The 72,089-nt window shown below is 37.0% G+C and overlaps 1 long non-coding RNA gene across 1 annotated transcript; it reads left to right on the forward strand.

Moving 5' to 3' along the window:
* Window positions 1-25,291: 25,291 nt before the first annotated feature.
* Window positions 25,292-39,378, forward strand: LOC119692179. The gene is made up of 2 exons (XR_007267832.1): window positions 25,292-25,963; window positions 38,406-39,378. It is a non-coding gene; the product is annotated as an uncharacterized LOC119692179 (long non-coding RNA).
* The last annotated feature ends 32,711 nt before the right edge of the window (window positions 39,379-72,089 follow it).

Below are 72,089 nucleotides of genomic sequence, written 5' to 3' on the forward strand. Positions count from 1 at the left end.
ATTATAGGCATCGAGAAAATGCGTTAATGCCGTTTTGAAATAAGCAACTTAACCCGTAATATTAATGACAAAGATGAATTCGAACTTTGAAATTAAAAAAAAAACTATATAACTTAATTAAATACTCATAACTATATCTACAGATACTATCGCTTCCGCTGTACAACAGGTTTAATCATTTAGTCTAATAAACAATGATAGCATCTGATTAGAATACGCCTCTGTACGGTGAAGACGCGGCCTACCTAACTATGATAGCGGAATAAGTACTGTCTCTCCACTCTTATGGCGGTTCCGGCTTCGATTCCCGGCTACAATGTTGACGTGCTACAGGTTATTGTACCTATCTGTTATTGTTTTTGCTACTGATTGTTGAACAATTAATTGTTTTTTTTTGTTGTTTTAAATAGAGATAAGCCTTCATCAGCTCATCAGATGCAGATGCATTAATGGATTTTATTTATCCTAGTTTTAGGCTTGGCAATTCAACTACTTCATGTTTGGTTGTTGATTGACAGCTGACAAGAAAAGTCACCGTTTTTTTCAATATTTCATTTTAAATTCATTTTTATGTTTACAAACAGAAAATACGTACAACTATATATAAAATAGAAGCCCCAATAATCATAAATTACAGTTATTCAATACTTTGGCCATAATCAGTACCAACACAAAGTCGAGCACTTCTAACACCAACAATGGTCGAGGAGGGAAGGCCTCTGACTTCGAATAAAAGCCCCTGCGCTGCGTGCCACGCCCGGCAGCGCTGCTAGCGACCAGCGGGGAGTTGCCGGCATGAGCCGAGTGCCGGTAACCAAATCAAAGAGGGCCAGGCAAACTACCATATGAACTGCTTGAACAAGTGAGATGATCGGCCTCGCCCAGTGCTCTCCAACAGTGATGAACAATACCCACGAACTCTGTGCCCTGTGTGTGTGGTTTTTTATTTATTTTAGTAGTAGATATACCTAGTTATTTATATTTGTTATTTTATTATTTTTAAGCTGTAGATATATCTAGTTTTTTAAATCTGTTATTTTGGCCTAGTTCACTCGGCAACAAATGCCAACAGATGGCCTATCCAGCAGCCTGCCAGATTCTGGGGCGCCAGCCTCGCAAGGGGGCTCAACCAAGTGCCCTCACTGCTCCCAGCCGCGTTACTTCAGAGGGGAGAGGGGTTTAAAGATCCATATCGGCAGGTGCCATAAACCCGGGAGTCACGCCCCACCCACCACCAACCCAGCGTCATCATCACCTTCGCCAAACTTTTGGGAGGACCTATGCGGGAAAAAAACGTCTGTGCCGGTTGTAAAGAGGATCCCGAGAGGTGCCCGGAACACCGTCGCCAGCGCCCTCTCCTCTCACATACGTGAAGTAGTCAACAAAAATGATAGGAGCAGCTGGGAGCGCCTGCTGACCTTCCCCTACTACGCCCTGCACGTAGAAAGAGGAAAGGAGGTCGGTGGCTCTCTTACGCAAAAAATAAAAAACAACTGTGTCTCTGGCTCATGCTCACTACAAAACTTTAATAATCGTACATTCACAGTCAATAAAAACAAAAAACCCGAGAGCAACACAAAAAAAATTGAATCAAAGCTAAACGATGGCGACACAAAGGGAGCCGCCGACCTCCTATTCTCCAGCGATGCTCTCGCACCAGACACCGAGGATACGTATTCAGCCCTTTTGTCCAAACACCCACCTCCAGCAGCTACTTCACAGCTCCCCAATGCCCCGGATGGCTCCGAGTGCACCCCTGTGGTCACGTCCGACGAGGTCCTTGCCGCAGTATTTTCATTCAAGAACGGATCAGCCGGTGGTTTAGATAGCTTATCACCCCAACACCTGAAGGACCTCCTCTGCGGGTCCACGGGGGCGGCGGGCGAAGCCCTGCTGGCAGACCTGACCAGGCTGATCGGCCTGATGCTGTCCGGCTCAGTCTGCGAGGACATCACTGAAATCCTATACGGTGCCAACCTGGTCGCACTTATTAAGAAAGACGGAGGCATCAGACCGATCGCCGTAGGGAACACCATCCGCCGTACGGCCTCCAAGATCTGCTGCCGTAAAATGCTCCCGGAGCTATCTAAGAAGTTCCAGCCGATTCAGCTCGGCTTCGGGACTAAAGGGGGCTGTGAAGCGGCGGTACACGCTGCCCGAACGTTCATTACCAAGGAAGATTTTCAGGTGCTGCTGAAGGTGGACGTTAAAAATGCCTTCAATTCCATCAATAGAAGCGCTCTGCTGACAGAAATCCGATCTCACGCCAATCCAATTTATAAATATATCTGGCAATGCTATAGCAAACCTTCCAAGCTGTCGTACACTACTTCATTGGTTGTTAATCTGAAATTTTGAAAGGTACAAAAGTGAATAACTGCTACACGTTTATATGACTGGTAGAAAATGCTTTTAGCATTAAGTCCACCCTTTGTACACTTATTTATATATTTGTGCAATAAAGGATTAAATAAAATAAAAATAATAATACACATGACTGTTACCTTCCAACTGGCTAGTTTTCTCATCTGCAAACCAAGCAAAGCGTCGAATGTCAAATGACTCAGTTTCACTGCCATCCGCACACACCGACCAATCGCAGGCTCTTCTCATTCACCAAAACCAAAAACGCCTTTCACCGGCACCAAACACCTTTCTCAACTTATACTCTCCTAGTACTTTTGGTGGCGGTTATTTTTTTTCGCTATCAATTTTCGGCGGTCAATGCCTCAATGTCCCAGTTTTGAGTTCAGTACATTTTGTACCGTTTGTGACCTACCTTCACATTTTGTTGGTATTTCTTTCTACAGTTAATAACGGGTTTGGAATGCGAAATTGGTTTGCTGTTGCTTAGCGGACGTCCTTTCTGTGTCTTTATGACATTAATAGTTTTTTTGTATGTAAAATAATAATATTTTTGCTGTATCTTGGACTTGAGTCTTGGCAGGCCACACCTAAGTTTGTCGCATCGCATAGTACCGGGCCAGAGTTGTCACCAAGTGCCCAGTGGCGGACGTCGGCGCCGAGGAAGACCTAGGCGGAGATGGTGGGACGACTTCGACTAATACACCTGGGTGGTCCAAAGTTGCGGAGGATCGGAATCTTTTTTTTTATGTAGCGATAATTGTATCTCACTGCTGGGTAAAGGTTTTCCCATGCTTTTTCCACACGTCGTTCTGTACCGACTCTGTTATAATTTTTGCACACCGGTCCGGGTCGCGCTGACGTGCCCTGCCCAGATCAACTTCAGCTTAGCTGTCTGTGCCAGACATAGTTTGTGACTGAAATTTATTGTATTTGTACACACAGAGTGGAAAGATTAGTTCGACATGCCACAAACTCCGACTGTATATGCGTCGCATAGTTCTGTGCGTGTGACTTGGACATTGCACATTACGAACGTCATCTAAGCGGACTTGGCCCCCGTTCTTGACCGTATTTTTAAGGTATTGAGAAAGCCTGTGACCTGCTGGCTATTAAGAAAGAAGCTAGTCATAGTAAAGTTTGTGAGTCATCAATGAAACATAGCCATTTCGCAACTTTCTACTTCTGCTTGTAAACAAACATCGTGATAGAGTTTTCGAAATGACAACTCGACGATGACGGGGATAAATCTCTAAGGGGTCGCTATTCTGATTATCTATTTATTCACTAATACACGATTAAACCGCCACTTGTATTTATTATGTATGTAATATGGATATGTACCTATATGTGTTAGATGAAGTTCTGTAACTGTTTACGTTTTTTATGTTAATAACTACAAATAAAAATAAAAAGTTACCTTAATTTTAAAAGCACTAAGCACCTGAAGTTACCTAATTCTTTATTTGACATTCGACGTTATTGATGACCATCTTCATTGAATTAATTATGGTTTTCAGTGGCTTTAGATTCGTTCATGCGAAGCAGGCGGATGTTTTTCAAATTATCAGGCTATTTTGTCGAGCTGTTGTAACAAAATATCAGTATAGAAATAATCGACTGAATTGTCACAAACCAAGACTTAACTTCATGCTCATATTTAATATTTTCTATAAATGTATATGTAATTATAAATGCATTTACTCCAATTAAAATCTGGCCACTGCTTTATATCCCGATATCTCTTAAACCCATAAAAGTTATAAAACATATTTTCCATATGCTCAGAAAATATATTTATTAAATTTTCCTCTAACAGTAAAGGTCTGTATTCACCCGGTTGGAGTGAACGCTCAGCCAATGGGCGCGCGCCACGCGGCCGTCACCTAGAGGAGAAAATTCCTAAGCAGTTTTCGCCATCTGAAGTGTCGCAACCGCGATGCGCAGGAGTGGAAACGCATAAAATTTCGTCGGCATGAGTCTAGCGAGCGTTGACCGGCCTTTCTAGCCGTGCTTAGCTTTCTATCAAGTTCGGAAGAAAGTCTACACATGCGGTGTAGTGCGAACAGTGACAAGTTCAACGACCTCATGAAATGTTGGTGTCGTTCACCTTTCACCCAATTTGCCTAAAGGCTACCCGGCGAATGCGGATGGCACTGATAATGGTGGAGCCAATTAATCGCGAAGGTGTCTTCAATTCGGTCGGGTTGTCGCGTTTTCGGCGCTCTGCATTTGCATGGGAACCGATAAGATACGTGCTGTAGTTTTCTATTTATCTTTTATGCTAAAAGGGAAATCTACGAGCCCTTTGAAAGTTGGTATTTTTATTTTTATTGCTGTTAACCTTCTCCGCTTTCTTTTTAATTAATTTAATTTAGTTATTGCAGTGAAGTAAACGCAGAGTTTAACATAGCAAAGGTTTTTATTCATTATTACTGACTTTCTCGTACATACATACATTGTATATGTGTAGATACCTAGGGAAGCTTTTTGTTATGTATTTACAGTGATACAAGCTTTCATGTTCTGCTATACGTTGTGGTGACTGTTAGGTTTCAACTGAAACGATATACTTAACACAGTAACACGATGCTCGCATGATTTAACCCTGAAGATTACAAAAACAGGTAGCTTATCTACATATCTATTTCTAACTATACAATGACAAAGATATTTAAAATTGAAAGTCGCCAAAAAATTGTTACCTTATTAAAATTTTATACGTAAATACGTACATAATAAAAAAAACGTTACAGAATTAAAAAAAACATCATGAAACGCGTTTAAGGCAATGTTAAGGACCCGGAAAAGCTCGTTTTCAAAAAGGACTTCAAAAAAAAAAAAAAAAAACTTGTCATTAAAATTATCTTCCAGCCAACCGAAGGTGATGGAGCATCGCGTATTATCGATTGTTCGAGACTGGGGGGCTACTCTGGGTAAACGATATACGAAATTTCTTAATTTTAGTGAGAAAACGAGTTTTTTTGTAATTTAGTATTTGTGATCACATTTTATTTTGTACGCTGACTTTTAGTTTCAATTTTTGCGCTAATACCTAAGTAGGTCCTCGAGTAATAAACAAAATCGATGATAATAGTCGATAGTCTTACGGTGCACGAAAGAAGAGAGACGTATCGACTGTACTTTGCATACATCCGGCGCAACCTAGGCAATCAGCGACTGAAGCTATTTTGGCTGGTAAATCCTTTCATCACGGTGAGAAACCCTTAACCAGTTCTAGTGGTTATCAAATACAAATACCATGGGCACATGAGTGACTGAATGAGGAGGTCGTGGCTCCGCAACATAAGAGAACGAACTGCCAGCGTAGAACAGCTGATGCGCTTGGCGAAGAATAGAGAGGAGTATGCAGATCTGACCGCCAACCTCCAGTCTTATCTAGTCTTCAGGCTTACTGGGAGATAAGCAAGAGTAGTCCCCCACGGCAGAGCGAGTTTGCGGGCAAATCACTGCGAGTGGCTTTCACTACCACACCACCGCCGCGGCATTTCGTGGGAAGCCGATTGGAAAGCGCCGTGACCCTCTGCGCCTCTTGGCTGTAATGTGTGCCGAAAATGGTTTATCAGACCTTTCCTTGACACAGGTATTTTGATGATTTTTCCGTCCACGGAGACGTCCCTTATCCGAACGGAGAGTAGTTTATAAAAATGGACGTACATCAGAAAAAATTATATTTATACGAAGAATAAAAACATTTGACTTTGACACGGTTAGGTGCAGTCAGCTGCATAAGTAGCTGTATACTTTTGTACCTTGTCAATCTGAAACCGCCTATCCATTCATTGAAATATAGACGGTTCGTCAGTTTGACAAGGTACAGAAGTGTATAACGACTTATGCAGCTGACCGTACCTACTTTAATTTTATTTAAATAACTCTGGGCTAAGTTCTGAATGAAAAACTTATTTTCAAGGTACGTTAAAACTATTTAGAAAATTGCATATTACCTGTAGGTACAGTCATTTATATCAAAGCAATAAGCACATACAGGCCGATAAAAAAATGCTATACTCAACTTGTACCTTGTCTCCTCGTGAGTTTATCGACCCATTCACCTAGTGAGGCGGGGGCAATGATCGAATGCGAATCTCGATATAATTTTGGCAAAAAGGAAATGATTCCACTATAACGCCGGAGTATTGAACCTTGGTGTTTAGATAGTCAATAAAATATGTCACATGGTACCTAGTCATGACACATCGTCGGCAAAAAAAATACATATATTTTTAGTCCTATTTTATTGATTAACTACAAAGGTCTTACTTACTCTTTAAGAAAATGAGGATTTATGAAATTTTGAGTGAAATCGCCCAGGTAGACTTACAGGTAAGGAAATTTCCTAGAGAGGTCCCTATAGCTACTTAAAACAATTTTCCCATCGGATTAAATTTTATCATTGGAGTGTTTCAGCTAAGTTTGAAGCCTTCTTTGAAACATGGGACATGCGAAAGTAGATCAGCTGTTTCAGGGTCATTGCACTCAAATTTCGAGATAGTATCCTTTGATGTAATTTGTTAAGCCACTTCAGGTCATAAAGCCATGGACATAGTGGCCAAAGTTGTAAATACGTGTTAGTGTGGGGCTTGTAAATTCATAATTGGAATAAATGAATTAATTCTCTGTGAGTTGCTGCATGTTTAATGGGCTTTTAATTTAAATAAAAATCACAATTTGACTTTCAATCAGACAAACTCGGTATCAAGAAAAAAACGCTTCTTAATTCATGGACTTACCAACTCAAATTTCGAATGCAATTCTAAATTCAAAACGCCTATTACTTAAATACTTTTTTAAATTTCACATGCCGCAACTCATCACATCAACCAGTGACTCTTTCGTATCCTCGGAGCTGCCATAGACAAACGACTGTTCAGAATTGACATGAGCGGCAATAAAACGAAATTTGCCAACTGCAGAGTTCATTGGCCCGTCATCGTCATCGTCAGAACGCATCCAGTTTCGGCTAGAACTCGGAACTACGTGATGGAATGTTTTAATTGAGAACCAACTGGGGAGGTCCTTGACTTTTTTGTGAATTTTCGCTTCTTCTTCTTGTCGTGTCGGTGACAAAATATAAGAGGAAGACTAAAGTTTGTCACCATGGTTAAAAGACTGGCCTGCCAAGATTAACCCACGGTGTACCAGGCACAAATAAGGAACAGGTGATGTATGAAGATCCTTTCATATGCATCCCAATTTTCGTTTGTTGCATTAAAACAGGTAAGTATAATTACGTTATTAGAAATTTATTAACAATCATAAGTGTTCTATGTTAAATTATTACTAGCTGTGTTTTAGAACTTCATACGTTATGGCTACTAGCACGGATTGTACTCAAGACATAGTAATATAATATACTTAATTACATTAAATCAACATAATATTTTACATTAAATCTATGGGAGTTTATCGCTCTGGACTTATTTTTTTCTTCATCCAGTCTTCCTTGAATCTTTCACCTTCTTTCGATACATAAAACGAATAAGACATAGGGATGGGACTGCTATGCAAGTATGCATACTTGCATAGCAGTCCCATTTTCTCACACTAAAATTCTTTAGCTACCCAAACCTAAGACCGCAAACAATGCAGTCAATTTTGAACGCACTACCGTTATTTAATGCCCAAATAAAAGAGAACAATTCATAAACAATTTTTAGGCCCATCGCGGTATAACACGTCATAAAAATTAAGGAAAAAACTTAACACAATATATTTATGTGCAGGCCCCCAGCGTATTTGGCCCACTGTTCAGCAGAAATGCGTCGGTGCAGTGTTTGTGCCTTCAGTGGCACAGTGGGACGAGTCCTGTCGTAAATTAGACAAAAACAAAACACTACGGTATCGTTTGTGAAACTGTACTTGGGCGATTTTTTGCCGACGTTTTTGACAGGTCCGTTGTGTGACGTCGCGTCGCACTGTCATTTGTTTCATCGCCTTTGTCAAGAGTTGTGACAATATTTGGCTAGGCCTTAGTCCATTAACATGATGACGCGCAATTTAATTGTCGTTTGTCACTTGTTGAGGTAGTCTTTGTGCTAGTCCTAACATTATATTATTGTGTGAGTAAGATCATCTACTTACAGTATTTTTCTTTAGCAAGTCTCTTTTAGGAATTATGGGATTTGGAGACAAAGATGCGTTTCAGAGTAATATCTGAGAATTCAAATATTTATATTATATCGGTTTTGAAACAAATTATTTAACATTACCTACCACTCTGTCACATTACCGACACCCATAGGAATCCTTGAGCAATAATTTCAATAACAGAAAACTTGCCAAATTGTCACCGTGCGTATCTGTGACATTTAATTATTTTTTATAATATTATGCTACTTTTCTTTTGTTGTTATGTTGTTATTGAAAATTCTTTTTCAAGGCCACGTGTCTAGCTGAGTAGTAAGTATCTATCCTTGTAGATCTGAATAAATTGTGCATTACCTAATACTATTCATAGTTAGTGTACATGATATAAAAAGCTAACTATAAGTCTACTATTTAGAGCTGAAAAGGTAAACGTAGGTAACGTCTATAAAACCTTCAGGCAAGCTTAGTGTGTGAATGCACAGTGGGCTGAAATAGCCCCGGTAGCACATCTTTATCTTCACGAGAGACAAAACCCGCATTATCATTGACAGGTACTACTTAATAAACAAAAGACTGCGACAATATTATTCAAACAGACCCACTAAAGAATACCCCGGTAGCATGACCAATAGAACCTTTGAATAAATTAAAACATAACTACATAGCCCTTTTACAAAAGTAACGGAACTCTGCAATTTGAACGAAACAGTTTTCTTAGAGTAATAAAACGCAGTAAATCAGAGAGAAAGGGTTAGAACGGCACAGTGGCCAAGTTTTATATATGCTAGTGGTATTTTTATATTGTAGCTGTTACAGGGAATAAATTATGCTTTGGTGACGTCACGTGAACGTTAGAGCGTCTTATTATGCGCATTATTGAAAAAAAATTGCAGTGAACTTATTCTTAGCTAAGCTTACAATCTGATAATAAGAATAACAAACGAAATTTTGTTTTTTTACGCTCTGAAAAATTAAAAGATTCCTTTAACTGACATACCTACTATAAATGTGTAAATGTACCTACAGAATTGAAATCTGAATTGAATCGAAGTGTTGAAATACATATCAATAAACAAAATTCACGACTGATACATTTATAACTTCTGTTTCAGTATGGCGCTTCGTGAAAAAAAAATAAAGCGCTGAAAATTATATGTGGTGCCGACTGCAATACTGAGTAACAGTCTCAGTCTTGTATATTATGACTATATGTCTTTTCTTACAGATTAAGATCAAATATTTTTTATACATTTACAAACCTTTTCTAACGCCTTGTTTCGCATGCCAATTCAAATAATTCGTAATATTTATGTGCGTACGTAAAAATGTTATACTTACTAGCTGATCAATTGCCTACCTAGGTAAAGGTTGTTTTTGAGTACGTTTATGGCCCGCGATCCCTAGCAGGGAAAAAACATTTAAAAAAGTTCCGCCAGAGGATTGTCAACCTTCTTTTTGATGTAAAAATTGGTCCGCCGACCCATTAGTGTTGTAAAAATCATATTTTAATTGTATTTTTAAGAAGTTGTGTTTGCATATCATTTAAACTAGGAAACGTTTTCTTACATCTTTTTTATTTGGTTGAGAATTATGGTGTTTAACTAGTGCTAGTATAAACGAACACCGCTAAATCCTTCTGCCTATTGAAATAAATAAACTTTGTAAAAAGAAAACAATGCACCATAATTCCGCGTGAATACTTAGTTTTTTACAGTATTTAGTCGAATCTCAGATTACAAAGCAAACAGTCTCTAAAGCAATTAAAATTGCAAAATAAAATCATTAAGTTCCTACACCGTTTCCCATTGCGTCACTCATAAACAGATTCTAGGAAACACGTTGAAATTAGAAAGCTACACCCATCACTTTCTAACTGTTAAACAACCCTAAAAACTTCGCAATATCCAGACAATGGTAAAAAATTGCAACTATATTAGTTTATTGTCCTTAACAAAGGTAAAAATCAGAAACACAGCGGAATATACGTACACTAAAAAAGTACGTTTCAAAAAAGGCCGACTTTCGCACATTACTTTGTGCCAAACCTGAGTCTGTTGTTAAACCATTAAAAAACAAATACTCATATTGTACATGAATTGTACAATTTAAGGTGCAGCAAAAAGCAAGTTACTAAAACAAAAAGGTTTAAAAATACCCCGTATAAATCTTATATATAAAAATGAATTTCTGTTCGTTAATAAAACAAATGGCCGATAATTGTTGGATAGGGAATTCACGTTCATCCCGTGGAATTTCAGCTTACCTAGGATAACTCCAAACTTGTGGTTATAGTATCAGAATATCTCTTTGTATATTTATAGCTTGTCTGGAAAACGAATGAATGCTATCCTCGGACCTATCCTGATGACTGAATATTCTTATAAATTAACCTATTTCGATAAAATATAGATAAAAAATATCTATCAAACTTATTAATTTCTATGATATGCCTCATAGAAACCGTTTTAAGCGATACGGCCGCCATTTGTACATATGTGTAAGATTATGTTTTTTGTAATTTTGTCCGTTTTGTGTACAAATAAAGAATATCTATGTATCTATCTATCTAATATCAAATTCGTACCTAGTGGCTGTATGATTTGCATGTGTTTTTTCGCGGATGGACTAAGAAAGTTGTTATTTTATTTTTATTTTATTTTGCTATAGCTCAGCAGGTATGATTCCGATCTCTGTAGCAACAAGAGGCAGTGCTTCGGCAGGACCACTGATCCTTATACATTCAACTTTAATTACCACGTGATTACAACGTAATGGTAACGTAAATATACAGTAGATACTTAACTATTATAATAATCGCTTTAAGAGAGCGGCGGTTCTACCTGTGTTAAAATTAATATATTTCTAGATCAAATTGATTCGACTTCTTAGCTTTCATGTATATGACGAGTGATTTTTTAAGTAGGAACTTGATTTTGAAAAAATAAAACTATAAAACTACTAAAAACATTGATGAAATGTATATTGGAAATTGGAATCTATTAAGGATCAATATAATTTAGGGCCACTTGCACAAACATTAAAATGTAGATTTAGTGTCAAATCTCGGTTTAAGAAACATCAATCCATATAAACTTTGACGCTAAAATAGTACCTATAAATATTAAGATATTATAAAACAGTCTAGCATGATTTAAATCAGCCAAATCATGATTTAAAATGGCTTGGGTGATGCCATTATAAAACTAGTATTTTGTTATCGTGTTATTAATTAAATTAAATTGTTTGATTAAAGATAAACAATAAAAACAATAGTGCACCAAAGGGAAGGAAGAAAAGCACCATACAGTGCCACAAACTTATCTGTTCCGGTGATAGCTCACGTAAATGTATTTCTCCATTCTATAAGATTTTAAGTTTGGTAGTAGTGGTAATTCGCCTTTGCGGTTTTAATAAGCCCACCTAGTCTAGTAATCAATACATAATTCTTTAGTAAGTAATGAGATATGGATCAATTTCATTCGCTCTCACCGGAACAGATAAGTTTGTGGCACTGTATGGTGCTTTTCTTCCTTCCCTTTGGTGTACTATTGTTTTTATTGTTTATCTTTAATCATACAATTTAATTTAATTAATAACACGATAACAAAGTACTAGTTTTATAATGGCATCACCCAAGCCATGTAAACCCGCCTTAGAATTTCCTCTCTCTGTGACCAGTCCTATCCTGTTTTACCAAAAACAAAAGACTATCAGGGAAAAAAATGTAAACCACATTTTAGTGACGACCGATATAACAATATTTCACCAGTCGCCTTTGTTTCAGAACAGAAGCTCATTTTCCTATCTTAATCCCGTCATTAAAGTCACCCGCGGGTAATCCGCTTAGGATGCGTTCACAAATTTCCGAAACACCGTCGTAAATAATCAAACTGCTTGGCTCTGAAACTCTTTGTTTACACTTCGGTGTCTTTGCTGGATTAAAAATTAGGCCTTTCTTTTTCTTTTTTCGCGGAAAGAAAGGAGTATCGATATGCTGGTACATTGTTCTGGCGGTGATGTTTGATAGGCTTAGGGTGGTCTATTTTATTTGGCGACTGGTAAATAAATGCAATAAAAGTCTGCCTATTGTTGTTCGAGGTTAAACTTTCGATGGATGCGGTGGCCGGGGATTAAGGCGGTTAAATATCCTTATTTTTGTTCCCTCTCAGATTTAATTTTATGACGTCTTGTCTAATGATATTAGTTAGTGTTGCAGGTAGGATTCCGACGATGGGAAACACAGCTGTTAAGGAATCGATTCGTTTATTAACACGATACAATTTTGTAAACACACACAAACACGCACTCACGCCTTGTACTAATGTACTCCCTTGCGGGGTAGGCAGAGGTGCATTGCTGCACCCACTTTTCGCCAGAGTGTTATGTTAGTCCCAATGTAATAGGGGGCGGGCCTATTGCCATTTTTCGGGCACATCCAAGACCCGAGAACAAATATCTGTGTTTAAACAAATATCTGCCCCAGCCGGGAATCGAACCCGGGACCATCGGCTCAGTAGTCAGGTCACTAACCACTACGCCATTCGGTCGTCCAATTTTGTATCGTACTCATATTCAACTAAAATACATAATTATTGGCATTGAAACTTTTATCAAACATAAAATGCTTTTAGCATTAAGTCCACCTTTTGTACACTTATATCTCATATTTGTGCAATAAAGTATTAAATAAATAAATAAATAAATAAATAAATTATAAAATACATTCTTAAAAATAAATTAATCATATTCTTAATAAAAAAATATATATTTATATGGAATTCCCTAAAGGTCATATTTATTCACAAAAATAGCCAAAATAGTTAATAAAAAATCTTAAATAGGGCTTCACATGCTATTATCTTGCAAAACTGGCAGGTGATAAAAATTACAAAACATAGACAACATTATCTGCCCGTGAGGAGGCACACGCACGCACCCAACGTGTTAAAAGAAGAAAAAACATTTTGTCTATGTTGCGAATTTGTGAAACATGACTTTTTTTAATACGTGATTTTTTAATGTATGTGACTGATGTGACTAAATTGAATTTCATAATTTTAATTGTTACTTAATAATTGTTTGATAAAAGTTTCAATGCCAATAATTATTTAAATGAGTCATCTAAACAATTTTATAATTGAATATAAATTTTAGTGTCTTATATTCGAAATATGGGTTACCAATCCCCAATTTTCAATTTATTACATACCTACATCTATGTAGGTATGTAATAAAATGAGGTATGTAGGTATGGTGGTATATCTATAGATACCACCAGTTATCAGAGTTATATGAAATTATGAATATGAGGTATGTAGGTATGGTGGTATATTTATAGATACCACCAGATATCAGAGTTATATGAAATTATGAATATATTACCTTCGTTGTTCGTTCACAGAACATAAAAAACCTCAGGCCATTATATTATGTATTAACACTACCAATGATATATCCCGTAAAAATAAATGCTTGCTTAAGACTGTGTGAACAAATATTATGTTACCCTCCGACAATATTAGCATTCGCAATATTTTATCCATGAATTCTGGAATACTTACCAGTCGCACATAATTTATTATTTACAAAAATAGTCAATTTATCCAACTTTTTCTATTGTAACCTTTTATTATTTACATATAAAGCAGGTTTAAGGTAATGATAACGTGAATTAAATCTAGAAATACACATAAAGTAACTGGGTCAAACGTATTAATATAACCAAATTAAAATTGGCTGATGCTTTTTTGTTTTCGCAAAAAATAAGGGCAGACGCCCACCCAACTGAAAGCTTCCAAATTCGAATCGCGAAAAAAAACACGGCTGCGCCGGTATAAAAGGCGGGCACGTGGTCGCGCTGACATCAGTCTTGAGACTACCTCCAGAGCGCCCGCACGCTTCTTGCTCTCGCACGCGAACGCATATCGTAAATAAGATCGATCGTGTTTCGGCTATCATCTCAACCACCAAAATGGAGATCAAAGTTTTGGACCCCACCGGCATCTACTGAGCAGCATCGCATCAATCTGAGACATTCCAGATACAGTAGTATCTTCCAGAATTTTCAACGTTTGCTGAACAGACAAGATAAGAAAAATGTTTGTGCTGGACCCCACTGGTGTTTACTGAAATCCGAAATTTTCAAGCCAATTGAAGAAAATTCCATCAAGATGTTCGTGCTTGACCCGACTGGTGTTTATTGATTCGAGTTTCAATCGTAGTTCCTGTTCACCGCAAAAATGTTCGTGCTAGACCCCACGGGAGTGTACTGACGGCGAAGTGCGCGTGAACATTACAAGTGCAACCAAAATATCAAAATGCTTGTGCTAGACCCCACGGGAGTTTACTAACACTATTTTAGTGTTAAGTTTAGTGTCCTAAATCCACCAGGATGGCACTCGACCCCACTAACGTGTACTAGGCTAAGTTCTACCTAAGATAAGTATAACTAAAATCAAAATGGGTACAATCTTGGACCCTACGGGTGTCTACTAGGCCCCGTAAAATTAAATTGTAAGTTTACCTTTAACTTGCACTATGTCCCTTGAAAAGCCTTCAGAGATTAGCTAATTTTAATGCATTTATTTCTGTGTTAATTTTGTTTTCCATTGCGACAGCCATGACTGTGTGTTGTAATTGTTTTCGTCACAAAATTATATCATTTAGTAGAAACGAGATTTCCGCCAATAGGAAGCGAAGGAAAGCAGCCGCTTGAAAACAACCAGATAAAATGTAAATTTATTGTATATAGTGAACCAAAGACTGCTATTGCCTGCCCCATATTGAATATAATTGAAGTCTGAAGTGACAAGACTTGGAATTATGAAGGTTAATTTTTAATTTATTGTGAAGTTACCTTAGATTAAGTGATTATTTATTTTGACTAATTTCGTTGCGGTAAATTGTCTTACTAACAATTTGACATGGGTTAGGACTGTAAGCAGTTATGTTGTTGGCTATACATGTTAAACTTCTATAACTATTTGTTTGTTTCCACCTGTTTACCCGACTGTACCCGATATTGCATTTCTGTAAGTTTGTCAGCGATGTTATACTCTTGTAATATAATAATAAGACTGTTAGTTAAATACTCTAGTGAATTGTTGCTGCAAAAGCGTAATTTGTTAAATACATTTTTTTATAAAACTTAAGATGAAATCTTTTATTCCCAACCTTTCCTTTTAAACTTCTAGGCATAGGATAAATTGATGAAAAGACGTAAATATTGAGTATCATAAGATTTAATGTTATAATTTTAATATTATTAAAAGTCCCATACAAAAGAATTCAACGCAAAGTCCAAATAAGTTCTGAATTCTGAATTTTGAAAGTTGAATTTATTTTATTTCGGCTTAGGAAAATATATTATTTCTATAAAATTTACTCAAAGTTACATCAAACATGACTATCTGTAGTTATATTTAGTATAACTTAGAACTAAAGAACGTCATAAATAAATCAAAATGTTTTATCTTATAACATGGAATTATTTATGAAAAATACATGAATTTCTTTAAGTGAAAAATGACTATCATTAATTTTGTTTGCAATATACTTACCTATCAAAGACAAAGACAAAGACATTTATTTGCGTCAAATGTGGTTCATACATATGATGTTACATTTTATAATCAGTTCAGCACATTTCACCTTACAGGCATGCAAATATTTAGGCCAATAAAAATATATTAATGAAATTTAGCAAAATACAATAAATTGAAACTAATAAAATTCTAGACCCAATAAAATTACAATAAATTAAATTATCTGTATTAAATTATTGATTTGTTCTTGGTTATTAAAAAATCTTAAGTTGAAATGTTATTATTTCCTAAATGATTTGAATTAGTCATAATTTTTTACATCATCAGTCATTCTTCAGTTAATCCAGAAAGATGTGAGATGGAAAAATCATAAAATATAGAACAACTTTATACTGTAAAGCATCTTCATAAACCTAGCACGAGACACCGAGGTCTAAACCAGGTAAATTAAGTAGGTACGCTGAATCAAGAACCACTAGACAAGTAGCTGACTGTGCTGTTTGAAGAAGACCGAGTACATCATTTGTGGCATCTTATCTACAGTTGGCTGATGATCGAATCTAAATCATTGGTAAATAAAATATAAGTACATCATCTTCTTAGCGTGTTGGTAAGAATTACTAAAACTGTACTAGGGTTAAGTCACCGTGTGGTTAAGTAACTCACGGTGACTTAGGGGTAAGTCACCGTGGTGAAAGAAAAAGCCAGTCAGAATAGCGTCAGTCACTGACTGTTCAAAGTGCGCCGGACGTGTATGAAGTACAGTTTATTCGTCCCTCGAGACGCTTCTTTCTGCACCCCAACTCTTATTATGTATAATACTAGATGAAAATATTCATACCTTATTAAATTGTTGAAATAACACATACATTATATTAACTTTACACAGTTGAGACAATACAATAGGCATGTAAATTCTTCATCTCAACCTACCTCAATTCATCTTAAAATCATTGAAACTGATTTTACGCTAATTACGTGTCTTAATTGTAACTGACAAATGAACTAAAAATAGTAATGTACTTAATGTGTACTTACTGGAATTTTCCCAAAGTGCGTGCGTACTGAATTATAGTATTAAGGGACATAATATAATACGTAAGTAAATGGACATACCATAATGTGCCGTGTCCGTCACTAAAGATTAGTAAATAAGATTTGCGCTGAAGTTGTGCGTATGGTATATATCATCAATCCTGAAAAATAGTTCGGTATAGGAAATTTATTTTCAGAGACTACAAAATAAATACATCGTCATACATACGTCATTGTAATTTAATCAGTTTATATTTAGAGTTTAGATAAACAGCTTTGAAACAGATAAGTAGATGACAAAGGTTTTAGTGAAAAGTGATTTTTATGTTAGCGAAGATCTGAAGCGATTTATGTTCCTGTAATTTTTAACAGTCTAAGTGCCAATTTCTCCATTCTCGGTTAGAGCATAACCAGGGAGTAGTAGTTAACTTTTGATACATCTGTCATGAATTTTATATGGAGATGACGTTTAATTTATAAATTAATCTCTGTCGGTTAGATAACCGACGATGGAGAAATTGTCACTAAACTTTAAAAAGTAAATTGTTAGTTTTTTATTATTACAAGCGTTAAAAAATTAATGTCCAATTAGAATCGAATTATAATGTCATCGAGTTTAAAAAGTATCAAACTATTAAATATGAACATTTCTGTGAAAACTCATTGGACGTTGCGGAAAACTTATACATAAGTACCTTTTTAGGTATATGTCCTCGCTATCATGGGTCAATGACTTTTACATTTCTAATTCAGGCTGAAGGCAACAAACCGAGTTTAATAAACCGCTTATTAGTTAAGAGTTGCTGTGAACCAATCCATGTCCACTTCTAAATTCACATGGGTTATCCACTAAAGATCGGCAGTGGGCCTGGCCATTTGTAGTAATTAAATGTGAAAAGTATGGGTTCACCGTATGTAACGAAATGCTTCATAATGAATATTTCAAGAAGGATGTGAGCTATCAAAATCTGTGAATGTTCTATCTAGATATATATTGTTGTTATTTCTTGCGATTTATACCTAAAAGCATCTAATATCTTATATTTTCGTCTGAAGTACCTACACACATTGTTGCATCGGCTCACTTATCAGAAAACTGTGATAAACAGTTTTGTCACTGTAACACGTGTTATACCAGCGAAATTATATCACTAAAGTACACGGATATCATAAACTAAAAGAGCATTAGCTTTTAAAGTATGCTTATATTTTTATATAAACTGTTCATCCCACGGTCATTGCTAAACACTTTCAAGTCTGGCATACTTATTGCTAATAGAATTTGAATATGTGGAGTCGCCATTTCCAATAAACACACGAATATTCAGTGAATATTTACTAAATCGTAAATGCTAAAGTTATGTGGGTGTGTGTATACGTATGGCTGCGTTTCCTCTTTGTATCGCCCGGGATAACCTTTGGGTGAGGTACGCCAGGCAGCATTATGGGTACCTTTGGGTGGGGTGCAACAGAAGAGCGCCACCAACATTTGTAAATATAGTATACAGTATCTAGTCAAATATAAGTTTTCTATTATTAGTTTATTTAATATTATTATAAAACAGTGAAAATAAACTATTAACTTTTTTATTACGGGCATTCCGGGATTAAGGTCACTGTTTTTGAATTTATTATAACTCTGCCTGATACCAGTAAACTTGAATAAAACGAATACTTACCTAGTACCTTCAAACTTTTTATTGCTGGCTAAAGTATGTAACAAGAGTGATATCATTGATTGAATAGAGTGTTATTTACTAGCCAAAGAATAATAGGATTCCTGTGCTATAATGTTAATACACTACATACTTCAATACTTAGATACACAAACGCTGATTCTTTTTATATTAAGTATAATACATTCATAAAACCGATAAGTTTACATATTTTGTATAATGGCACGCAAAGGCACTCCACGGCTCCTCTATTCCGAACTAAAATGCATCATAGACAAAGTGCTAGTCGATGTCGTGAACGATAAGTACTCTATCTCACTTCCACAGAAGTGTGCTCCCCTGGTAGATGTCACCAAACGGCGAAACAGAAGATTCTTCCGCTCTCTTTCTGTCTGGGGCAAAGATGATTATTTTATTTATTGGTTCTACCTTTTTTGGCCTAAGATTTATTTGCCTAATCTCGTATTGCATAGTAACGTTTGGTCAAAATCTCGTTTCGCCGAAAATCGTATGGCATAAATCTCTTTTATTAAAAAGTTATTTCGCATAATCTTGTTTAGCCTAATAATGGTATAGCCAAATCTTGAATAGCCTAATAATGCTATGGCATAGGTTATATAAAGTTATCATATTCGTTTGGCTTTAACTTTGATGAAGCGTCTCCCTACATAGCGCAAACTGGTGCCTTGTATTTGTGGCCGCTATGTGGGAAACGCTCCGCTCCGCTTCGCTGCGCTCCGCTTTGCTTTTGACGATAATGTGCACCTAACACGCTCCTCCTCGCTTTGCTCGTCGTCGCACCTATCTTTAGGTTTCGATCCCATGGGGTTTAATGGCGTTTGTAATAATTATAATGGTCATTCACTTTCGATATTTTGATCATTTAATATCGTGATTTTCGGGATGTAGGAGAAAAATACCACAATTTCTACATTTAAAACATACTTAATATAGTATTTGTAAAGATAATATTAGGAGAAACAAGATTATACCAATACGAACAATTAGAGCAAACGAGACTTAGGTGTTTCAAGTTTGTGCCAAAAGAGTTTTAGACGAAACGAGTCTTATGCCACATAAGTCTTGACGAAGTGATGATTCTACCAAAAAAGTTTAGACCTTACGAGGTATGCGAAACGAGTTTAGGGCAATAAAGATTAGGCCAGATGAGGGGAACCGTATTTATTACTTAGATTTGTCTCTTACTGCAGTTTCTATTAAGTTTTTATTTAACTATGACTAGTTGTTACACCGAATGGCGTAGTGGTTAGTGACCCTGACTACTGAGCCGATGGTCCCGGGTTCGATTCCCGGCTGGGACAGATATTTGTTTAAACACAGATATTTGTTCTCGGGTCTTGGATGTGCCCGTAAAATGGCAATAGGCCCGCCCCCTATTACATTGGGACTAACATAACACTCTGGCGAAAAGTGGGTGCAGCAATGCACCTCTGCCTACCCCGCAAGGGAGTACATTAGTACAAGGCGTGAGTGCGTGTTTTTGCAAAATTTCTCCTCAACTATACTCGAAGAAAATGTTGTCATATCCCATAGTGAAAAAGATTAATCATTTATTTATATTTATTCTTGCACGTAGGTGTGATTATTTTAAATAAAGTGAAAAACAACATGAGTGACTTAGAAAATAAAAAAGGCTCAAGAAAACTGTACTTACTGAAATGTGTGGAATACGGCAGTTATAGACTCTCAAAAGCAATTCAAAAACAAAAGAAGCCTCGAGAAAAGTTATTTTAGTTCATTTCATTCATAATCTTACTTACGTCTTAAGTTTTCTAATGAGTAAACACCAAATTGTGACAATAACAACAGGTGTGCGTGACACAAATATTATTTCAAAAAGTCGGTAGGTAGTTAATTAAGTAAATTTCATGGGCTGACAATATTAACATATTTTCAAAGTTAACCAAACTAACATTGAAAAATTCTGATAAACAGTACAGATTCTAGAATAGTGTAGAGAAATAGCAATTGCTTGCGATCACATCATAGGGAATGACATCAAACAAAACAATCTGACTTTCACCCGTTTACTACAAACGTGTATATGTTATCGATGTTGAATATTCGACCGTATACACCTACATTTACGGTATGTCCGAAATGCACAAGTCACAATGGTAGTTGTATGCATTCGTGCAGTTTTGCTACCAGGCACCGATACATGCATTTCCTCTAAGCAGTGTTCATTGTAAACAGTAGTATGATAATAAGAATCAAAAGTTTTATGACTTAATTTATTATACATAAAACATGCTGTTTTCCGTTTGTTAAGTTGTTTCATCATAACCTAAATAAGGTTATATTTAAGATACAGATATATTTTTCATTGGTACCGACCTATATTGTGTTAATTTTTTTAATGAAATGTTTATAAATTAGGGCCTTTTGGTATCGGCATTTTGTGCGTGGAACTTTTACATTGCTCGCGATTTTAGTTCAGTAAAGCAACATTAACTACAGTTATGGGAACCTACCTATGTATGACATAGGTTAATCGGGCTTAGTTTATGTATTTAATAGTTTATGTATATAACAGATCAAATTCATCATGACAATACATGCAACTATTTCTAATATTAAAGTTAATTTAAAGTTGAACAAAATATTTAAGTACGTTTTTAGTTGGTAGTATTCTAATGTACTTACCTTCTATTAAAATGTGCTACAATATTGTAAACGGCGGCGTCATGGAGCTTAGTTTTTTTTTCCGTTTAGGAGTATTTTTGTGCTACGTCACTGCAACTTTTTCATTGCTAGCGACTGTATAAATATACGAAAGTAAGTGAATATGATACCCCTCCACCCTATCGGTACGAAGGCAGAAATACGTGCAGATAGCAATTGCGTACAGTGGCAAGCCAGCTCTGACTAACACTTTGTACTTCCTTACGTTCTTATTGCTAAGACAATAACAGTTAGATCCGAACGACAAATATTGCTTTTTTGGTTTCATGAGCGTTTGAAATTGGTTAGGCGACGCACGTAGCGACACTTACGTAAAGTCTCTGCACTCCTAGTACTTTTGCCGGCTGTTCGATTTCGCCTTTGGATGGAAGACTGGTTTTGCTTTGAAACTTTGTTTTTTAAGAATGCCTTTTACCTTAGAAGTATATATTTTTTGTCTTTGGGGCTTGCCTTTACCTTAAAAATATAGGACGTTTAAATAAAATAAGTGATAATTTTGACCCGGGATGACTCAGCTATTTCCTAGGAGAAGAATATCATAAATTGTACTGAAATCTGCACGTTGACTTACTATTTCAGAGTCCTCAATTACTCACAGGTTTTCTACCATTTTCTTAATTAAAAACAAAGTATTTCGGGCTCACAGAGATCAGGAGATCAGAGCAGTTCTCATTAGAAACCCGCCTCCCGGAACTATAGAAACCTGGCTATTACCAAGACGTGTTTTCCATACCCGTATCAGATGATATCGACCACCGCAGCCCTATTCACTACTGCAGTTGACAACTACGATAGGTACAGGTACATAGCTTTTAGTGATAAAAGAATAATCTTGAATACTGTTTTTTTATACTTACCTAAAATAATAAGGGGTCTAAGGGTCTTTTGGGAATAAGTCAAGAATTCAGACCATTTTATAATACATATAGTACTCGTAATTATAGTAGGTACTTAGCTACTTTATACATATAAAACTACAGACATGGGTTAAGCATAGCTTCATACATAGCATCTAGGTATATATATTGTGCTCGTGCGTCAACTCTACTAAAATTTTCTAAAAACCAAACCACAAAAGAAATCGTTTTCAGATGAGTTAGGAAATAACCATATCTAACACATACTGGTTTAGACTACATACAAGATTGCTATGATTGGTCGGTGCACAGTAGCTATGTTACTATACTATAATTTTAAACATACTAAATAAATAGATTAATTATTATTTACTTAACCGTATTTTTCGCTGCGTAGTCGTTTTTGTGTAACTTTGTGTGTGTGAGTTTTTTTTTTAATTTTATTTATGAACCTAGCGTATTGTCTAGCTTAGGGACTTAAGAAATTAAATCTGAATTGAATGTTACATTGAACCTACATTGTAATGAAGATTTTAATGTAACCTTTGACTTCTAGGAGATAAGTGGGACAGGAAAGAGGATACGCCTTTCAATTGATCGGTTTCTAAGAATTCTGGGCGCTGATTATGAATGCCAATAGATTGCCAATGCCATTTATATATAACAATACTTAGAAGCATCTTAATTTTTCTTTTGTTAGGATAATCACTTACACGTGAAGTAAGGGTGTCAATCATAATTTAATATAAAGATTGTGGATTTCATCTGTGAGCCACTGTTTGGGATGCGTTCTCTTATTCACATTTGATATTATTATTTTAATAAAACCAAACTATAAATAAGTATATCTATCTACCTATTATTTGAAAAAACATATTCAAATTCAAATGATTTATTGCATACTAAGTGTGTACATGGTGTTATATTCTCAATACTATTATTTTATATTATTTTACTTACTTATTTCTTAGTTCTGCGGCTAGTTGCTAACCAATCATGCAATAGGCCCTTTGGTTGTTATGCGAGAAAAGCCGTTTTCACCGCGACTAGGAAAAGGAAATTGTCTAGTACTAGTGGCTGCCGGCTCGCCCAGCCACCACCTCCTACACTTCATTACACCTTGGTAGAATTACTGAGAAACTCTTAGTTAATATACATTTTTAGGGTTCCGTAGCCAAAATGGCAAAAACGGAACCCTTATAGTTTCGTCATGTCCGTCTGTCCGTCTGTCCGTCTGTCACAGCCGATTTACTCGGAAACTATAAGTACTACAGTGATGAAATTTGATGGGAATATGTGTTGTATGAACCGCTACAAAAATATGACACTAAATAGTAAAAAAAAGAATTGGGGGTGGGGCCCCCCATACATGTAACTGAGGGATGAATTTTTTTTTTTCGATGTACATACCCGTGTGGGGTATCAATGGAAAGGTCTTTTAAAATGATATAAAGTTTTCTAAAAAACATTTTTCTTAAAGTGAACGGTTTTTGAGATATCAGCTCTCAAAGTCGTAAAAAGTATGTCCCCCCCCCTCTATTTTTATAACTACGGGGTATAAAATTCTAAAAAAAATAGAGGTGATGCATGCTAATTAACTCTTTCAACGATTTTTGGTTTGATCAAAGTATCTCTTATAGTTTTTGAGATAGGTTGATTTAACTGTAATATTATATTTGCTGCTACGGAACCCTTTGTGCGCGAGCCCGACTCGCACTTGGCCGGTTTTTTAGATTTCTTTCGTGACTGCTTCGGTCCTTTTTAATTTTCATTCTTGAAGTAACCTGTCTAGATACTACTTATTTCTTAAAAATCTGCCTTATGTCCACTGTTTAATTAATTAATTTACTAATAATACTCTTTTATACATAACATAGGTATAGGTAGTACTCTGTTATGGTATGCTACCGTATAGTATTTCTAATGTTTAGTATCGCTAAAACAGGGAAATGGTTGTAAATACACATAAAATATAGTTTTAAGTTCCGTCTTTGGCTACCAGACAGACACCTAAAGGTATTACGGGTGGAAAAGCTAGTAATTCATAGGATAGACTTCTAGACGCACAAAGGCCATATTACACTAACTTAACATAAGTACCTAATATTATAATCATGATAAAAATATTTTTGATGAATTTAAGAAATTACTTATACTTTCTCTACTAACACATGTCCAGATAAATTTAATTATAATATTAGGTATAATAGTTATAATTTAGTTTTTTTTCACGATTGGCATAGAAGATATGTATATCATATCTTATTGTGTCTGTTTATTTAAATACCTACTAGGTTTTAAAATAAAATGTAAGGAAATATTATGAGTAAGTATATAGTGTGTACAGGCCCTTAGCAAAACTACTTAACTGCGATGAAACGAGTCGCAAATAACAGATCTATCTAGGTGGGTCTCTTATGTAAGTCCCTAGGTATGTACTTATGTAGTATTTACTTACTTCAGCTACTAATTGGCCCGGGACTTAATAAACATATTGGCATTTCAATTGATACATAGCTGAGTGAAACTCGACAAGTTATTTTAGAATTTATTCATAGTAAATTATGGATGTATCTAAGTATATAAAATATCACATACCAACTAGGGTTTTAGGACTATAATTTGGACCATAATGTACATATTGTAGCATTTGCTACGAAATCTCGTAGCACTTTAAGGATCGACTACGAAGTTATTACACATGATCGTAAATATTGCAATAACATTGCGTGGTGTTCGCACTGCGATAAGCGACTACTAAGCGAGCATAAAACTACAGACTCAGAAGATACAGAAAACAATTGACTACCGAGTGGAGCGCATTATCTCGAGCCCCCGACCGGCGCTCCCATCGTATTTTACCGCAATCATAATCTCGGGATGATCCTCGGAAAACTCAATCGCGAGTCGCCGCCACTCGCCGCCAGGCGGCGCTGGGTAACCGCATTTCTAACTTATAAACCTGCGCCGGCGCAGCGCGCGCCATTGGCCGACCTGACTCCCGCGCGGACGCACCGTTGTGTATTAAAAAAAAAAACATCGCGACCTCCGCGTGCCCCCTCAGTGATCAGTGACATGGATATTCTCTCCCTGGACCCCACTGGACTCTACTAAACAAAATGGCGATCCTTGACCCGACCGGACAGTACTAGCTCGAAAAAACATGGCAACCAAGAGCTTGGACCCCACTGGTCTGTATTGATTGAATTTTATTAAGAAAATGGAAGTCAAAGTTCTCGATCCCACCGGCCAGTACTAAACGTCGAAGATGCTCGGCCTAGATCCCACTGAAGTTTACTAACCCTCTCTTTCCTGTCTGTCGAAAATGTGTTGCGGACGAAGACTGGTCGGTCTGACAGGCACGCGCCCCGAGGAGACCTCCTCGTGCACAAAAAGAAGATTCGAACTTAGAACGCTGGTGTGACAGCTCAACACTTACGATGCATTTGTAAATATTCGAATAAGGATCCATTCTTGCATAATACTGGCCGAAAATATGCAGAAAAAAACAGTCGAAGACCAAGGAGGCGACAGTTGCGAGGTGGATGGAGATCAGCTGACGCGCGGCGACCCGGAAGCGAGCTGCCTCGAGACTTGCACAATGCTGGATCCATCGGGAAACGGATAGCAACTCGGCCGCGTCACAGAACATTCAAATTTGGATTTCACTGTGAGTATAGCCTTTTTTTTTCATTTCCTTTATAAGTATACATACTGTTTGAAACGCATATTTCTGTCACTATTTAGGTGTTTTCATCTCCATTCTTGTTGGATCCTCAAGCTTCTCTTTTCATTTCTACCCGCCTGTTTGTGTCATTTTTTATCCAAATAGTTCTAGCCAAAATTAGTGATTCGAAACAAAGAGGCCGGCAGCTGGCCGGCGGACGCGCGAGCCGCCCGCTGCATATTAAAGTTCATTGCACAGTAATCCCACCTATTCCTGGTCACCATATTCGGATGCCGAAAAAAGGACCAAATTAATTTAGATTTCAGATCACGCGGCGGGGTCAATCAACGCGGCGAGACGAGCACATTTTTTTAATTGTAGACGAATTCGCCAAAGATTTTCAGCTTTCTGCCAGATTTTCGGCCAGTATCGCGGATTTTTATGGAGCGCGAGTTCGTTGACCGGACATATTTATTTCATCGCGCGCTTCCACGTACACACACAGGCGCGCGGCACACAGACGCGGCACGCACACTAGCGCCGCTATCACTCTGTAGCGCTGTCTCACGCTCGCATACACACACACACACAAACACTCACACGCACACACACGCAATCGCCCCCGTATCGCCGCCGCCGTCGTCAGTCTAATTAATTGCTTAACGATTCTATAATTAACCACCTAAACAAAATAAACAACATTATTAAAACACAAATACGTATACGTTCGGTGTCACTTACAAATTAATTCGTTGCGTCCGAAATTAATTGTAAGTTTTGTAACAAAGTCCTAATGGCGGTTCATTGAGTAGGCAGTAAGGTGGGCACCTATATGGCTATAATCGGCCCACGAGCCACGCGCGGGAGTGTGGGGCAGATTAACAAGCGTGTTGTGGTAATATGGCTGTGTTTGCCGAATTATTCCAGTTCAACAACCGGCCGCATGCCCGCCCGAGTTCAAAATAGATGCGAACGCGATACCACGAGACACGCGCCCGCGACATCAAACAAAACCATTTTATTTAACCACGGTTTAAAAGAATATAAACTGCTGCTTATGAATGCATTATACCTACTCATCTCTTAAAGTGAACTTCATGTAATTTTGAAATGCATGGGCCATGAAAATTATGACGCCGATCGGACCATTTTGAATTTAGAACCCAACCATACGATTAAAAGTCGACAGTCTAAATTGGGAACGCATCGTTCCTGTTTTATTTTTAATTTCACTTGGCTGCTTATGTTTCGTGGTAATCATCCAGTGACTTGTCATGAAATAGGGAATAAAATAAATTTTCCCAGGAAAACCTGGATTTGACAGATGTCAAAGTGTTCATGCTATACTTACCTTACAAAGTATAATCACAGGAACTCAATAAGAATTAGGTATAATAATGACGTGTTTTACGTCAATCAATAACGTTGATTTTATCAAGACAGTGCTCTATGCTAATAAACCTTTTAAACATGAATTACCTAAACGTTATTTCAAAATTTTCAAATAACAATCTACCTACTTAGGTACTTATTAAATATTGAAAAAACTTTATTTCAGTACCAACTTCAGAGATTTTTGGAAAATCGCGCAAAGTCCAAAAAAAGTTCCAAACATTTTTTATTTTTAATATTTCCCGAATGAACCTCCTTGACCTCGCGAGTCGCGAAGCTCAGAACACTGACGGCTGCAGTGCGGCCTGATGTTTTTGGCATTGCGTCATCATAGGTCACTATCCCTAGCTTGGCCATAACTTTTTGCTCATACGCTTCTGCCTCGCATGTTGATTTCTACATTTGTCGGTTCTCATCAAATAAAAACGTACCTTGTGCCTTCTGGCTGTATTATGATATGTCTTAGATCTCATTACTAATGTAATGACCCCTAATTTGACCACAAAATTTATTCTCTCGTAAACCAGAATGTATTTGACTTCAAAATAAAATGTCAATCGGATCTATATTTGACGGCGTAATAATATAACAATTGTCAGAGTGCGCGGTACACATTACTTATTACTTGGCAGTAACTGGCATGTAGCGAGCACGAATTGAAGTTTAAAATGTGCATTTTTTGCGATGCAAAATACTTGATGTCGCATTACAAAGGTGCAATACAAGGTCGGACGACAGCTGGTACCTCTAATTAAAGGTTTTATGCTTAAATAATTAAATGGGCATACTAGCAGGTGCCATTTTATTTATGCAAAGAACAAAATCATTATTTACCGACGTGCCAAATTGCGTACATTAATAATTTGCCAGACATTGTATTATTGCTCCCGCGCACGCCAGATATATAACTTATTTGTCGATCGCTAATTTGAATATCGAACCATTCTGCTCTGTGTCTGTGCCTTGTATTGAATATTTTATACGAGAGCAGGATGTAATCATGAATTATTTTGAATGCTAATAGCATTTGCTCAATGAAACTTATCGCAGTAGGTAATCAGTCCAATTGTCCCATGTGGTGGAAGGAAGTATCATCTCATATCTTTTTGCTTGTAGAAGTATATAAAAACATCCCAAAGAAGTAAATAAAATTAACTCGCCCAAGTTACAACCAAAACAAATAAGTAATTAAATCTATAAATATCTCAGTATAGAAAATTCCAATACCATACGAATACCATGAAGGAAAAAGTCGAAGGAGTCAATAAACTTAAGGAACTGGTTTCATTTTATTTGGACACAAATATTTATCCTAGTGAACACTAGAACCGATCCAACCTGGTGCCTATTTTATTGTTCCTATCGGTTTGATTTTGGAAATCAGCCGTGTAAGTAAAAATAGAGTTACAATTATTTGGATCTAACTCGATCAGAGGGTGAACTAACTTTTTGGATGAAAATGATGAATGATAATTCCCCATAAATGAATGGGTTAACGTTTTTCTGATTCGGCTACATAATGTTGCCATATTTTTAAATATCAAACGCTTTATAAAAAGGTTAATCGCATATGAAACCATATTCTATTCTCGCCGACTGACGTCGACAGCACATTATACAACCAAAAATTTCATCTGAATTCACCAGACCCCAACTTAACTTCGATACCATACGCATAAAATACTGAACATGATATAGGTAATATAAAATGGTTTTACCGCATAAAATTCCGATATATCAAAGGTTTACACATTAATTTCTAGTTTAAAAATAAAATGTTTAAAATTTTATACACAGAGTCTTTGTTAGTGAGGCAATTATGCACAGGTGGTGTGCCGGTCCTATCTGCCAGCATGTACGAATAAAATTCTTAACACTTATTTTAGAGCCTGTCTAAATATTCATAGGTTTTTATTTCTTATCTTTGAACATCAATAATGAATGTTTCCACCAAATCTAATAAGTGTGTAAATCAAATACATGAAGATCAAGTCCCTATTCTAAATCGTCAACACTTATAAAGTAACCTTCACGACTACAAAACAAGCGAATGTATGTCAAACTACGCCTAGTGGACATATTACACGGATATTTTCTAATGGCAAGGCTTCTGCGCCAATATCTCGAGTGGTTGCATCAGGTGACAGGCGCTTACATAACCACACTCCCACTTTGCGCATTGTACTTGCGCTAGTACAAGGCAGAAAACCGTGTGATTGGACTGGCATATTTTCTACTGGCTACTAATTATACTAGGCGTTTCTTTGAGACTTATGAAAATTCGCGAAACAAAATAACGTTCATAGTTATTTGTCATTTTCATCGTGGCATAATGTTAATGTGACTAATGAGTTAATGACGAGTGATCGAGATTTCGAATTTCGATTGAGGAGTTTAGTTTTTGAACTGAATATGAGCGTTTTTTTTAATTTTAATTCCAAAAGAATGAATTACGAACGCAACGCTAACTGGAACGTCCCTCGAGCTATAATCCTCCAAAATTGAAACTCAATAGAAACTATTTTTGATGATGCCAAAAAATAGTCGTGAAATAGTCATAAATAGTCGTGCTTTCCAAAAAAATAGTCGTATCATACTTTCGGAGTTAGAGCTATACTTTATGGAGGATTATAGCTGGAGGTCTCCAGCTATAATCCTCCAGCCTCTGCAGAACAAACGGTAAGGCCTATCGACTTGGTTAAGGTCTCAAAAAATAGTCGTGAAATAGTCGTAATGACATGCCAAATTTCAGAAATAGTCGTCAAAAGATAGCAAAGATATAAAGGTACTTTGCTGCAGCCCTGGTGGAGGATTATAGCTGGAGGTTTTGAAAATATCGAATATCTTTGGAACTACTATGACTATCGGTTTGAATTATGTCTCAAAAAATAGTCGTGAAATAGTCGCTTCTATTTATTATAATTTTAAGCTTGATAAAAGCTGTTAAATAATTATATCAAATTCTTCATACAAATCAAAGTGGACGAGAATGCCAAAGCAAGCCAGTACACAAAAATAATGGCACCGTAGCATTGAAGTACTCATGTCGAATTTATCTATAAATCATTTATTTCGTCATACTTTGCATCAATAGTATCTAAACTAATCTTGGGTATGACATTTTATTGCTTTTGCTCTTAGCCTTTACCTTACTGTGTACAGAGAAAACGTATGCCTATACACGCACACATTTATCTCTGTTATCTTGACAAACGATAGCGATGACGACTACGGCGATGTAGTACCTAGGTCAGTTATTGTCATCCCTTACTATCCCGTGATCAGACAAATATTGCTATCCTTGTCTCCTTTCTAACCGGCATGCATCGCACGCATAGAACGCGTGAGCGACCGCATAACATCTTGACAAGCTATAGCAAACCGGTATTTATTACGTCCCTTATGTGACCGCCGCCGCGCGCCGCCACCGGTGAAGTTGGGGTTAGTATTTTGCATGTTTTGTTTGATAATTTGTTTACAGTTTAGTGCAAACTATGGTCACGATCGGTGTTATTTTTGGTTGTTAAAATATTGTGAGTGCTCTATACGCAAATGAATATTCAAGATGTTATATTCTAAAAGATATTAGTGGATGCAGATAAGAGTGTTTAGTGAGTGCTATGTTTGAATATTGCAAGTAAGTATCCTTTTTAAAACTCAATATCAAAGCAAGCCATCCCATTTTGTTATGCTCAGCTTATTTATTAACATGATTTTTTATTGAAGTAACGTAGCCAAATTATTTTTTTAATATCTATGCTTAATATGTATGGGGATTGTTAATAAATTAGCAATTTTACACTATGAGCGAGTAAATTGTGCATACATGCAATCAAGGCATTCATGTACATATCTTAGTAGATACGAAAATATGTGGGTATCATCGATTACCTACATATGGTAGTCCTGGTTAAATGTGGATATTTACCCCTCAATAGCAAAAAAAGGCGTTATTGTTTGTATTTCTGAATGAAACTAGGCAAATAAATATATGTATTAAAAAAATATATGTGTAACCTACCTATAAGCCTACCCATTATTATTTCAGGTGAAAACACAGCCTATCGATGTAATGCGCCGATAAATTATCATGACTCCATTGATGTAATGCGCTTAAAAACTGCAATGGCTCCGAATACATGATTACCAGATACCAAATCCTGGGTAAGAATTTATCACTATTTTCATATGGTATTGTGCTTATGCTAGGCCTATACAGTGTTGTGGTGCTGAAGTTGATAAAGTTATAACAGCCAATTTACTTGTCAAAACTCATTTGTACCTATCAGCTACAAGAGACAAAAACGTGTTTCTGAACTAAATACCTATGTAAGTAATTCACACCCTGTGAAATTTCATACAAGTTTCAAACGCACCGTCCGACCAAACCGGTTTTGGACAAAAGCCAAATTGTTTTCTCAGCTATCTCTTTCGCTCAAAAACAATAGAGGTCGGTTATGGGACATATATATTGAAAAAGGTGAATACACTAATGAACAGTATTTCTACTCTACCCTTTTCGCACAAAAGTTCGCAGTTTCAAGTAATTGTTGCAATAAGTTACTGATAAGAAATTTTACTCCACTGTTTGCTGTGGTCTCCAAATGACAATAAATTACCAAACAAATAGTCTAGGTGAAATAACGTTATTACTACTCGTATCTACCTACTCGTATATCATATATATATGTATATAATATTAAAAAAAAAACAAATATTTTTATTAATAAGACGTTAATTTGCCTTATTTTTTTTTCAGCGCAGCTTACGTGTGTTCTTCAATAACGTCGCAAGCTACAGTGGCTGTTGATAATTTTTGCAAGTTCTACACCTACAGGATTCAGTTATCTGGGCATTATAGATACCCTATAATCACCTACGAAGTTATTTAGGTATATTTATTAAAACCATTATACAAGGTGTGGCAAAAAGGGTATACTAAGCTGAAAGCTACATATGCAGCATGGTATATCTAAGCCCGAAACTGAAAACAGAATTTAAATATTCGCGAAAAAAATATATCATTTTTCATAGAAACTTAGTTGGTCACGTGACTAAAGATTGTTTAATGAATAACTTAAGAATAAATAAAAGTACTTTCGGCCTGTGATTGTAATTAAATGAGTTATATTTCATTATGACAATAACCGTGATTATACTTACCTAAACCTACTAATGAACAATCTGTGATTACTTCAACTTAAGCTTATTATGATATAGGGCTAGAAAATAATTATTTTTTAATAGTGAAATAATTACATATTTAAGTTCATACCATGTTTTTTTTATTGAACTACGTCAATATTATATTATTACTTAGCAATAAAATAACTGTGATTATTTTAAATTAAACTAAATATGTTTATAGGTAATAGTCAAATAATACTGAGATCATTGTATGAAACCTAATCTACCTAAAGATTGTTTAATGAATAACTTAAGTATAAATAAAAGAACATTCGGCCGGTGATTGTAATTAAATGAGTTATATTTCAAACACCGTATTTTATTCTTATCGCTTGAGTGCTACCCTGTACTGCGTCTTCAATAAAACTAATCCCAATTTCACCGGCGGAGGTGACGGCCACATCAACGCTAATAAAAAAAACAAGACAGCACTATTTGTGTGATCCCGGGATAGTAAGGGACGTAATAAATACCGCTTTGCTATCGCTTGTCAAGATGCAACCGATGACACGTTCGTTCACGCGTTCTATGCGTGCGATGCATGCCGGTTAGAAAGGAGACAAGGATAGCAATATTTGTCTGATCACGGAATAGTAAGGGATGACAATAACTGACCTAGGTACTACTTCGCCGTAGTCGTCATCGCTATCGTTTGTCAAGATAACAGAGATAAATGTGTGCGTGTATAGGCATACGTTTTCTCTGTACACAGTAAGGTAAAGGCTAAGAGCAAAAGCAATAAAATGTCATACCCAAGATTAGTTTAGATACTATTGATGCAAAGTATGACGAAATAAATGATTTATAGATAAATTCGACATGAGTACTTCAATGCTACGGTGCCATTATTTTTGTGTACTGGCTTGCTTTGGCATTCTCGTCCACTTTGATTTGTATGAAGAATTTGATATAATTATTTAACAGCTTTTATCAAGCTTAAAATTATAATAAATAGAAGCGACTATTTCACGACTATTTTTTGAGACATAATTCAAACCGATAGTCATAGTAGTTCCAAAGATATTCGATATTTTCAAAACCTCCAGCTATAATCCTCCACCAGGGCTGCAGCAAAGTACCTTTATATCTTTGCTATCTTTTGACGACTATTTCTGAAATTTGGCATGTCATTACGACTATTTCACGACTATTTTTTGAGACCTTAACCAAGTCGATAGGCCTTACCGTTTGTTCTGCAGAGGCTGGAGGATTATAGCTGGAGACCTCCAGCTATAATCCTCCATAAAGTATAGCTCTAACTCCGAAAGTAGGATACGACTATTTTTTTGGAAAGCACGACTATTTATGACTATTTCACGACTATTTTTTGGCATCATCAGAATTAGTTTCTATTGAGTTTAAATTTTGGAGGATTATAGCTGGAGGCACGTTAACTGGAGGCCAATAACTGATCCAAACTATATGAAACTATACCAAGGCAACATGAAGTTCAGGAGTGAATGAAACTCTTTTCTGCATTGTTAAGAATAACTCGATTCCACCATTTTGAAATATATTAGGAGCACATGAGGCAAAGGAAGCACTACTGTCGCGGTTTGCCGAGTGGCCAATAACTGGCGTAGGGGGTGCCAATAACTGATCGAAACTCTAAGAATTTATACTAGGACTGCATGAAATGAAAGAGTGCTTATTTCAATAGGGCAATCACGTTCACAATAAAATTCATAATAACATTGCCAATATGACACAAGGGGTCTGCATTGAAATTTTAAATAATTAGTTTTAGTAGGTAGGTATAATTCAAATAAAAACTAGTTTTTCTTAAACATGGGCAAGACATTTTGGTTTAGTTATTGTGTATATGCGTGTTAACACTCATTTAACTTAATCATGATTATAGAACGATACATACAGCATTCAGTGAATCAGTTTCACAAATGACCTCTGAGTTAGCCACTGAGAGCGACAAGAATTTAGATGCACCTCTTCCATCGTTTTGCTCCCCTAGTTCATAAAGCGCAGACTAGGGCATGCAATACCGTAATACCGGTATCCGTAATACCGGGATCCCGGACAAAATTCCCGCTTTTTTCAATACCGGTATTGAAAGTTAATACCGGTATTGAAGTAATACCGGAATCGGACTTTTTTAGGCTATAAATAAAGCGATTAAGATTTAGTTAGCCTTGTTTTCCTATATACTGTGAAAGCGCAATTGTTCCCAATCGTTTAATGCAGTTTTCGGCTGATAGAAATCTACTGTTGACCATACGTAAACCGACACCGGATGTAAAAAAATGTTTTATTCCAAAATTTAAACTCTAAAACTTAATTCTCGTAAAAATTACAACAAAATACAGAATATGATTGCATTTTCTTGTTTTATTTTGACCTATACAACCTTTAAACACAGTATATGCCATTTATTACAAGGAAGTCTAATACCGGTATTAATACCGGGATCCCGGTATTGAGTTGTAATACCGGAACTCAATACCGGTATTGAAAATTGTTCCGGTATTGCATGCCCTAGCGCAGACACTGCTCACGAACAAAACCGAAAAACACACTCGCATCTCCATTCGCGCGTGTGGAATGTACACACGCGACAATATACCCCAAAATAATCATCTGTATTCAAGTAATCTATGCACACAACAAGGTGAAATGCCTCGGTGTACACTACACACGCATAGATACGCAGTGCTGTATGTGTTAAGTGCTACGTAAGTGGCACTATCTCATACTCGTGTTAATAGCAAACCTGTGTTCTGTTTCCGCATAGTGCTTACAAGCCCGGCCGGGACCGTGTGAGGCGCATGATGTGAACACACTCGGGAGCGTCAACCTTACAAATTAGAAAAAGTCGTTTCCGACCCGCGCGCGTGTGCGACAATATTTCGATAAGAAATGTATCCCAAAAAATTAAATGACTAAAATTTTTTAATCTCTATAGGTACCTTAACGATAAAAGAAAATTTAACAAAATCACATTTTCTACAATAATCTGCTGTGGAAATTATATGAGTAACATGTGAACTCGTGCAAACATTACAAATGTTACGACTGATTTGAGGAAAAGCTTCAACACAACGTCAAAATATCGTAAGCTATTTCATGACGCGCCTACACGCCTTCACACACATAGACACCCTGCACACAGCCGGCGCGGCGTGCCACACTATACACTACACTCCGGCTGACGTCACGAACAAACCTCTGAGTCTCGCTTCGCGCCTGGTAGTTCGTCTCCCCGTAATAAGCTGAAGATACTTTGCTTTTCTTATTACCAACGAAGGAAGGAATAATTTACTACTTCCGTGTATCCTCTCTCCTCACTGCTTGTAAAGCTCTCAACAGACTTTGAACAAGGAACTTGATTTATTGACAATGGTTATTAGTTGTCATTTGAGTCAGCAGAATTTTAGATTTTCTAACGCGAAATTAAAATAACAACACCAGTAACACTTGCAAACTAAGCAGCAAGAGAAGGCAAGCCAGTGCGTTTGCGTTGCTAAACTCAGCATCCGTGACGTGACTAACACAACAAGATATTTCAGTCAAGCTCCATAGCACTTCTGCGCTCCTAGTACAAAGTGTTCTAGTTGACGCTCCATGCGATTCCGAGATGCCGATGACGTCCACGCGATATAAGTCCGGACGGCATCCATTAACCACGTTTCAGCCTATTTCTGAATAATTAATAAAATAATTGTGTCCAAGAATTTAGTAATTAAAGAAAAAAATCGTAATGAACCAGCCAACGTGAAGCAGGTAGCGACATCTATCATTGACTAGGATACACTAAAGTTACTCAAAGCTGAATTTATTTGAGCTGAAGTGGTTAAGGCAATGCGTGACGCCAGGTTTATTGAAGACTGACAGGTGCAAGGTGCATGGTCTATCCAAGGATGACCAGTGTGCGGCTGGCACAGAACAAACACCGGGTAGTATTGCCAAGTTTTTTGCCCGGGGACATCCGTAGACGCAGCCCACTTCTCTATTATAATTAGTATCTTTATCGGAAGATTGTAATTGGACGCCTTATGTTCAAACCAGATCCTTTGTGTCTCATTGTGTCATGGAAATCCATTTAGCGGCCACCATTGATACTTGTAACTAGTTCGAATGTATGGCTCAGATAAAACCTGGCGTTATGCGATCGGCAGCCTGTTTCAGCGAGGTCGATAATAGTTTTCTATTTAACATCAGTTACTAGATTCAATTTATGTTAATTGAAAGGTAATAAAAACTTAAAGGTTCGCTGAATGGTTAATTGAAAAATAGTAGACCAAAGGAGATTGCACTTTCATTGTAATTGCAAGTTACGTGTTTCCGTTTCCCACAAATAAAAATCACCAAGTGCATGCACAGGATGTAAAATTAACGCGTGTATAATAAATAATGAAAAAAAGTTACTTTTAAGTGACCACAGGACTCATAGCTTAACCATTCCATTCAAAATTGGTCATGAAATGTGTAAGAATATTAGAAACAGCTATCCAACCATTATTACCTATATAGTTTTTTTTCAAAACTTAAAGTAATTGTTGTTGTATCCCAAAACAATAATAATTTATTTGTGCAAACACAAAAATGTTTCTTGAATACAAATGGGTAACTTTTTTGCAAAACGTTCATCACAATGCCTCGTTGTTAAAAAGCATCTTCGCAAAAAACTAAATTTGGAAATGTCCTTGAAATAAGACAATAATATAACGCAATGGGTGTTTTAGACGTTTGTGGTGGTCGCTCGCTTTTATGATTACACTTTTTTATAGATTCCTACGGTTTGTCTGTTTCTCCAAAGCATGCCGACATCTTAGACATTCCCTACGCTACATTTATTACGACAATAACACTAATATCAATATTGAATACAAAGAAGGAGTAGTAAACGACCAATAATTTACAAAAAATATATTTGCAAAACGCCTTATATATATAATATAATAATAGTGAGCGTCATTTCGTTCGCGTTGTCGCGTTTAATCGTAATTTAATCTTTAGATCTACGTTTAACCTTAGACTAATAATTTAACTATCGGCAGCAAATTTATGCTCGATATAAAATTTTCGCGCATTTGAGTGGTTCTTAACTAGAGCACCGACATGTCGGGGGTAGAATAAGTCGTAAAAAAACACATGCATACCGACCTGACTAGCACCTGACGACATCTGCAACAAAAACCAGATATTGAAAACGTCTACTTTAGACTACGTATTATCTCACACATGATATACAGGGTGTTGCAAAATTGGTATACTAAGCCGAAAACTACATGTGCAGCATGGTATATCTAAGCCCGAAACTCAAATCAGAATTTGGAAATTCGCGAAAAAAAAAAATTATTTTCCATAGTAAAAAGTCACGTGACCAACAAAGTTTCTATGGAAAATGATATTTTTTTTTCGCGAATTTTAAAATTCTGATTTCAGTTTCGGGCTTAGATATACCATGCTGCACATGTAGGTTTCGGCTTAGTATACCCTTTTTGCAACACCCTGTATTCATATTTTTTACTAGGTATGCATATTACCTACCTATCTGCGATGGCAATTGATAAAGGAAATATTATTTTATTCATTAATTATATTATGTGGGGACAGGGCCATCCAATCCCAAGTTTAAGTCTATATTACAATACTCGGACAGCTGATATATCTACACAGATACATACTTGTACCTACATATTTTATTTAGTTTTTTTTTTTTAAATCTTGCTATACCTATGTAGGTACGTTTATACATGAGCTTCCTAATAATTCATCTTTAGCGGAAAATAAACACCGACAACTTAATTGTTTGCCTACCGATACTGTATCTACAATATACATAATATTATTATCTATGATATTAATATACTTAACACTTTAATTAAATCTGATTTTCATTTGTCCACAGGTAATTCCAGCTGTCAATAGAACGAGCATCATGGACTCCGCATCTCTGAATACTAAACTGAGCAAAATGTTATACTTCAATGACTTATCCCAATACTCAAAGATTAAGCTCTTACGCTGTAATATGACAGATTATTTTCTTGTAAAAATAATATTTTTAATTTCTGCTATTTCATGCATTTCCTTTATATTATTTTATGTCTAAAACAATATCTTATATTATTCTTGTATATTTGTAATCATTTTGTACTTAAAAGTTAAATAAAATATTTAGGTACCTACGAACTGAAAAACTAACGAAAACATAGTCGGTTTTGCATTTTAGTGTTTAAGTTAAAATTACAAAATTATGTAGATTTAAGTGAATTAAAGACAAGCTACAAAGAGGCAAAAAGATAGTTAATGGTACCCTTCTCTCCCTTTGTATATTCATAAGTGGCCATTGACTACTCTTCACATGTATAGAGACTTTTAGTTATAAGTATTTTAATGTTTATCACAATTATCTACTCAAAAGTGTCAAAAAATATATTGATTTGAGTTACCATTTTGATTTCTGCTTCTGTAAATAAGGCTCTGTAACGACTTCATAACATTTTCCTGAAGAAAAACTTTGTCCCAATAACATCCTAACCAGCAAATGAAGATTTGCATTTACAATGAAAATTTTTAATTTAATCAAAAATATTTTGACTAATAATTATTGTACCTACAATCTTTAAAATATAATAAAGTATGGATAATTTTAAATTAATTAAGACTGCGTTAAAATATTAAATCCGTAACATTTATTCAGTGTATAGTTAAGACTGAATTTATTATTTGTTTGTAATTAGGTCATATTAAATTATTTAAAATTTTCATTAGTCCTTTAAGGATCCCTTCTAGTTTTTTAATCATTGGTAGCATATATATTGTTATTATAAGCTAATTAGGTACCTATATTTAAAGGGAAATAAAGAGGTTTTATTACATCTTTTTTGTTTTATCTTACTACTCCTAGGGTTTCTAAATATAATTATTTGTACATACACACAATACCCGAGTATATCGTACTTTGTCCAAATCAAGCTTCACTTATACAAATGAAATAACTGAATGAATAAGTACTTTGACAAGGTACAGTGATATTTAAATAGTAATAATATGCTACGACGACCGAATGGCGTAGTGGTTATAGTGACAATAGTGACCCTGACTACTGAGCCGATGGTCCCGGGTTCGATTCCCGGCTGAGGCAGATATTTGTTTAAACACAGATATTTGTTCTCGGGTCTTGGATGTGCCCGTAAAATGGCAATAGGCCCACCCCCTATTACATTGGGACTAACATAACACTCTGGCGAAAAGTGGGTGCAGCAATGCACCTCTGCCTACCCCGCAAGGGAGTACATTAAGTACAAGGCGTGAGTGCGTGTTTTTTTTTTTTTTTTTCAATGAAAAAGCTCCAGTGGCATATGGAACGGAAATGACAGGTGGAACTTTTTCATTGCTCGTGAGTGGTGTATGTAAGGACAAGGACATCTCACGATGTTCATAGCGTACCTACTTACATAATTGGTGCCGGGAAAACCAGAATTAATATTTTATAGGCAATATTGAAAATACACTCACGGGCAAAGAAAAAGTTCCATTCAGAAAATCATCAAATTACTCCTAAACGGAAAAAACTAACTTAATGACGCTTTCTGAAATATAAAACTACAGTTAACGGCGCATCAGAATATTACCAACTAAAAACGTAAATATTTTGTTAAAGTTTCCTTTTAAATGTTTTAAAAAGATTAACGCCGTATGGTGTCTACATTTTGTAAGTGGAATTGTGTCTTTGCCCGTGAGTGTAGGTATTATCGTAAACAAACAAAATTAAATATATGTCACAAGTAAAAAGTCTTCCTACGCAACATATTTTTATGACTCCCAAGAATGCAATTTTACCTTTAATGTTCGCCGACCTTTTTGCAAAACACTCTTTTGTTAAACAACAACCTGCGAATAGGAAACAATACTGGCCATCAATAAAAAAGTTTGCGAATATGTTTTGTTTCCGTAATGGCCTAGTTTGTTTTTTTATTTACGCTTTCATCCCACACACATAGCATGAACCTTTGCCTCGTGCCAACCAAATGTTTTTAGAATACCTAGGTTTGTTTTTAAAAAACACGTTTCTTTGTCTTCTTAGTAGGTACCTGTAACAGATAACATAATATTGTTTATGAATACAACTTATTAGGTCAATAGCAATTTCTTCTGATGTTATGAAAGACGTATGCATTCATAATGTAAGTATTCACATTTTTTATATGTAGGTAGGTAGGAAGATAGGTACCTAAGTGTCATTAGCAGCTGACACTTAGGTTGCCCGCACCCTGTCAGTATACTTTCAGCATAACTTTCAGGGTGCTATATATAGCCACTAACTTACGGCTATGTATCAATATCAATACAAGGTGTGTTGTATACAGCTGATATAATTCGGTATAAGTCTTTATCAAAAGTCACATCGCTCTAGCAAGAGGGATGAATGGTTGCAAAGAAGAAGACTCCTTGAGTGACGTATCAACCTGTTTTTTGTGTACTTACATACATCCTGTGGGGTTACCGCCACCTAACATTAACAATTAACAATTCTTACTCTCTTGTCAAATCAGACATAACTTGTATGGATCTGACAGATGTTTGATAGGCGAGCGTCGCTGCTTATGGATTGTTAAGGCCCGGGTCTCCTATTTACGCCGCAGGTCGCGTCCAGCGTCACGCCGTAGGCCGCGTCACGATGCTCACTATAGAAATGTACTGATGCGGTCTCCCTCACACGCCGACGTTTGCTAATGTAGTAGTAACCGTTTCACTACGGTCTAGTCTAGCTCTAGTGTTTGTCACCGATGCAATAAGAAGAAGATATAATATAAGTACCCATATTAAAGGATCTGCCTAGTTTCTTTGTTTCGATCGGATGGCCGTATTATAATTATAACAACGCTAGGCTACGGGTCAAGTAGGTCGACAGTTCAGTTATACGTACAGTGCGACAAACTTATCTGTTCCGGTGAGAGCGAACTAAATTGATCCATATATCATTACTTACTAATGAATTGTATATTGTAAAATATTAGATGGGTTTATTAACACCGCAAGAGCGAATTAACAATACGAGCAAACTTAAAATATTATAGAACTAAGAAATATTAGACATTTATGTGAGCTGTCACCGGAACAGATAAGTTTGTGGCACAGTAGGTGTATGTACATTCTTGGCCACAGCAATGATCTTGGCCACTTACACGGATAATATACAATGATTTAATACTCTATTACCAAAGATGCACTTACGGTAACCATTTACCCGACAAAAACATCACACTCTGAGCCTACGGAACGAAAAATAGCCGATGGATTCTAAAACTTATATTCTTGATTAGAAGGCTTATTATTCTAAGGCTTGTTAAAATTGTGGCAGCTATGGTAAAATAGACCGTGTGTGGCCTAGATAGGGTGCAAAATAGGAAGGTATAAAAGCATAAGACGCCACTGATTGTGGAAACAGTGTTATGTAGGGCTGGGACCCGTTAAATGACGCCGTAGTGATGGGATCTATGTGATTGATTTATCGATAAATAATGATAGTGGCTCGATGATTTATCTCTTTAGCATCGTGGGATGATCATTGTTGTATTGTATTTTAGTTTTCTGTTTCGATCAAAACGGTAATTGTTAATGAAATGATATATGCTTAATTAATTATAATAAAAACCTACGAACTACGTACATATGTAAAGGTATTAGGACCCATCCTTAGTGAAAAAATGAAAATGCCGATGATTCTCCTGTTACCATGTTATGATGAACATAACAATGTAGCTACTATTGCGAACAATTTCGAAATAATGCCTTCGGGTGCCCAAAAAATATATTAACAGTATCATATGCAAGTTAAATGTCCATTTGTGAGTCCTCACTGCACTTTGAAGACTCTCGGAATCACTGCAATATGCTCAAAATGGTTCGATCCTTACGCCACACTATTCATCTTCCTTGAACTTACCTATCGATATCGATAGCCGTTGTCCCATCTCTCGCCAGGATCAGGGCATCAGGGCTGGCGGGCAGTGGCGCAGTGGGTCGGCAACCGACAGGAATGCGGAACACCAGGGACCCACTGCAGCCACACATGGTCCCACGGTCTAAGGATTACAGGCGGGATTAGATTTTATGGGTGTAAGTTTTTTCAGAAGGTTTCTGTCAATGTTTATGCAAATTTTTGTTTTACCGGCACAAATAAGGCGACTGGTAAGTATTTATATTTAGTAAATAAATTAATGAGAAAATTTACGCTATGTAATAAATTTAATAACAAATAGATAGGCAAAAACTTGTTGTTATGGAATTTGAAAAAAATACTTAATTAACTTTTCAACACAATAACGACTTCCTTCGTGTTTTATAAACATCAAGCATTTAGTTATGATGACTTGATGATCGTGGTCTTAAGATGTATCCTCCAATCCGTCATCATGTGCATCAGGAAAATAACGGTACAAAAATAATTCAAATTGAGTTCTAGGATGCCCGATGAAAAATGGAACCCTTTCGACCATCATCGAAAAAAACCTACAGTCCTGTTAAAGTTCAGTGACCGAGGTGCGGGGTAAAATGACCCATTTACTAGTGAATGGGGTCATTATAGGATAGGCCGAGTTCAAAGCCCGGTTTCAAGTTTGTTTTTTTAGGGAGCAAAGAGGTTGATAAACTTTGCGGTCAGTATTTTTTTCTTACCGGCCAGTGATGAATTAGGATGTCAAATAGATTGAAAAAAGGTCGGTGTTACATTTGAAAATAAGTTAAAAAGGGTGACGAGGATTTAAAGTTTAAGCACCGTTATGTTACAACTCTCACCTGTTTGATAAGGACAGGGGTGAGAACTGGACGTGTTTAGGTAGTTAACCTATGATTACATAACTTCTCCACTGCTGGACATATGGACCATCGTGGATTCGGGATCAATTTCATATTCCATGACTGGATGTAAGCCTCTCCAAAGAACTGCAAAAGTATTTTACATAAGATAAGGGATAATTATACAATATACATTTATATAATCGCAATATATTTTTTTGGCTTGGGCTTTGGCTTTTATGGCTTTTGGCCCTTTAAGCAAGAGCATTGTGACAACAATATTATATGATATGTAATGTATAGCAATAATTAAATGAAATTAAATAAATGAAACTATAATTTATAAGTTACTAGCTGTGCCCGCGAGCTTTGCTTCGCCTTAAAAAAGTTTTCCCGTATATAAATGGATAAAAAGTAGCCTATGTTCTTTCTCAGGGTCTAGACCATATGTATACCAAATTTCATTCAAATCGGTTCAGTAGTTTTGGCGTGAAAGAGTAACAGACAGACAGACAGACAGACAGACAGACACAGTTACTTTCGCATTTATAATATTAGTTAGGATGATGTAATCCCAAATGGTGGTTCCACCCGGGAACTGAACGCGGGACCTTAGGGACTTAAAGTGCACCATTATGTTTTTGCGTAACGGGCCTTACCGTAGTTAAAATAATAGCTAATAGGTGTATAGGTAAATTTTATTACACTTATTTACTTACAGATTATTTTTTGAAAATAGTAAAAATCACTGATTTTTAAATCCTAATACCGGTGATATATGTATAGGGATTAGGGCATGCAATACCGGAACAATTTTCAATACCGGTATTGAGTTCCGGTATTACAACTCAATACCGGGATCCCGGTATTAATACCGGTATTAGACTTCCTTGTAATAAATGGCATATACTGTGTTTAAAGGTCGTATACATCAAAATAAAACAAGAAAATGCAATCATATTCTGTATTTTGTTGTAGATTTTTACGAGAAATCAGTTTTAGAGTTTAAATTTTAGAATAAACTATTTTTTTACATCCGGTGCCGGTTTACGCATGGTCAACAGTAGATTTCTAGCAGCCGAAAACTGCATTAAACGGTTGGGAACAAGTGCGCTTTCACAGTATATACACACACAAGGCTAACTAAATCTAAATCGCTTTATTTATAGCCTAAAAAAGTCCGATTCCGGTATTACTTCAATACCGGTATTAACTTTCAATACCGGTATTGAAAAAAGCGGGAATTTTGTACGGGATCCCGGTATTACGAATACCGGTATTGCGGTATTGCATGCCCTAATAGGGATCCTCAGAAAGACTTTATAAGTTTAATTTAATTAAAAGGACAGCTGCTCTGAACAAATCAACCACACATATCAATGAAGTCATGAAAAGAAGCCTTGAACAAATAAAAGCATTTTGTCATTTACATTATCTCCCATCTTCGGACTTTATACTAAAGGCCGATAAAATATGTATTTTTTACGTCCTTTGAACATTTTTATGTAGCAATGTGTTTCTGAGACCAACATTCCAAAAATATTACTGTCCAGCACGGAGCGTGGTACAATCAACCGCCCTCGTCCTTTACCGGTCCAATAAAAACATCTATTAATTGCGTAAGAGCAAGTAATAAACTTTTGGATTAGTTAAAAATATCCTGGTCCTCGCACTACAAGCAGCACCAAGTATAAATTCTCAAAAAGCATAAACTCCGAACGTATCTCCAAAAGAAATTATTTGAACGCGCCCGGACATTTGAAAATCGAACCCATTCGAATCTAATAGGAATCAAAATGGTGGACGCGCCAAAATTTTATTATGACGTTTTCGTTCAGAAATTGTGGCTGAAATCTATGTTTGGAAGTGAATTCTAGTTCACAAAAAATAGAGTTTATTATGCTGAATAAAGCTGGGTGCGGTTGGATCGTTTCGTTGCCTGTGGGTCCAGCTAGGATATAGGTCAATGCTCCCCTAAACCTGAGGAGTAGTCAGGGCAGTTTAAGTACTCAGGTGTTTAAATTGCCCAACTTGTGTGTATGTACCGTCGTTACAGGATACTTGTCCGCATGTACCGGCCGGACTCCGGACGAATGACCCTCCTGCGAGACGCCACGACGAGCGGAGGTTATTATTTTTAAACTGGTGCGTTTAGAAACATAATATCGAATAAATCTGTGCTCACGAAAATAGTTTTAGACAAATGAGGTGTCGGCCAGGATCAGCTTGTTCCAATTTTGAACACACGTTAATTCTGAAATAAGCATACTTAAAATATTTCACATTTGCTTATGATGTTGTGTAGTACATAACAGGACTGAAAAATACACACCCTTCTCTAAATTCATAATTATATAAGTACTTAGTAGAAGGACTTTTGATTGTAAAGATTCACAAGGCCATTCATACTCAATGCACGAGGCCTATAAGTATACGATAACTGCCAAAATTATGAAACATTTATTAATTAGTGAAGTAACTAAGTCATTCCATTTCAAATTAGCATTCATCAAATTTTGAATAAGAACATTTAAAATAAGGTCGCTAGTTTTTTTTAACCTGAGATGTTAAAAATTCACACGGCCAAAGTATTCCCACGGGAGCTATAAAACTTTTGGCATTTGGCAGCAAATTTCCTTTGCATCAATCTTGTTTTAAATCGACATCGTCAGTCCATGTTGTAAACACCTGTAATCGGCTGAAAGGATTCACTGAAAACAGTATGAGTTCTAAGTTGATTCATTTTCCTGTGTCATTTTTTTCAATTTTATTAGGTATTAGAGTAATTATTTTATACATTTTATATAGTAAATAGTTATTAGCTTGCCTGAAACAGAAAAGCGGGCAGAAAAAACAAATTTATAGTTAAGTACATTACATGTTATAATCACAAAGTGTAAATTTTGTGCCGCGCCTTTAAAAAATATTATGCTTAATTAGTAGTTAATAATACCACATTTCCTATTTCTTATTTAGGGCGGATTCGGCCAACGTCGAGTAAATTTTACTCTCGAGTAAAGTACCAGTTACTCGCGAGTAAGCAGGATTTTGCATTCTACCAAACCTGAAACCAAGATAACTAGCTTATCCCAAGAATAAAATGTTATACCGCCAAAATTGACCGTGTAACGAGCTTATCCGAGAGTAATTTTGTAATGGCGGCAGCACATCAGCTGATTAGAAAACCGTCATAATGACATATAAACACATCTGTCAAAACATAAACAAAAGTACGTTAAAAGGCAAAGTCTCAGAATAACAACAGCGAATAAAATATTAAAACATAAACAATTTCATACTTTTATAATCCATTCAAACTAAGTTGGCATGTCATTTCTATTGCATGCTTTGAAACGCAGCTATTTTTATTTTAGTTGCATTACAGTTTCGTTCCTCGTTCATTCAATTTAATCATGGTATAACTTGGTAGAATGCAAATGTACTTATCCTAGATATTTACTCGCGTATAATTTTAATTCCGGTATAGTTATTCTCGTGTAACGTGATGTTTGGACGAATCCACCCTTAGTTAGGTAAGTACCTACTGTGCTTTGGGCAAAACATTCCAGAGTCAGCAAACTTCATTGGTATGCACATACAAGCTCCTATGGATAATCCAATATAAGCAAAACCTTTGCTAACATTTCCGGCTACTTTATCGACCACCAATCAAACGAGCCTAATTTAGTATTTCACTCGCATCCCTGCTTCTTAGTTCTGTGAAGTTTCATAAAAGATTGACAAGATGGTATCCGCAATGTTTCGTTGATAAAAAAAGTTTATATATTTTTTTAACAACGTTTAAAAAATCGGATTCACGCCGATTAACTTGTATTATGGAATCTAGTAGTTGCAGTTTCAATAATAAGTTTAATTTTAAAAGTTTTTTTTATTTCATTTAGAATCCGCTACATTTTCTAACCTGATATTTTAAACAATAAACAAAACATAGAAACAAATTCTCACTTTTCACATACATAATAAATATTATAAAGGCAGAAGCAACTAAAAAGGCCCTTACAAACTAAAGACTCGTAAGTCGAAAACTGCCAAAAAAACCTTAGATACCGCTAGTCTGTGGTACCGAAAGGTTTTTTTTTTCATCATAAGAACACGTTCAGAAACCAAATGGGCTGGCGGCGTTACCACATTTCACACCCGGAAATGCATCTAAAGTTTTTGCCGCGAGACGTAATGTGTCGCAACAACGGTGTTGAGTGGGGCACATGCTAAACGTACCTAGGTTTTTCTATTATTAAAAAAAAATCTGACTTATTTCGTAGACATTCGTAGATGACACCAAGTTTAGTTTTTTTTTAATCTCAAAATAGTGTTCAAATTTAATTTAATTAGTAATGTTAAAATAATATCTCGATGGATAAACTTTATTCAATATGGACTAAAATAATTATGACTGGCCGTTTCCGTTTCCAGAATTTTTATGTCGGGCTGTAGTACCTACTTAATCTTTTCTCATTTTAAATAGGGTTTATATACCACCCTATTTTAAATCCATAACCACTAACTAACTACACCACACAAGCTTTCGCCTTTAAAATATTATAGTGTATTTTTTTTCTTCTATCGCATAATTAATTCCTATCAATATCACCATCTGCTTCAGTCCAATCGTTTATCATCGAGCTACGAAATCCTGCCACCTTTTTGTTAGATAAACATCGTTGTCTATGTTTCACGCGAAAAATTAAAAAAGTGCATCTAGGCCCGTTACAAATGATTAATAGAATCGGATCCTTTTGTAGCATCTGTTTTGTTGGCACAACACGTTTCATCAAACTTCGCTGATAAGGTAAAGCTGCTTTTATAGTATTTTTATTGATAAGGATGTTTTTATCAACTTTTCATATCATTTAAATTACACAGGCGAGCAATGAAAAGTTAGTGTTAGTGACACAGTGCACAACAGCACCAATTAAATTACTTCCAAACGGAAATCTCTAGGTAAAATGACACCGTCTGCAATTTAGAACTACATTTAACAGCGCATTAGGATATTAATCTAAAAATATGTTTTAAACGAAAATAGTTTAAATTATTAATCCATGTAGATGGTGCCTATACTAACATAATAAGTTTTAAAAATATCTTATCCTAGCTTTGATATTGGTTTCCTTTTAATTTCAAAAAAATCTACGATATAATAATCTACGTAGGTAAGTATACTGTATTTATAAGTATTCGAATAAAATTATCTACTAGCTGTGGAGGTGTACAATAAATCGTCGCAGTCGTAGAACAGTGACGGATCTGATTTTTTTCGATTTTCGGATTATTGCAGATTCGTCTTTAAAATTTCATTATTTACCGATACAAAAAAATATTTTTTTTATACTTCTCACATAGAACATAGACAGTCTCTTAAATCCGTCGTTATTCTTGGGACTTAATTTTAATAAAATAAAAACTCTAGTTTTCGGTAAAATCATTGAGATGTTAGTTATAATTAGGTACGGTGTTTTAAAAAAGCAATATTGTTTGTTTGTTAAATTTAGTGACGGTATTTCAAATGCGATTATGTTCTTTGACCTAACTATTGGTGTTTTGTATAAACCGTCATTGTTCTATGGATAAGTGGTAGACGTGTGTAGATAACCGTCGTTATTCTTTGGGATTATTTTAGGATACGTCGTTGTTCTTTCATAATATTACGTATTTTCGATGGAAAATAAATAAATTTATTATTTTTCAGCATATTTTTGCTAATTTATTATGTTTTTAAAACTATGTGCTAAAAAACAATGTAAAATTATGTAAGTACTTTTTTTTTTCATCACCTCTACCGCCAGAGGTAGGTGACGATGGGAGCACGGAACAATGCGGGTAGGTTTGGAATTATGGTTTTCCAGCCATCATGGGTTACCAATACAAACCAAGTCAGTCGCAGAATCCACATTAAACATAAAATTTCTGTATTAACAGCTACCGTTACATCAACTGCAAAGGGAAAGTCCTAGCATCAACCAAATGCTGGTGTTTGTCAAACAGCTGAGGATAATGCCCATAGCGCAGCAGTTTGAGAGGATCCTTACTTGGCTACGGATAAGATGACAGCAATTTTTTTCATTGACTGCCCACAATCAGTAAATTCTCTGTTTCTAGGGGTGAATGGCATCGCCGGGGAGTCAACATGATCGGACAGCAGTGAATTTACTGTTTGGGGGCTGTAAATAATTAAGGAAATTGGTATCATCTTATCCGTAGCTATGTAAGGATCATCTCGAACTGCTTGGTGATGATCATTTTCCTCAGTTGTTTCACAATCACCAGCATTCGATTGATACTGGAGCTTTCCCTCTTAAAAATAGGTGAGCCCACTTTATTCATGTATTAATTTCAGGAAAAAATCCACGTAAATTCTGTAATTCTCACATTATATTTACTTCTCCATAAAAAGGGTGAGAAATCCTTCCTCGGAAACTATAGACCCGTTAGCTTGACATCACACATGTATAAATAATTCACAATCACATCCTTTCTCTGCTGAACTAACATCAACCACCAGAACAAGCCAGTTTCCGACCTAGTTATTCTACCGCGAACCATATATACATGCTCAATCAGATTATTGAAAAGTTCATTGAGCTTAACACACCACTTTACCTTACATTTATTGACTATACCAAAGGTTTTGACAGTATCTACCACCAAGCAATACTTTCCGCTCTTAACACCACAAAATTCATCCAACCTACATCGTCGAACTCGTTGGTACTATCTACATAAACAGCTCAGCCAACGTGAAATTGGAAAAACCTGGTACTGGTCCAACGTTGGGTGTCATGCAAGGCGACCCACGAGTGAACACGCTTTAAAAAATCCTCAAAGAGGTCTTCAAGAAGTTGACACAGTTCTGGGAGGACAAGGACATCAATATCGGAAGTAAAAAATAGTCAAACCTCGGTTTTGCGGACGATATTGCCCTATTCTCCCACTCAATGCCCGAGCTCCAATAAATGTTGCGAGAGCTATCCACGGCAAGCCTTGAAGTTGGACTAAAGATGAACCGTTCAAAGACAACAGACATGACCAACAGCATGAAACGTAGGGTTGAGGTAGATAGGCAGGATGAGACGGGATGGTCCCGACCTTTCGGATAGTCAGTACGGCTTCCGGATTGCGCGATCGACAGTGGATGCGATACTTCGCGTCCGCTCACTGTCGGAGCAGGCTGTGAACCAAGGGGGAGTTGCGCTGGCTATTAGCCTAGACATAGTTAATGCGTTCAACTCCATCCCTTGGGGAACCATTAGGGAGGCTCTTGTGTACCACCAATTGCCTTCCTACCTGCAGCGAATAGTCGGGTCATACCTGTCGAACAGGTATATCAAGTACCCGGGCAGAGAGGGTATGTTTTCGCGGAGGGACGTCAGTTGCGGAGTTCCACAGGGGTCGGTGTTGGGCCCTCTTCTGTGGAACTTGGCATACGATGCGGTCCTGCGAGTTGAGCTCCCAGATGGTGTTAGCACAGTGTGTTACGCCGACGACACACTGGTAGTTGCTAACGGGGCCTCCTTCGAGGAGGCTATACCAAGGGCGGAAGATGCTGTGGCCAGAGTGATTGGCAAGATCCACCAGCTGGGTCTCAAAACAGCGCCCCACAAGACCGAGGCGTTGTGGTTCCACAAACTGCCTAGGAGCAGGGAACCACCTGACCTAGCGGTGCAAGTTGGTGATGCTCGTATCGCCATAGGACGGCATATGCGCTACCTCGGCCTAGTCCTGGATAGTCGCTGGTCATTCGAGGAACACTTCAAAAGGTTAGCCCCCCGGATACAAAAAGTAGCTGGTGCTTTGCACGGGCTGCTTCCGAATCTGGGGGGTCCTCGCGAAGGAGTCCGCCGCCTCTATACGGGAGTCGTGCGATCCATGGCCCTCTACGGAGCACCTGTCTGGTCGAAGAGACTGACGGGTGTCCGACGCAACCGAGCACTGCTCAACAGCGTCCAACGTAAGATGGCCATCCGCGTTGTTCGCGGATATCGCACGATATCGTACGATGCGGCGACTTTGTTGGGTCGCTTTCCGCCACTCGACATCTTGGCGGAAATGGACGCTCGAGTGTACCAGCGACTACACAATGTGGAAGTTGCCGATGCGGAGCCGGCATCAGCCGTCCGGCGATACGAGCACCAGGTCGCTCTGGAGCACTGGCGGGAGCGGTTGGAGGAGCCGAGAAGTTGTCGGCAGCGAGCTGTCGCAGCCGTACTTCCGTGCTTCGACGCATGGATGCAACGACCGGGCAACCTCACGTATCGTCTGACGCAGGTGCTGACCGGGCACGGTTGCTTCGGTGAGTACCTGCACCGGATAGGGCGTGAGGTTGCACCGTCGTGTCACCACTGTGAAGGCAGCCTGGACTCCGCGCAGCACACACTTGCAGTGTGCCCAGCATGGGAGTCCGGAAGGCAGATCCTGTCTAACAGGATCGGGCCGGATCTGTCACTGCCCTCAGTGGTGGCAGCCATGACTCGAGGCAAGGAGTGTTGGAAGGCCGTGGTCTCGTTCTGTGAGACCGTCATGGTCCAGAAAGAGGCCGCAGAGCGAGATCGGGAGAGGGCCGATCCAGCTCGGAGGCGACGGCGAAGGGCTCAGGCCAGGTGAGCCCGTCGCGTCCCTGTAGCCCGGGAGTAAGAATAAGGCTACGGTATCTCCTGCCCGTCGTAGAAGGCGACCAAAAGGAGGTTAGGGGCTGTGGGCGGTGAGGACGGGGGTCCGAGCCGCCGCATAATAGCGGCCCCGGGAAGAGCGGCTGTGCATGTGGCCATGTACAGCCGCGCAGGCTGCGAAGGAGTTGGGAGACCTTGAGTCTCCCGGAGAAGAGCTGCGGCACAGTGCGAGGTGACTCCGGTGCGTTCCCCTGGAGATCCCGGAGCACCTACCTGCACTGATGGTGGCCACCGAGGGGGTTTTAGTGGGTAAAAATCCCACATATCCCTGTAGCCCGGGAGTAAGAATAAGGCTACGGTATCTCCTGCCCGTCGTAGAAGGCGACCAAAAGGAGGTTAGGGGCTGTGGGCGGTGAGGACGGGGGTCCGAGCCGCCGCATAATAGCGGCCCCGGGAAGAGCGGCTGTGCATGTGGCCATGTACAGCCGCGCAGGCTGCGAAGGAGTTGGGAGACCTTGAGTCTCCCGGAGAAGAGCTGCGGCACAGTGCGAGGTGACTCCGGTGCGTTCCCCTGGAGATCCCGGAGCACCTACCTGCACTGATGGTGGCCACCGAGGGGGTTTTAGTGGGTAAAAATCCCACATATCCCGCCTTCCTCCCCCGAGGTCGGTGGGAATCTTTCTGAAGATTTCCCCCTCGTAAAAAAAAAAAAAAAAAAAAAAGATAGGCAGGAAATACAATTTGTCAATCAGTAATTTATTTGGGCGAGATAGCATCCTTCGTCGTGGGTGCTAAGACCCAGAAGAAGATGACGGGATGACCTAGACCTTTTTAGTAGGAACTGAAATGAGGAGGCCATGGACAGGGATAGCTGGAAGACCCAGGAAGAGACCTTTGCCCAGCAGTGGGTCACAATAATTGGGAAACTCCGGCACATATTCTCCTCGGCCATCCCTGATCAGAGAAGAAGACTTTTATCATCAGAGCCTGAAGACAAAAGACTTCTTCAACCAGTGCATCTTGCTAGTGATGACTTATGGGGCAGATAGGTGGGCACTGACGGTAGTACTCTTTCACCGATTTAAAGTCGCTCAGCGTGCTATGCTTGGGGTTTCTCTGATGGATCGTAACAGAAATGAGGGTATCCGTCAGAGGACTAAGGTTACCGACATAGCTGTCAAAATGTGAAAGCAGAAGTTGCAGTGGGCTGGCTATATCTGCCGAACCGATAACCGTTGGGTTCGACGAATTCTCGAGTCACAAACAAGGACAACCGTAGGCTGGTAGCCAGTAGTGGCTGGATGAGGAAGGCCGAGGACCGAGTGTTGAGGCGCTTCTTGGGAGAGGCCTATGTTTAGCATTGGATGATTATTGACTGATGCTGGGACACAATGGGGTCTTCAAAAACCTTTTATAAAATAATTCTATTTTGTAAAAAACAATTAAGACCTAATCAAAAAATAATATAGCGCAATCAGCACCCTCCTAAATAGGTTCTTTAAAGATCCGTCATTGAATTTTTCCATATATTCCCTAAAACAACGACGAAAAGTATAATACGCCATTAGATACGCAATAAAAGTCCGTAAAAAAACGACGTATCATATAATGCGACATAGTAAGATACATAGAACAATGACCTATCTGATTTTTCAGGAAACCTAGACTTATTACAGACTAATTATACAGGCTATATTGCAAAAGTCCATTCGTATAATAATGTGACCAAATTTCAAATGAATTGCTTCAGCCGTTTTCATTTTATCGAACAAAACGTAGTTTAAAAACTTTAACTGGCTCTCCTGTAAAGTTGCTGTTTTGCAGATCCGTCGTTGTTCTACGACTGCGACGAAATAGTACTCAGATCTCTATCAGATCTTTAAACTTTGACGTCACCTCAACAGCTGCAAAGTGCATATTATTCACTATTTTATTTTAATTTAAGTTCGTAAGTGTACGGGAAGGTACTTAATTGTATGGTAAAAATACTTAAATAAAGTAAAAATCTTATTTTTACATAGTTATGTACGATTAGATATAGATATTATGTGGGTACGTACTCGTAGGATTGTTTCATTTTTAAATACTCATACAGGTATATTATTATTCCACCTTTTGTACACTTATATTTCATATTTGTGCAATAAAGTATCAAATAAATAAACAAATTATTGATTCCACACAGAAACTCACCTCTTAATCAAAATTCATGTACATATTAAACTACTTTTCAACACAATTTACTTCTCCTTTAGAACGCAGCATTTAAATAAAACATGAGGTATATCTATAAAGCATAATAAATCTAAACAGCACCTAAAAATAATAAAGACTCGAGTGCGGAACAATCGTCATATCAGTTTATCACTACCGCGCCGCGGCATGGTGCGGCAAAAAGTGGAACTAACACAGTCACGAACGTCATGCCATATGAAATACTTCCTGCGAACTCGTGGCGCCCTGGTAACGGCCAGTTAACTTAGCCTGGCCTTAATCCATTGCACCAACAAAATTTAAACATCGGATTGGTTTCCACTGGAAATGCACCTCTAATTGGAAGGAATTAATGTCAAAATTCTCTGCACAAGACTTAAGGGATACTTAAACTACACTCAGAAAAATGCCAAATAAAAATCACTCTTATGACAATGTGTTAAGGATTACTTTTCAAATATAAAAAAATGGAAAGAGTGTGTTGGGTCTATAGCTCCCTGGTACTTAGGAGTTACTTTGTTTCAGTTGCTTAAGTTCGATTTAACGCAGGGTTAGTTTGTTAACCTTTTCTTATCTCGACGCGTTTTACGTTTTATTTCTTTTGATAAGTATTCATTATATTTCCCGATATTTTATGATTAAAGACGACCGAATGGCGTAGTGGTTAGTGACGACTACTGAGCCGATGGTCCCGGGTTCGATTCCCGGCTGGGGCAGATATTTGTTTAAACACAGATATTTGTTCTCGGGTCTTGGATGTGCCCGTAAAATGGCAATAGGCCCGCCCCCTATTACATTGGGACTAACATAACACTCTGGCGAAAATTGGGTGCAGCAATGCACCTCTGCCTACCCCGCAAGGGAGTACTGTAGTACAAGGCGTGAGTGCGTGTTTTTTTTTAATGATGAATGGACAGTTTGGCTATATTTTGGTAAAATTTTACTTGGCGAATATTATGTATTTTGCCCATAGGTATAATAATATATTATAGAAATATATTTTATTTATTATAGGTACTAATATATGTATCAGACAGAAACGAATGAAGTGATTGCTCTGAAATTTTACTACCTTCAGACGGCTGCAGTGGATTAATACGGGCTGGATTTTACGTTTCTTTTTACCTAATAAGGGGTGACCGAGGAAAGAGCTACGCTGCTACCCTAATACAATTGTTGGCTGAGGATGAGAAAGACCAAGGAGCCAATTCACAATCACACGTATGTAAACGAACGACGTTTCGGAGTCTCAGATGAACCATTATTGGTTTTAATTAACCCTCGAGCTGTGAAAATCGACCCAAATTTGTATGGCTCGGAGTTAGTACAGTGAGTATACCACCGGGTGGCGACTCTCCCGCACCATATGAATTCGCGTTCACTCATTATTACTCGTACGGAGTAAAAACTCGCCCTCCCCATGATGATTGCATGATAGCTCTCATTCGTTTCTTTTTTTGTCAAGAGAATAACCCTCCAGTGAAGTGGTAAGTCACCACCACATTAGTCACCACCAGATAATTAGTCACCATTTCGCAATGTATTTATAGATTCACGGCTAGACTTTGAAAACGCTAAAGTAAGTAACGGGCAACGAGTAAAAAATTGGAGTTTTTTTTAACTGGTAGCCTGTTTCAGACGTTACCACGGCAGTGTCAGAAATTACAAAGAATATTTGTAAACCTAATGTGGTTGGCACTCCTTCCTATTGCAAAGTTAGCTTAGCTTAGCATAGAAAGGCTCCGGATCCGTTTGGGATTTGTTTAATTTCAATTCACCTGCCATCTTCTATAGTTTTGAGGCGCGTGCACACTCTGGCACGTTCCAAGCAGTAAGTACGTACCTGCGTATGTGCGAGCATATTGCCGGCACCTGCGCACTACAGGTGTAGCAGACTGATTTTGACAAGCCTAGTCAAGTGGTCTGTGATGTGCGGACAGAGAATACCAGGAGACGACAGTTTTTAAGTAATTTTAAAGTTGAAGTAGTGTTTGCCAAAGTTGCATTTAAATTGCTCCTTTATTAACTGGATTATAATGTAACCCGGTTATAACAATAAATTGCAAGTCTTCTTCCACCACCACGGTTTATACAGGCTAAGGCCATAGTGAGACCTCCTACTGCCAGATATATTATTTATATTTATATCCCTAAACAATTATTTTTCATCAGGTACTATATCCCTTGAGTTTCAATGTGGACTCAAGTTATACTCTACCTTACTTTTAGGTAGACTTAACCTCTACTTTTGTTTTTAAAGACAAGTCGTGGCGACATACTGTGTTTGTGTTACTATCCATTTGCGTACAATCCAAATATTTTTAATATAACTACTTACACTGCACACACATATATTTCACTGTTCGATTGATAAAAACCTTGTGACATGTGCTAAACTGCCCGCTCTAATTGCAACTTGGTCTGTGCTACAGTTTGCCACTTCTTGCCACGTGCCTAACTCTTCACCGAGACCTTAAGCCCTAGGCAGCAGTGGCTATAATTGTCTGTTTAAAACGCATTGTTAATGTAGGCAAGGTACAGATGGCAAACTAGATAGCACCTGGTAAGTAAAACTACTGAACTTAATTGTATCCAAATGAGTGATAAGTTTTTTGTTACTGTTTTTTGTTTTGAACATTTTGTCGGTGGTAAGCAGAAAACTATAAAGTGTTCGTGTTTATACATAAGTACATAAACTTATTACCTACTTATACCTATATACAAATGTTTTAATAATACATAAAGTATTACACATACGAATATGTATAAGGGTCACCAAGTTAATCCGTTCTGTATCATAGATTTTGAAATTGAAAACTTGTATGTTGTAAGGCATACTTAATACTTAGTAGTAACTTAAAGAGTGTTTCATTTTAAAGTTCACTTAGGTACTTAATTGATATTAAATAGATAGAACATTCAAAACGTAAAAAAACTTCGTCGCCATACATTTTTTATCTTTATGCCGGCTAAACTCTTGAGCTAAGTTTAGAATGTGGTTCAGTCTATTTCTATTTAAATAAGAGCACTAAGTATGGAGGTATGCAGACGAATGACCTATTTTCTAGCATGCGGCATGCGGGCTAGTCCTGGTTAGCCTAGATTCTAGTTTCTAGACGGGGATCAGACATTTTTCTATGGCATAGGTAATAATAATAAGTTGAAACTCTGTAAGTAACGGGGAACCTAACAGTTTCAAAAAGTTATTTTTACAACCTATCCCCCTTATTCATAGAGAAGTTACAGAACGTTTTAACTAATAAACTGTTTTGTCCCTCTCCGACAACGAACAATTTGTTCTATGACAGAGAGGGACAAAACAGTTTATTAGTTAAAACGTATTGTAACTTTTCTATGAATAAGGGGGTATGTTTTTACGGAATATTTTAAGTTTTAAGTGCCCCGAGAGACCTGGCCAACACAGAAGTTTGTAGTAAAATGTGTGATATAATTATGATAACTCTGTTAATGAAAACGATACGTATATGCCCGTACTTTGATTTGAGTAAGTATACCATCTTAGAATTCCATGTCCAACTGTGGATACAAAACATCAATATCAGGACGTTTCCATTAAATGTTCTCAAAAGTAACATTACTGTTTCAAGGACGCCTGAATAATTTAGCATACAGCACTTATATACCTTGACCTAAACTGACCCTTAATACTAAATACGACCATATCACAAGGCCTGCAATAATAATGTACTTAATAAAGTCTCCTCATTACAATTAATTTCAATAAATCTGATTGTTAATGGTAATATTAAATAATGTAAGTTAAGTTAAAGCGAAACGTCTCTTTGCGACCTCAAAAAACAATAAGTTACTGATCGAATTATCGATAACATATGGATAGTTATGAGTAAGAAACTACATCGTTTTTAAGTTTTGCAAAACTTAACTTAAAAATGTCATGGACGACGTTATTAAATATAGTGTATGATTTAATAGTACTTTAAACTGTTTAATGTATTCCGACCATTTGTACAATTAAATAAATACCTAGATATATTTATGAAATGAGGAGATAAATTCATGAAGTATAAACACATAGACGCTAAGTTCAATAAAAAAAATCTAACAAATTGACGATGACATCTATAACATGTTCACCACGGTTACAATATATTTGTACAAAATCACCTAAAGCTAACCCAAAAATGCATCAGCGAAACCGAGAGGATTGGAATTTTCGACATACCCTTATATAGAGCGGCTTAGGCCCCGCCAGACTGGATGTAAGGGTTATCACCTTAAATATATTCGAAACCGACTCACTTGTCAATCTTGGAACAATTCCACTTCTCCTGGTTACGAAAAAAATTAACAAACTTTGTCACTGCGACAAAAAATAGGAGCTAAATACCAAGAAAGTACCATTTGTATTTTTTCTGTGTTATTTATATATAAGAGCTTATTATAAATAAATTTAATGGTTGTAAAGAATGCGTAACTTACTTACCATCACAAAAGTAAACAAATTTTTGTACAAACCTTTAAAATAAGGTGGAAGAGTTATAGGTACTCTCGCGAGAGTCGCGAGCAATAAAAATGTTTCAGTGACATAGTATGAAATTACTCCTAAACGGAAAAGGCTAGCCTAAGGACGCCATACTTTTCCGTTTAATTTCCGTTCCGTCCGTAATATTGAAGTACATTTACAAAAAATCAAGCCTCGTCCCATTACAAAAGCCTTCAAACGAGACCGAATATTTAATCGATTTATCGATTCCCGAATCGCGTAGGGCTTTCCCTTTCAAGTCCGTGTAAGGAGGTCCGATGAAGAAGTATTTACGTTGCATGCCATAGTACCGAGACATTGGAACTGCTCGGTTTTTGTGTCTCTCTCCGAGTATGAAGGACGAATGTTTGAGCGCACAAACAATGATGGCTTTTACCGCAGGTTTAACTTTGGATAAACGTTTTACCAGTAAATAGTAGTTTTGAGTATCTTGAAATGAGAGGTGAGATTTAAAATTAACACTTAAATTATGATACGGAGCTTCAAAAAACTTATTATGTTACTTTGTATATTTTAGATAAAACAAATTGATTCCGGGCTGCAAGGAAAGTAATCCATTTTTATTTGTACCTACATAATGCCCCAAATTTATTGTGCTTATTGACACTTTACAATAGGCTTGAAATTGACATTGTGATATACGAAAGTCAACTTTTTGACTGACGTAAAGAGTCGAAACTCCTGTGTTTCGAAGTCAATTTTAAGCTTGTTGTAGATTTACAATAATATGGTCTATGAATTTGAGGGTTTATCTTTAAAGGTACTCACATGAGAGGGTTAAATAAAACTCAAGTTAACAGTGTGGTGCAACTGACCGAAGAGTCCTAATCGATTAGTGATCGGCGGTTGACCATTTTAGGATTACCATACTTTGTCGTGCTAATGTTTTGTGTCATCGAGCCGAGGCATGGATCCGTCTTTAAAAAAAACTTTTAATTAAGTACCTCGGTACTAACGTCAAGATATTCGAAGCTTCATATTAATTTGAAAGGATATTCTAAACGCTTGAATATAAATCAAAATAAGATCGTAATAATCGCATTTTTCTGCATAGTTCATACTTCTTTTTAGGTACATAATTATAAAAAATAATGGAAAAGACGATGAAGAAAAATCCACCTGGACATGCCTGCGCCATGTTGTTAATTTCTAACATCCGCCTCCGTTTTGCTACGACTATCATCAAGCCCTTTTAGCGCTTGAAATTACGAAAACAATACCGACCTCTTTAACTTCGAAAAGCAAATTTTGTCAGTCAATCCATAACGGTTTAAAAAACAAAAATCTATTGTCTACCGCCAAAGCATCCGCTATTTTTTAGCGGAAAAAAATGGCTATCAAACCCTTTCTATTTGTGGACATCTGCCGAAATCGATTTCGCATTTTTTGTCAAAAAACCCGAGAGGGTTAAAAGGTGCAAAAAGGTACCGAAAGAGTTTTTGCCGGTAGTTCTGCAATGTTTGTTGAACGGTAACCCTTTCAACGTGGCGCGTGTAATCAGATTTCGGCATGTGTTGAGTGTTGCCATTTTTTCCCGGTTTTTTTTTAAGAAACTTGATAGTTCTTCAGATCAAAGTGCGCTGGTCTTTTGTGCCAGTATTTGCTTTCCCCGTGTCTTCCTGGTGAAAAAAACGGCACGAGCCCCTTCTAAGGTACACACTGTGTGTTCTCTATCGGAACATCTGATGTTGAAGGATTGTATTCAGACAGACGGATATACACTTTAATAAAGGGTTCGCTTTTATAACTCATTCAAGATTTTGTTTAATTAGGTTTACCCGAGTGTTGTAGCGACGGCTTCTAGATTACGCTATTATAGACTCAAATGATGACCACATATTTATAATTTTATGGATACTCTTTAGTTGAGCTTCATTGCTGGACGGTATTATTATTATTAATCTATTAATATTTAGTATTATTTAACAGATGATTTTTTAGATGTAGGTATATTTCAATATTTAAGGACTGTTTAACAAAAAGTTACAAAGCAAAAACAAAAAACCGTTGGCGGTAACATTAGTCTGCGTGGATCCCATGATTCGCTCTTAATGCGACATAATGCGATCTATAAACCATAATCCTTTTATTTATTTTGCAATATACTCAATAGACACTGTCAACAATTGGTTTGTTAAAACGTTTGAGGGGGTGGTACCAATAGTAGTTCTGTATTTTAAAACATACGTATTATATCTTTAAAAAAAGTCAATAAAATATATAGATAAACAGCTTCTATATTTGTTCGCATACATAATATACCATTTGAATATGATTTATCTAAAATAATACTTACACAAATTACTAATAAAACATGAGCATAACATAATACCTATACCTATTATTATTCCCCTTGTATCAATTTGCTACGAGCTACGAAACGTAGCGCTAAGGAAAAGACATCAACGCAGAGCCTAAACTTTCTTTTTAAATGACAACGACAATCACGACATTAATGATAATCCTGTTAATAATATATTACCGCATCAGAACATAATTATTTAGCCTTACTTATTTTTAGGCATGTTGTAATTTGATTAACGTGTACAATAATTTATGTTATACAATTTCACTAATTGTATTTTAAACCTCTAAATTAAATGCAAAAAAAATCACAATACCTATATTTGCATGCCTGTGAGGTGAAATGTGCCAAAGTAGCATAATACCTTTTATAAAATGTAATATCATCGGATGAGTTACTTGACCATATATTTGATGAAAATAAATGTTTTTGTCTTTTTAACAATACTATTATATATCTCGGAAACCCTTGGAAATCGGAAACCAAGCCAATCTCCTAAAGGCTCTTAGCCAATCCAAGTCAAGGTGTTGCCATGTACACAACTTAATTAATTTCGTCTAGGAGCAGCGGTCAGTTCCGTCCAGTCAGGTGTGGGGCCACCTGTGTCACAGAATCTTGTTTTGACAGGTGCTACTCCTCCTTCAGGTATTGTCTCGATTGCCCGACATACGCTAAGTGTCGGCATACCTAGCACGGGGTGCAAGACGCGCAAATAAAAATCCGAATTGCGAAGTCAAAACGAAGTAACAAATTGTTAATTCGATACAATTTGAATCCGTAAATCGTTGTCAAAACAAGTTCGCGATAGGGAGCCAGACTACTGTGATTTGACGAAATACTTGCTGTCACGTCTTGTTTTGCGCGTCTGGCGCCCCATGCTAGGTAGGCAGGGTGGGTAATGCTAATAACAAGGGGAGCGTGTTGGTCAAGATGCTGCGACAGCTTTGATATTGTGACGCGATTGGGCGTAGGGCTTCTTGGCATGTGCTTCGTTTTTGTGGAGTTAAGTCCAAACGCATGCACTATATTTTAAGTAAGAAAATTGTACTTACCTAAATAGCGAAAGTGTTTTGTTTTCATGGTTCTTTTGTTCTTCGTAAACAGATGGACCAATTTTAATATTTCGATCATGAAGAATGAAAGGGCTAGTGTGAATAAGTTTGAAACACGTTTTGAAAACATTATCTTGACATTTTTTTGTGTTACACTGTTTCTATTAAATATTTACTTTAATTTAATGAAACCATACGAAAGTCCAACATTAACAAATTATTACGCTATTGAATTCACTTTCATTTATTTATGGCAAGTTGACTTTAAGATGTTAATAAAAGTGGATAACTGAATCGAATTAATTAAGTACTTAATTCTAGATACGATTCCATTCCAACACGCCACAACGATAATATGAAACATACTTACTTAGCAACCTCATATAGGCAAAGTTAATTAAAAATAGCAACATGTCATCTAAAAAATGAAGCTTGTAATTCGGAAGAAAGCAAAAGGTATCCAGCTGGCGATAGCACGAGCCACGCAGACGTTTGTACCAATAATAGAAAAAAAAACGAATCTATAAAAAGATTATAAAAAATATAAATTTGGCGAAGTACGGAGACAGGAAGAGATCGCATATTGCGGCCACTTCCGCGGTTTCACATCTATCATAGACTAATGTGGATATGTTCTATTCTATTCTATTCTGGTAGGGGGTAAAGTTCCTGTACGTGGCTCGCTCGAGTGGAACCTTTGTACATATCCCCTTGATTTCAGCAATGTGGATATGTTTACGTACAAGTATAAGTATGACCATATTTGGCCATTCTCCAATGAAATTGATAATTGAGTATATTTATATCCGATATGTACCTAGTATCTGGGAAATATTTTATAGTTTACTTTAATAAATAAATAAATGGTTTCACTATAAGATAGGTAGTAGGTGCGACTCAACAAAAATATTACGACTTACCCATAACGTGGTTGTTAGCTGCACAAGTTAGTGAGTTGGGTCTTGCTATAGCGGCTGCCAAGTTGCCTATGATGATGGGAATGTTAAATGTATTTACATTCTCCCATTAATATAAATTTTTAAATCATCTACTGGTTATACAATTTTTACTGACAAAGCTTCTTATTCATCTCAAATTCACTCGTAATTAAACTATTGAAAATCTCATCCATACTAAGTATTTTCGACGTGTAGGAAGGATCTACTTACTTTTTTCTTAATTTCATCAACAATTGTTCGGATCACAATTTCTCCCAAAAAGGCGGATCTATTCGAAAAAAAAACCACTTTGGCTCGTGCTGCGCAACTCTCGTTTTTTAAGGAAACAGCAGTGCCATTTCTCAAAGTTTTTTCTTCTAAAAAAGTCTATTATATTCGGGCGAATATAGTGAAATTAAATTTGCTTTTCAGAGTGGAGCATGTGGTTAATTATAGGATGAAATGTGAAGTTTTGTAGACAGATGCAGCGCGTGGATACAGGTCTTTCAGCTGTCCCTGTTGGATATTGTCTAGAACTGCACTCGGGGCCTCTCTATTAGCAGCTTATCATGAATGCTGTTGTTAAATATGCATAATTGTGACATAAATATAGTCATTTAAAACTCTAGAAACGACATAATTATTGGAATTGCTGAAGTGGATACACATTTTCAGGACGTATTCGCATTGTGTAGTTTTTTGAAGTAGGCATTTTATTTATTAATTCAGTATGAAATTATTGTATAAAATAAATACTAAGTAAAATCATTCAACATTTAATTAATTTCATATACTTACTCTGAAACATATTCCAAACCTGCTGAAAATGCGTTCTTATCTCCTTACATAATAATTATAAAATTACAGTATACCATATGCACAAATTGCTAAAGCTTACGTTCTTATCAAGTTTTTTTTCTGTATAAATAAAGCGTTTAAAAACCACAATCCATTTTTTGCTTCGATCCAGAAGCGGAAGCGGGGCACATGCCGCTAATGAAAAAACACTATTTGCAAGCGACCAAGTACGAAAAAGCCCAGGGCTTTTTTATCCAAACAGTTTTTTATCTACACAGATGATTTCTAGTCAGTTTTGGGGAATATGCATGAGATCTGTTGTCACAGTGCCCAGATGTCGTATGCAGATGACATTTTTTATCACATATGTGCGATTTTTAGTGGCTCGCTTAAAGAAATGTGGGTTTTTCGCTGTTAACAGCAGATGGTATGCACAATGTTCTCGTGCCTTATAAACTGGTGGCTTCTTTATGCAGGCCACGGCCACTCGGCTGATCAGTGGGTCTTCAGTGCTATCATCAATTCATTTCAGTTATTTCATTAGTCATACATATAATTATTAGTAATCCTGTTTCACAATATCTGGATAGAGTTTATCTAGGGGATAACTCTCTAGCACTCTCTAGGATTATACTATCACTCGCTAAAATGATGATTTGATAATGCTATCATAATTAATATCACACGGATAACCTTTATCTGGAAATGGTGAATCAAGCACTAAGTAAGAGATAAGTTGTGTGAAATTTACAGGAGCTGTCCAATCGCTTCTGTATCTTAGTGCAATCACATTGCCTCAGCCCCCTGTAAAATTTCAACTGGTGATGATGCCTCTTTGATACCTACATGAAATCGTTTCCAATTTTATGCAGATATGACATGTCATACCTCATCAAAACATCGGATTTCGCGTGTTATGAACCGTTTTATCGGGTATCAATCATCGGCGATTACTATAAACACATAATCATCATAAAAACATCTGTATTCACTATTAATATTAGCATTAATAAAGCAAAATGCTTCGTTTAGGCATTCTTAGCCGAGCCGTCAGACGGAGTTCGCGGAATGCCTAGGCATTTAGTCGAAATCATGAGATCGTTTTAATAAAATAAAATATAATTGCTATTCAAAAACAAATAATTCGAGGCCGCGGCTTAGGGCACTATCAAAACCCTTTTTGATTTGAATAAATCGATCCCTTATAGAAATGCATTTTATGTACAGGATGATATTATTGTGTTGACGTTTAGATGGCGATCATTTTGTCACTGGGATCTATACTGTAATCACTGTAAAAGTAAGTGCAAGATTGATGAATTATCAACTTTTTTTTAATTTTCATAATTTATTTTAGGTAAAGATACTTGCTTTAAAATATGTTATAAAAAAACAACCTAAGCTAGAGGAGAATAAGATTAGATTAGATTGCCTGCTAGATTAAAAAAAAAATGTAGGTACTTATAAATCAGTACACAGGTAGGTAATATAAACGAGCCATTGAAAAACACAATACGTTACGAATTTACAATACGAAAAACGTTATTTCACTCAAGGTTGTTTCATCAATTTCTTGTGCGCATCCCCCTGTATTTAGTGCACTTTTTCGTAGCATTTCGAAGTTGAGTTTTTGAAGGGTTTTTTCTTGAATCCGTACCCAATTATGCACATTTTTGCCGCTCGCGGTTCGTTTGTCTGCAATTCAGAAGAATGAGACGGGTTCGGACCTTGCCATTGGACTCAATGTTAATGCGAACTACGAGTAAATATAAATAGTTACCTCTTTACTGTGCACACACATAGAAATTACAACCAGGGTCCAGGAGGTACAAAAACAAATGGTACAATCAGAGACATTAATAACGTAAAAAAAAAGTAAACTATTCCAGACGACCTCAACGGAGAGAAATTATATTTACGAATAGGGTAAAATGCAAAGAAATGGTGATAGTTGTAATCAATATTTATTTTTATAATTTATAGGTCTTACGCTGTTACAAAAAGAGACCACATTGTTTTTGGTTTCAAAATTACCTTGGAGGACATTGGCAACCCACCCGAGTCCGCGTTGTTCTATGGCAACCACACATCTCGAGGCGTGTGCCAAAATTCAACCACAATCGTAACAATTAGGTTTTTATTTTTGAAATTTACTCTATACTTCTATATTTCCGCAGGAAAACTATCTTGGGTTTGATATATTTCCATTAATCTTACAACGACTATAATAACATATTAAAAAAGGATCCAGCCACACGGTCCCATACAAAAACACACCAAACAAAAGGCTCATACTTATGTAGACGGATTCCTTCAAATAAAAATCATGAGAGTCGGTTTTTGTGTCAGTTCTTGTCGGTATATTGATGAGCTGCGTCCATTCTGAAGGAATGCACCGGGACACCTTGGGGACAACCAGACAATGTCATTGTATATAGGTAAAGGTATGTATCAGACATACCTCCTTAGATATATATATATAGTTGAGAAAATGCAACAATGCCTCAATTTTTTATGTACGTCCGCTAAGTCCAATTGTTTTTTTTAAGATTATCTTGGTTTATAGATAAACCAACCCACTAATGTTCAAATAAGTTATTCAGATTCATAGGTTACATTCTTACATTTTTGTGTAAAAAAGAAAATTCAATGCGGAGACATTCTGAAAGGCAAGAAATAAAATGAAACATAGTTCATTTCGTATTTTTTTCTATAATAGTCGAACAAAAATTGTCTAGTATGACCCTCTGTATAGTATGACCCTGTGAAACTGAATAGCGTCCTTTCGGCTTTGTATACGCTTTTTTTAGCGCCCTGCATAGGAACATTGCTCTAGTACAGAGGAATATGAATAATGTGCGAATAGGATGTTGTATACTGATTGTTCAGTTTCAGTGCCCACGTACCCTTTTATACATTTCATACATGATTAAACTTTCAGGCACTTAATAATTTACGTATTTTTCTTATGATTTTTAAGTATTTGTTGAAGAAGAAAACTAAATACTTAATTTAGTTTTCTTTGATAAAATTGTCCTAAGTTTTTTTTTTGCACTCTCATACAATTTACTCTCTGTACCTCCTGCAGGTTGACTGGTAGAAAATGCATTAAGCATTAAGTCCACCTGATTGTACATGATTATTTTTGTATATTGTGAATATTGTGAAAAAAATAAATTAATAAATGATCAACTATTGAGTAACTTACTACAGCTAAAGTTACTGGGCAATAACTTTTATTTTTTCATAGAAAAGCGTATTTCGCGGCTATTTCCTACCTGTCGATTTCATATAACATTAATATCAAGAGCTAGCAACATGGACATAGGCCCACGAGCCGAATGGCGCGATCCGAGGGACATAAAAAATAGTGCGATCTCGAGCGAGATAATTAAGGCTTTTGAGCAAGTTTTTTAAACAAAAAACGTTTCGCCTTACCTGAGCTATCAAAATTTAAAACTTGTACAGGTTGTTTCCCTAAATGCGTTCCTTATATTCTGTTGAAGCTAGAATTGTAAAGTTTAGAGTTTAGATACCGATACATTAAATGATTGGTTCCATTTAATAGGTACCTAAGAGTTATTTTTATTCCCATTATATTTATGGGTTGATAACGAAATATATGCAAGTAAGTAGCTACGCAGTATACCCGGGGTATTATTTTAGGCTTAATTTAAAAGCTACCACTGTATTTTGAAGAGATGACCATCACCTATAATAACGATTATATTATAGATACTCAGATACATAGATAGAATATTCTTTATTAGTACACAAACATGAAGAGAGAGTGTTGTGCGAGCGAGTTTGCTGGTAGTGAACACGCAGGCAACAGTATTCCCCGATAGTACAGATGCCAAACTTGTAACTCCACTTTTTTTGCAATGGTAAACAATGAACACCCTGTATATTCCGCCGCATAGGCACGTTCGCGGACGAAATCCATACGAGCCCACGAGCCTACGTGTGCGATTTGTAAAAAACTCTGGGCCCAAACTTTTTACCCGCATCACAAGAAATTCCTATAGAAAAACGTCGATTTCGCAGATGTTGGTTTAATAAATTTGTTGCACGTGTTTTTAGTGGTTTTTTTGTTAATTGGGCGCTCAGTGGCCGGCGTGCGGTCTCATATTGCGATGAAATTGTTTTAAGTATTATAGAAAAGGTCTTAATTGTAAATAAAATGTTTCCTAATGTTCGCAGCTGCCTGCGATTTAATGAGAATCTAATATCATTCTCTTTTAATACTAAAGGCTTGTACTAATGATTGAAGTACCTTATCTTTTTCTGCTTTTTGTACAAAAACTTACATGGATGGTGTTCACGCGTGTAAACGCGCCATAAGTGCAAACTGTTAATCTGTGAAACTAGTGTAATCTGTGTCCATAAAAAACTATATCTTTTCTTCTCTATGCTTAATACTATTGTTCGATTCGATTGTTAATGATTGTTTGCAACTAAAATGTAAAACGATACTAAAATGTGTAAAGTTAATTAAACTACGCTATTATACAAGAAGAACCCAAGACTTCTCATTTACTTATGTTTTATAATAAACATAATGTGGCGACCGTAAGACGAGAACTTCTGCAATGACCGATTAACAACGCGGCGCATTCGCAGCCAAGCTCAAGATCCCGCCATTTTGCCCAACTCGAAGGAAGCCAAACAAATTGTTCCCGACGAACGAGCAATCATCAGGGTATCGTCCAGATTTCACGTCAGGGTATCTACAAGATTATTGAGGACGTCGATCCGACACATCAAAACTGCAGCGTCACCTGTGCAGGAGCCGTCTGAGACTCCGGAATATTCTACGCGGCAGACCTCCACACCATCTTCGAGTTCTACAAACGGCAGCGGCAGTGGCTATCTCCACCAGATCGGCTTGGCCTATTAGTTAAGTGTCCAAATCTCTAATTTCAAGCATTCTATCTATCTTCAAGTTAACAAATGCTTCTTTCTAGTTCCTAACAACTTTCTCTGCTATTTTCTACTACTGCAAACAATGTCATCTTCCTAATAAGATGATAATGTAGTCTATTTTTTATAAAACTAGCTAGAGACTTGTAAGTATTCTGCTATTACTTTCAAGTAGGATTCCTACTTCAGATGCTTACCTATTTTTCATAAGTCTCACTAGTTTTCATTTCAGTCTAGTTCTCATAGAGCTAGCTGGAGACTTTGTAAGTGTGGCTGCTATTTTCAAGTAAGTAGGTACCAATTCCTATTTCAGCGACTTACCTAGTGTTTTAAAGTCTCCCTAGTTTTCAATATTCAGTCTAGTTCTTACAGAGCTAGCTGGAGACTTTGTAAGTTTTCTGCTATTAATTTCAAGTATTCATACTTCAGAAAACTTACCTATTGTTTAAAGTCTCCCTAGTTTGCTATACCTAAATTCTTTTAGAATTATCTAGAGGCTGTAAGTTTCTGCTATTTTTAAGAAAGTAGGCAACTATTCCTACTTCAGAAACTTACCTAGTTTTTATAAGTCTCACTAGTTTTCAATTTTCCCCCAAGTTTTTGCATTCTTTGTTTGCAACAAGTGATCAGCATTGCTCTGCCGACCAATTTCAGCTGGGCCGCTATCCTGCGAGGTTCGTGCACGTCACAACGAGCGTCCTCTGCCCAGAGTCAGCCTACATCGAGCAGTGCCCCAGATCCTGTGGTCAAGTCTTCGCGGTCAGCGGTAATAAGTCACCGAGGAGGAGCGTGAGACACCACCTATCTATTTTTGTACATTCAGTTGCACTGCACTGCTATTTTAAACCTATTGCTATCTTAACAAACAAGCATGACAGAGCTAAAGGCACTTTTTGCCAAGCGTAGCTCCGTAAAGGGCCGCTTAACAAAGTTTCATAACTATCTTGACACTATACTATCAGTAACTGAACCAAGTGCAGAGCAGCTTAATGAGCTTGCACTAAGATTGGCAAAGATTGAGTCATTGGCCAAAACATTTGATGATTTACAATGTCAGATCGAGATTTTAAACTCTGATGCATTAGATTCAGAGCTCGATGAGCGGGAACTTATTGAGCAAGATTTCTATAAATTTATATCCAAAGCCCAGCTTATCCTAAGCAATGAGAAGCCTAAATCTAATGCATCCAATAGCATGCCTTCTGGAGGTCCATCGTTTAAACTTCCACAAATTCAAATATCAAAGTTTGATGGCTCACTTCACCACTGGCTCGAGTTTAGGGACATGTTTGTATCACTGATACATGAGAATCCGAGTATACAGCCCGTTCATAAGTTCCACTACCTTAATTCCTACCTAGAAGGAGAGGCTGCCCGTGTCACATCAAATTTAGAGATGTCAGTGTCTAACTATGACAAAGCATGGTCTTTACTATGTGATCGGTTTAACAACAAGAGGCAATTGATAAGTTACCATTTAAATTCACTCTTCAACACTGAAAAATTAAACCGTGAGTCAGACAGATCACTGCGTACGCTGATTGACAATGTTAACAAGAACCTGCGTGCACTTGCCAGCCTCGGTGAACCGACAGACAGTTGGGACACTTTGATTATCCATATGATAACATCAAAACTGGATTCTCCAACCAATCTAAAATGGGAAGAGCATCGTAACACTTTAAGTGACTCTCCCACACTTGCAATTTTTAACAAGTTCCTGAAGGACAGAGCCGATGTACTAGAATCATGTAGCAACAACAAGTTTGACCAATCTAAGCCACAAACGCCTCACAAATCACAAGCGAAAACTTATACTTGCACGGCACAGCTCTCACACAACACTAACCCGACATTTGCATGTGTGTTTTGCAAGGCAACTCATAGAATTTATGATTGCCCTAATTTTTTAGCGTTGCCTGTTGAACAACGAATTGCTGAAGCTGCTAGATTGGGATTATGTTTTAATTGCCTCCGCTTGGGTCACCATAGCTCCCGCTGCCCCATGGGTCCATGCCGGGAATGCAGAAAACGCCACAACAGCCTGCTGCATAAGGTTTTACCTTCTCCACAGCCAGCAACGAGCGCCTTTTCTGTTGCACAAGCGGACACGGCGGTCAACATCAGCGTCCAGCCGACTAATCTAGTTTTTCTGTCAACAGCACTGCTACGGGTCATAAATCCAAAAACTAATAAAGAATGCGTTGTGAGAGCACTATTGGACTCAGGTAGCCAGTCTAGTTTTATAACCGAGTCCCTAAAACAAACACTAGGTTTGGATGCCTTACCTACAAACATTAAGGTAATCGGCATAGGCAATACCAACAGCAGTTCCGTTAGTGAACGCAGTATTGTCCAATTTCAGTCAACAAATTCGGATTTTAAGGTCACCCTATCATGTTCTGTCCTAAGGGAAATAACAGGTGACCTTCCCAAGGTCCATGTGGATTTAAAAGAATTTAAATTTCCACCTAAAATAATGTTAGCTGACCCAAGTTTTAACACCCCAGCGCCAATAGATGTTCTCATCGGTGCCGATATATTTTGGGATGTTGTCGGCGACAAACAGCAATCATTAGGAAAAGGCAAGCCATACTTGCGCAGTTCACAATTAGGTTGGATCGTGTCCGGCCCTATGTGTATTGATAATTGTGAACCTATCTATAATTCGCGAAGTAACTTTTCCCTCTCTCTCCATAACATGCAGGAGGATGTCACTCTGAACAACCAGTTTGCCCGCTGCAGGGGGCCCGAAGTGCTTCCCCAGTCTAAGCCTTTACTGAGTGACAGCGAGAAAGCTTGTGAGAAATATTTACTTACAAACACTACTCGCCTAGATAATGGTCAGTTTTGCGATAAACTGCCTGATTCACCCGAGTGTCTTGGTGAATCCTATATTAATGCTAATAAGCGATTACTTGCTCTAGATAAGCTTTTCAGGAAGCAGCTAGAACTGAAGACAGCCTATTCTACATTTATTCAGGAACATTGTTCTGAATCAGCTGTTCTTAACCCTGAACCTGTCAACTATTTTGGGTGTGATGACACCGAAGCTGAGCTCCTAAACATATTAGAGTGTCTTACAGATACTTTGAATTCAGCATGCTTACATTTAAGAAATTTCAGGCCTAACTTAACATCGTTTTTGAAAAATTCTAATCATAATTTAAATGTAAACGAGACTTTGAGCGATTCCACCAATACTTTGGGTTTCGGTTGAGATGCAACCACTGACAAGCTAAGGTATTTCTATTTAATTTCAAATAAAGTCAGCCCAGTGAAATCACTAAAAAGACAATACTTTCTATATTTCTATATTTTCTAATATACTTATATTTTTTATACTTTCTTGTACAGTCCAATTCAAAATGCTATCACCTATAGTTACATAAGCTTTATTGGGACGT

Source organism: Plutella xylostella, chromosome 26, assembly GCF_932276165.1.
Source record: "Plutella xylostella chromosome 26, ilPluXylo3.1, whole genome shotgun sequence".
NCBI classification, from domain to species: Eukaryota; Metazoa; Arthropoda; class Insecta; order Lepidoptera; family Plutellidae; genus Plutella; species Plutella xylostella.